The following is a 72,089-nucleotide window of genomic DNA, read 5'->3' as shown; positions in this document are numbered from 1 at the left end:
CCTTTATCGTATATTAATTGGCCATATACATTTGGGTTAATGTCTGGAGTCTCTATTCTGTTCCACTGGTCTGTGGCTCTGTTCTTGTGCCAGTACCAAATTTTCTTGATTACCTTGGCTTTGTAGTAGGGCTTGAAGTTGGGGAGCAAGATCCCCCCCCCCTACTTTATTCTTTCTTCTCAGGATTGCTTTGGCTATTCGGGGTCTTTGACAGTTCCATATGAATTTTTTAACTATTTGTTCCAGTTCATTGAAGAATGCTGTTGGTAATTTGATAGGGATTGCATCGAATCTGTATATTGCTTTCGGCAGGATGGCCATTTTGATGATACTAATTCTTCCTAGCCAGGAGCATGGGATGAGTTTCCATTTGTTAGTGTCCTCTTTAATTTCTCTTAAGAGTGTCTTGTAGTTTTCAGGGATAGGTCTTTCACTTCCTTGGTTAGGTTTATTCCTAGGTATTTTATTCTTTTTGATGCTATTGTGAATGGAATTGTTTTCCTGATTTCTCTATTAGTTCATTGTTAGTGTATAGGAAAGCTACGGATTTCTGTGTGCTAATTTTGTATCCTGCAACTTTGCTGTATTCCGATATTAGTTCTAGTAGTTTTGCAGTGGGGTCTTTAGGGTTTTTTATGTACAATATCATGTCATCTGCAAATAGTGACAGTTTGACTTCTTCTTTACCAATCTGGATTCCTTGTATTTCTTTGTTTTGTCTAATTGCCATGGCTAGGACCTCCAGTACTATGTTGAATAACTATGTTGATAGTGGGCATCCCTGTCTTGTTCCCGATTGCAGAGGAAAAGCTTTCAGCTTCTCGCTGTTCAGTATGATGTTGGCTGTGGGTTTATCATATATGGCCTTTATTATGTTGAGGTACTTGCCCTCTATGCCCATTTTGTTGAGAGTTTTTATCATGAATGGATGTTGAATTTTGTCGAATGCTGCATCCCACAGAAGTTGTGGTTTTTGTCCTTTTTGTTGATATGGTGGATGATGTTGATGAATTTTCGAATGGTGTACCATCCTTGCATCCCTGGGATGAGTCCCACTTGGTCATGGTGTATGATCTTCATGTATTTTTGAAGTCGGTTTGCTAATATTTTGTTGAGTATTTTTGCATCTACGTTCATCAGGGATATTGGTCTGTAGTTTTCTTTTTTGGTGGGGTCTTTGCCTGGTTTTAGCATTAGGGTGATGTTGGCTTCATAGAATGAGTTCGGGAGTATTCCCTCCTCTTCTATTTTTTGGAAATCTTTACGGAGAATGGGTATTATGTCTTCTCTGTATGTCTGATAAAATTCTGAGGTAAATCCATCTGGCCCAGGGGTTTTGTTCTTGGGTAGTTTTTTGATTACCGATTCAATTTTATTGCTGGTAATTGGTCTGTTTAGATTTTCTGTTTCTTTCTGGGTCAGTCTTGGAAGGTTGTATTTTTCTAGGAAGTTGTCCATTTCTCCTAGGTTTCCCAGCTTGTTAGCATATAGGTTTTCATTGTACTCTCTAATTATTCTTTGTATTTCTGTGCGGTCCATTGTGATATTTCCTTTCTCGTTTCTGATTCTGTTGATGTGTGTTGACTCTTTTCCTCTTAATAAGTCTGGCTAGAGGCTTATCTATTTTGTTTATTTTCTCAAAGAACCAGCTCTTGGTTTCACTGATGATTTTTTCTATTGTTTTATTCTTCTCAATTTTATTTATTTCTTCTCTGATCTTTACTATGTCCCTCTGTCTGCTGACCTTAGGCCTCATTTGTTCTTCTTTTTCCAATTTCGACAATTGTGACATTAGACTATTCATTTGGGATTGTTCTTCCTTCTTTAAATATGCCTGGATTGCTATATACTTTCCTCTTAAGACTGCTTTTGCTGCATCCCACAGAAGTTGGGGCTTTGTGTTGTTGTTGTCATTTGTTTCCATATATTGCTGGATCTCCATTTTAATTTGGTCATTGATCCATTGATTATTTAGGAGCATGTTCTTAAGCCTCCATGTGTTTGTGAGCCTTTTTGCTTTCTTTGTATAATTTATTTCTAGTTTTATACCTTTGTGGTCTGAAAAGTTGGTTGGTAGGATTTCAATTTTTTGGAATTTACTGAGGTTCTTTTTGTGGCCTAGTATGTGGTCTGTTCTGGAGAATGTTCCATGTGCACTTGAGAAGAATGTGTATCCTGTTGCTTTTGGACGTAGAGTTCTATAGATGTCTATTAGGTCCATCTGTTCTCGTGTGTTGTTCAGTGCCTCTGTGTCCTTACTTATTTTCTGTCTGGTGGATCTTTCCTTTGGAGTGAGTGGTGTGTTAAAGTCTCCCAAAATGAATGCATTGCATTCTATTTCCTCCTTTAATTCTGTTAGTATTTGTTTCACATATATTGGTGCTCCTGTATTGGGTGCATATATGTTTATAATGGTTATATCCTCTTGTTGGACTGAGCCCTTTATCATTACATAATGTCCTTCTTTATCTCTTGTTACTTTCTTTGTTTTGAAGTCTATTTTGTCTGATACTAGTATTGCAACACCTGTTTTTTTCTCTCTGTTGTTCGCATGAAATATCTTTCTCCATCCCTTGACTTTTAATCTGTGCATGTCTTTGGGTTTGAGGTGAGTCTCCCGTAAGCAGCATAAATGGGTCTTGCTTTTTTATCCATTCTATTACTCTGTGTCTTTTGATTGGTGCATTCAGTCCATTTACATTTAGGGTGATTATTGAAAGATATGTACTTATTGCCATTGCAGGCTTTAGATTTGTGGTTACCAAAGGTTCAAGGTTAGCTTGTTTACTACCTTACTGTGTGACCTTGCTCACTTATTGAGCTGTTGTAAATACAGTCTGATGATTATTTCTTTCCCTTCTTTTTCCTCCTCCTCCATTCTTCATATGTTGGGTGTTTTGTTCTGTGCTCTTTTTAGGAGTGCTCCCATCTAGAGCAGTCTCTCTAAGATACCCTGTAGAGGTGGTTTGTGGGAGGCAAATTCCCTCAACTTTTGCTTGTCTGGGAATTGTTTAATCCCTCCTTCATATTTAAATGATAATCGTGCTGGATACAGTAATCTTGGTTCAAGGCCCTTCTGTTTCATTGCATTAAATATGTCATGCCATTCTCTTCTGTCCTGTAAGGTTTCTGTTGAGAAGTCTGATGATAGCCTGATGGGTTTTCCTTTGTAGGTGACCTTTTTTCCTTCTCTGGCTGCCTTCAATACTCTGTCCTTGTCCTTGATCTTTGCCATTTTAATTATTATGTGTCTTGGTGTTGTCCTCTTTGGATCCTGTCTCTTGGGAGTTCTGTGTGTCTCCGTAGTCTGAGCAACTATTTCCTCCCCCAGTTTGGGGAAGTTCTCAGCAATTATTTCTTCAAAGACACTTTCTATCCCTTTTTCTCTCTCTTCTTCCTCTGGTACCCCTATAATGTGGATATTGTTCCTTTTGGATTGGTCACGCAGTTCTCTTAATATTGTTTCATTCCTGGAGATCCTTTTATCTCTTTCTGCATCAGCTTCTATGCGTTCCTGTTCTCTGGTTTCTATTCCATCAATAGCCTCTTGCATCTTATCCATTCTGCTTATAAATCCTTCCAGAGTTTGTTTCTCTTCTGTAATATCCCTCCAGACATCTTTAATCTCCCTCCGGACTTCTTCTCTTAGCTCTTGCATATTTCTCTGCAGCTCTGTCAGCATGTTTATGATTTTTATTTTGAATCCTTTTTCAGGGAGACTGGTTAGGTCTGCCTCTGCAGATCCTTTCTCAGTTGTTGTTTGAAGTATCTTGGACTGGACCAAATTTTTGCCTTTTCATGGTGATAGCAGTGGCTGTAGGCAGGTTGCGGGTGTGTCAGCTGGGAGAAGAAAGTCCTTTCCTGCTTGCTGGATGCCTTGCCCTTCTCCGCTGCCTGTGATGGTTACCCACACTCCTAGAGCAGCCACCAGGTTAGTCCCCTAAGCTGCTGTGGGCGGGGTGTCTGTCAGAGCAGCACGGAGCCCTGCGGAGAGTGGCAGGCACACCAGGTGCACTCCTCCATGCTAGCGGCGACCCTGCCAGGCAGCTCTGTGCCAGCAGTGGCCTTTGGGTCTGGCCCGGGCAGCTCTGCCTTGGGCTGGGATTTCGTTTGGCTGCTGGGTGTGCGCCTGCTCCCTCTGGCTCCGCTGCAGGTGCGCACAGGCCTCTACCAGGCTCCTCTGGCTCCCCTGCCACCCATTCGCATGAGCCACACCCAGGCTGTTCAGTCGCACTGCTGCAGGCTCGCACAAGCCTCTCCTGGTCTCCTCTGGTGCTGTTGGTGCATGGATCTGCTCTTGGTCCCTTCTGGCGCTGCCGTCCCTGGCACGCGCTGCGACTCTCCTGCTACTGGGCCGGTGCATCAGGGTCCGTGCCAGTTGGAGGAATGACTGGCAGGCTGCTTAGTGCCGTGAGGGGCTTCAGAGCTGCACTGTCTCCCTGGGGTTTAGGGTGCCTAAGTTTCCCCGAGATTCCCAGCTGCTGGCTATGTGTGCTGTGACAACTTCGTCCAGCTATGGGGTCCCTGTCTCTTTAAGACTTGCAAAAAGCACTTGCTTTTCTTTTGTCTCAGGGGTGCCGGTTGTGGGGACCTGCCCACAGGTTTTGCTTTTCCATTTCTCTAATATCCAGCACCCCATGCACCTTGTGTCTGCATTCCGGGTGTGGATTTCTAGAGCTGGTTGTTTAGCAGTCCTGGGCTTTCACTCCCTCCCCATTCCGACTCCTTTCTTCCCGCTGGGTTTTGGGGTGGGGGAGCGTTTGGGTCCTGCCTGGCCATGGCTTGTATCTTACTTCCTTCATGTGATGCTGAGTTCTTGCAGATGTAGATGTGTCCTGGCTGTTGTACTGTATCCACTGGTGTCTCTTTTAGGAATAGTTGTATTTATTGTATTTTCATAAATATATATGTTTTGGGGAGGAGATTTCCTCTGAACTACTCATGCCGCCATCTTCCCGTGATCTCCCCTATGGGTGTCTTCTTTATTCTCTCTCATATCTTGTAGTTTTCAGGGTATAGGTCTTTCACCTCCTTAATTAGGTTTACCATAGGTATTTTATTCTTTTTTATGCAATTGTAAATGTAATTGTTTTCCTGATTTCTCTGTTAGTTCATCATTACTATAGAGGAATGCCACAGATCTCTGTGTATTAATTTTGTATCCTGCAACTCTGCAGAATTCAGTTTTTACTTCCAGTGGTTTTGAGGTAGATTCTTTAGGGTTTTTTATGTACCATATCATATCATCTGCAAACAGTGACAGTTTAACTTCTTCCTTACCAATCTCAATGCCTTTTGTTTCTTTCTGTTGTCTGGTTGCCATGGCTAGGACCTCCATTACTATATTGAATAAAAGTGGGGAGAGTTTGTCCTGTTCCCCACTTGTCCCATTCCCTATTTTAGAGGAAAAGCTCTCAGCTTTTCACTACTGAGTATGATGTTGGCTGTGGGCTTGTGATATATGGCCTTTGTATGTTAAGGTACTTGCCCTCCCTGTTTTGTTAAGAACTTTTATCATGAATGGATGTTGAATTTTGTCAAATGCTTTTTCAGCATCTGTTGAGGTGATTGTGACTTTTGTCTTTTTGTTGATGTGGTAGATGATGTTGATGGGTTTTTTAATATTGGACCAACCTTGTATCCCTGGAATAAATTGTACTTGGTCATGATGGATGATCTTTCTGATGTATTTTTGAATTCAGTTTGCTAATATTTTGTTGAGTATTTTTGCATCTATGTTCATCAGGGATATTAGTCCATAATTTTCTTTTTTTGTGGTGTCTTGCCTGGTTTTGATATCAAAGTGATGCTGGCCTCATAGAATGAGTTTGGAAGTATTCCCTTCTTTCCTACTTTTTGGAATATTTTGAGGATGGGTATTAGGTCTTCTCTAAATGTTGATAAAATTCAGCATTGAAGCCATCTTGTCCAGTCATTTAGTTCTTAGGTAGTTTTCTGATTACCAGTTCAATTTTGTTGCTGGTTGCTAGTCTGTTCACATTTTCTGTTTCTTCCTGGGTCAGTCTTGGAAGGTTTTATTGTACAAGAAAGTTGTCCATTTCTTCTAGGTTATCCAATTTGTTAGTATATAACTTTTCATTATATTCTCTAATAATTCTTTTTATTCCTGTGGCATCCGTAGTGATTTTTCCTTTCCCATTTCTGATTCTGTTTATGTGTACAGACTCTCTTTTTTTCTTGATAAGTCTGGCTAGGGGTTTATCTATTTTGTTTACTTTCTCAAAGAACAAGCTTCTGCTTTCCTTGATTCTATCATTTTATTCTTCTTGATTTTATTTATTTCTGCTCTGATCTTTATTATGTCCCTCCTTCTACTGAACTATGGGCCTCATTTGTTCTTCTTTTTCTAGTTCATTAATTGTGATTTTACACTGTTCATATGGGATTGTTCTTCTTTCCTGAGATAAACCTGTATTGCAATATACTTCTCTTAGCATGGCCTTCACTGTGTCCCACAGATTTTTTTGTGGTGTTGAGTTATTGTTTTCATTTGTCTCCATCTTTTGCTAGATCTATGTTTTTATTTGGTCATTGATCCATTGATTATTTAGGAGCATGTTGTTAATCCCCCATGTGTTTGTGGGATTTTTTGTTTTCTTTGCATACCTTATTTCTAGTTTCATACCTTTGTGGTCTGAGAAGCTGGTGGGTACAATTTCAATCCTTTTGAATTTACTGAGGCTCTTTTTGTGGCCTAGTATATGATCTATTCTTGAAAATGTTCCATGTGCATCTGAGAAGAATGTGTATCTTGCTGCTTTTGGGTGGATTGTTCTGTAGATGTCTGTTAGGTCCATCTATTCTAATGTGTTGTTCAGTGTCAGTGCCTCTGTCTCCTTATTTTGTCTTGTTGATCTGTCCTTTGGAGTGAGTGGTGTGTTGAAGTCTCCTAAAATGAATGCATTGCATTCTATTTCCCCTTTTAATTGTTAGTATTTGTTGCACAAATTTGGGTGCTCCTATGTTGGGTGCATAGATATTTATAATGGTTATATCCTCTTGTTGGACTGACCCCTTTATCATTATATAATGTTCCTCTTTGTCTCCATGTATTTTGATTGGTGCATTCAGTCCATTTATGGTGATTATCAGAAGATATGTACTTACTGCCATTGCAGGCTTTAAACTCATGGTTACCAAAGGTTCAAGGGCAGCTTCTTTACTATCTAACATTTTAACTTAACTTGCTTATTGTGCTATTTCAAACATAATCTTAAGGTTCTTTTCTTTTTTACTCCTTTCTTTTTCTTCCTCCTCCACTCTATATATTAGGTGTCATATTCTGTACTCTTTGTGTATTCCTTGACTGACTTGGTGGGTAGTTGATTTAATTTTGCATTTGCTTAGCAATTAATTGGTCTAGTTCCTTTACTGTGGTTTTATTTTCTCTGGTGACAGCTGTTTAGCCTTAGCAGCACTTCCATCTATAGCAGTCCCTCCAAAATACACTGTAGAGACAGTTCATGGAAGGTAAATTCCTCAACTTTTACTTATCTGGAAATTGTTTATTCCCTCCTTTAAATTTAAATGATAATATTGCTGGGTAGAGTATTCTTGGTTCACGACCTTTCTGTTTCATTGTATTAAATATATCATGCCACTCCCTCTGGCCTCTAAGGTTTCTGCTAAATCTGATGATAGCCTGATGGTTTTTCATTTGTATGTGATATTTCTTCCCTCTCTGGTGCTTTTAATACTCTCTCCTTGTCCTTGATCTTTGTGATTTTAATTATTATATGTCTTGGTGTTGTCTACCTTGGGTCCCTTGTGTTGGGAGGTCTGTGCACTTCCATGACCTGAGAGACTATCTCCCTCCCCAGATTGGGGAAGTTTTTAGCAATTACCTCCTCAATAACACTTTCTCTCCCTTTTTCTCTTCTTCTTCTTCTTCTTCTGGGACCCCTATAATGGAAATATTGTTCTGTTTGGATTGGTCACACAGTTCTCTTAATATTCTTTTATTCCTATAGGTCCATTTTTCTCTCTGTGCCTCAGCTTCTTTGTATTCCTGTTCTTTAATTTCTATTTCATTCACCATCTTCTCTACCTAGTCTGCTTTTAAATCCCTCCATTGTATGTTTCATTTCAGATACTATGTTTTTCAACATTTCTATATCTTTCTTGAAGTCCTCCCTGAGCTCTTGAATATTTTTTCTGTAGCTCCATGAGCATGTTTATGATTTTTATTTTGAAATCTTTATCAGGAAGATTTGTGATTTCTGTTTCACTTAGCCCTCTTTCTGGTGTTCGGGGGATTTGGTTTGTACCATGTTCTTTTGTTGTTTCATATTTGTAATGATTCCTATGGAGTAGTAACTTTGTGTAGGCAGTACCCCCTTGTGGACAGAAGCTCTACTCTCTGGAGCTGCCCAGCCCCTGCAGTGATGGCAGGAGTAGCAGGTGCATGGCACTGGTGCCTGCTCTTTCCTGCTTCCCAGCCACAGTGCCTACCTCCACTGCCAGGCCCAGTTGGCTGAGCATGCAGAGAAGAGCCTCTGTCTTATGTCTTTGCAACCAACACAGATGGGCCATCTTCTGGCTGGCATGGCACAATGGTGGGGGCAGTGGGTTTGTGAACCGGTGCCAGTCTGCAAGGAGTAGCAGGCTGCGTTATCACAATGGGGTGCCTTGGCGCTGTGTTGCCAGCCAGGGGGATGGAGCATATGAAGCTCCTGAAAGTTCCCAACTTGCTGGGTTGTGCCGGGATAATTTTGTCCACCTGTCCTTCCTCCTAAGCAGCAAGCTCTTTGTAATCCTTTCCCCTTTAGCAGCCCTCTCACTGTTAGGAAGTCTTTCAAAGTGCCTACCTTTCTTTTGTCCTGGAGTGGCTGGTTGTGGGTACCTGTTCTCCACAAGCAGCTGGAATCTCAGTCTCTCCAAATATTCTGCCTGTCTTTGCTTTCCAACTCCACTAATCTCCAGAGTATCATGTAATGTGGGTTCATGCTCCCAGAGTAGTTCTCCAGGGGTGGGTATTTACCAGTCCTTGGCTTCTACTCCCTCCCTGCTCTATTTCTCTTCCTTCAGCTGGTGAGCTGGGCTAGGGCAAGGACTTGGGTCCTGCTGGATCATGGCTTTGCTACTTTGCCCTTTTCTGTGATGTCTTCTCTTTTCCCCAGATGTAAGGCCATCTGTTGCAGTCTTCTTTCTAGTCGCTCTTTCACAATTAGTTGTATTTGCTGTATTTTCTTGTTATATGTTTTGGGAGGTGATTTCTGCCTCACTTCTCACACTGCCATCTTGTTTAATCCCCCTACAATGCTAATTTTTTTTTTTGAGAGGGCATCTCTCATATTTATTGATCAAATGGTTGTTAACAACAATAAAATTCAGTATAGGGGGGTCAACGCTCAATGTACAATCATTAATCCATCTCAATCCTAATTCTCGTCAGTCTCCAATCTTTTGAAGCATAACGAACAAGTTCTTACATGGTGAACGAATTCTTACATAGTGAATAAATTCTTATATGGTGAACAGTACAAGGGCAGTCATCACAGAAACTTTCGGTTTTGATCATGCATTATGACCTATAAACAATCAGGTCAAATATGAATATTCGTTTGATTTTTGTACTTGATTTATATGTTGATCCCACATTTCTCCTATTATTATTATTATTTTTATTTTTAATAAAATGCTGAAGTGGTAGGTAGATGCAAGATAAAGGTAGAAAACATAGTTTAGTGCTGTAAGAAGGCAAATGTAGATGATCAGATGATCAGGTGTGTGCCTATGGACTAAGTATTAATCCAGGCTAGACAAGGGCAGCAAGACATCCACGGATGCAGAAGATTTCTCTCAAAGCAGGGGGGGTGAGGTTCTGAGCCTCACCTCTGTTGATCCCCAAATTCTCACCTGATGGCCCCCCTGCGACTGTGCCTGTCTTAGGTTGTTCCTCCCTTGAGGAATCTTACCCGTCTCTGGCTAACCAGTCATCTTCCAGGGCCATACAGGGAAATGTAAAGTTGGTAAGTGAGAGAGAAGCCATATTGTTTGCAAAGGTTAGCTTTTTACTTCTTTGCACATTTATGCCCTGTGGCTTCTATGCCCAGCACTTGTCTCGAGGTATCTTTACCACCTGGAGGAATTATGATACTCGGTAAATTCGATATGAGGCACGAATTCTATTTAAGGGTTGTAATTAGGAAGGAAGAAGAAAAGCTATAGATGTAGCATATGAAGGAAACTTGGGAGGATTGATTATTTCTTTGACATATCTTCTTGTATAGTACCTTAAGTATGTATAGGTTTTAAACTACTAACTAATTTGCACACACATATTAACATAATAGGAATACGGTGACATAAACAAAGCAAATCTATAATTACCATCCATCTCCAGTGAAGCCAAGAAAACCATTTAGGCACCCTAGGCATTTGTGAAAATTTATCTATGATATGATGGATATTGTCCAACTGTACTTGAACCATCAGACAAATTAAAGCAGCCCATTTCTGGGATCTGTTCACATCCCATATGTTCTTTTAACCATAGATAGTCTATAGTCATGAGATTTTGGAGTGCTACAACTTGCACCCCTCCCAACTCCTGGTTGAGTTCCAACAGTACAGATCCAGTCAAATTCGTTGTCTCACTGTATGCACATGCCAGCCTAGACATCTCCCTCCTCATTCCTATGGCAAGTCCAGGAGACGGTGGGCTGGATGCAGCCACAACCACAGCATCGTCCGGATCCCTGTGGAGGCTTTTTGATGATCATCCCCCGGCACGAGTCCTCCAGAGAGTGCTGATGCCGGAAGCTCCTCCTCATATCGTATCTTAGTTCATTTTCTGGGTATCCAAGCTAGGCCTTGATCTTCTGCGTAGAAACAAACAGACCCTTTGCCCACACTTTGACATGCCCTCTATACCACTGTGCAGAACTCATTGGAGGTCAGCACACAGTAACTGCTTTTTTTTTTTTTTTTAATTAAGAGAAAGGAATATTATCAGAAAAGAGTACCTCCATAGCTGATCATCTGACACCCTTTAAGTGATCAACATTAAGGATATTTAAAGCATGCGCTGATCTTTGATTTACCAATAGTTTTATCCTGTTAAGGAGTAATCCCCCTTTTCTTTCTTTCTTTCTTTCTTTTTTTTTTTTTTTAAATTTTTAATCTATACTTACATGAAGAATACTATGTTTACTATGCTCTCCCCTATATCAGGTCCCCCCTAACAACCACATTACGGTTACTGTCCATCAGCTTAGCAAAATGTGGTAGAGTCACTACTTGTCCTCTCTGTGTTGTGCAGCCCACCCTCCCCTTGCTCGCTCCCCCCCATGCATGCTAATCTTAATACCCCCCTTCTTCTTCCCCCCTCTTATCCCTCCCTGCCCACCCATCCTCCCCAGTTCCTTTCCCTTTGGTACCTGTTAGTCCATTTTTGGGTTCTGTAATTCTGCTACTGTTTTGTTCCTTCAGTTTTTCCTTTGTTCCTATACTCCTCAGATGAGTGAAATCATTTGGTATTTCTCTTTCTCCACTTGGCTTATTTCACTGAGCATAATACTCTCCAGCTCCATCCATGTTGCTGCAAATGGTTGGATTTTTCCACTTCTTATGGCTGAGTAGTATTCCATTGTGTATATGTACCACATCCTCTTTATCCATTCATCTACCGATGGACATTTAGGTTGCTTCCAATTCTTGGCTATTGTAAATAGTGCTGCGATAAACATAGGAGTGCATCTGTCTTTCTCAAACTTGATTGCTGCGTTCTTAGGGTAAATTCCTAGGAGTGGAATTCCTGGGTCAAATGGTAGGTCTGTTTTGAGCATTTTGATGCACCTCCATACTGCAATGGTTGAACTAATTTACATTCCCACCATACAATGCTAATTTTTATTCCAACTAAATAAAGCAAAGCACAAGCCATTTGGGCAATAAGATTAAGTCAAGAGCAAAAGCCAACAAGACAAAATTTTTGTTTGTTTTAATTATCAGAGCACATGGCTCTTTTCCACACCTCCTCTTAGAAAATGTGGGTTAATAAATCTCATGCAAAGAAACATAGGAAAAAAGACAAAGGAAAAATGACATTCATCTAGTGTGCTGTTCAAGGTGGTCTCTCCAGTTTCTCTTCTGTAAACTGCTCCATCAGCATGGTCCACTGTGGATTATTTTAATATCATGACCATCTTCCCTGCAAATTGAACAACAATAAAAACAGACTTATTACCTACAACACTGAAAATTTCCCACTACTTTACTAAAAAAGACCCATGGCATAATACATTAGATTTCTTCAGGAGTGAGAATCACTCTTAAAGCTAAATCTAGGAAACAACACAGGTGAAACCTCTAACTCTGCCATTTTTTTTCCCTAACCTTAGGGCACAGAGCACTAGCCCCAGGGAATCACTCTGAGAAAACCTAGGTAACTCACTGAAGACTGAGGTCAGAGAATGGAGCCCTGAAATACAAAGCAGCACACCTGCAGGAGGAGTCATGGTCCCCTAGCAGGCATGTTACAAGAAGGGCATCAGGTGTGATACACATTACTTCGCATTCCACTAGCTACAGTTAGTACGACTAGTACCAACTAGTACTTCAGGGTGTGCGCGTTATGCACACATGCCCTCTGGATTTAAAAAAGCATTTAATACTTAATGGAGTTTAAATATTAAATATAACCTTAATTTTGAGAAATTGCCCACCCACAGGTAGTAATAAATTTGATTATCTGGTCTGTAATTAATTAATAACACACCTCATTCTGTAACTTTGACCTGGAAAATGCACTGAAGATTCACTGTCTTTTTAAGTGTCTGAGAAGAACTACTTATGTCACATTGGATTTTTACATACAAAAACAGAGTCAGTACTTCCTAAGTAATCAAAGTTCAAGGAAAGGACTAAAGAAAACTTGGCTGGACTATACTGTAAAATTACATTACCTGATTTTCATGCACAAAGTACACTCATTGGGATAAGTGGACATGTCGCTTCCACACACAGGATTAAAGTCTCTGGGACATCCTGGTAATTTATATTGATTGCAGTCTGGCTAGAAAAGAGAAAGGAATTGGAGAATAACTTGAGACAGTCTCATCACAAAATAGCTGAGGGGAGGACAAAGTCCCAAGTTTCCCTAGATTTCCTAGAAACATCCTACAAAAATATTTGTTTTGCATACATAAAAAAGGTTTTTCTAATACAAAAATCTGATGCAATGGTTCAATGCCTGCTATGTAAGAAAAGAACCTTAGAAGAAGGTTCAGTCTGGCTGATTTTTAAATGAAAGTCCAAGACATGCCACCATACCTACTTTACTATCCTCTAGTTTCATAATTTGCTACTTTGCTGCTATCTCCATGTGTTCTGTTACATTCCACTTTAATCCCTTGGCACAATGCCAAGACAAATTCAGAAATCTAATTTTTTAGTTCTGTACTTTTAAGATACTGGCATTTAACCAACAGCACTAAAGAAAGCAGCAGGTTCAGAATGAGAACTTAACACTTGTTTTGAGTTTAATTGTGCCTGCCCAAAAAGATACTTTAAACTCCTAATCCTCAGTCCCTTAGAATGTGACTTTATTTGGAAATAGGATCTTTATATAGGTAATCAAATTAAATTAAGGTTATTAGAGTGGGTCCTAATCTAATATGACTGGTATCCTTATAAAAAGGGAAATTTTGGACATAGAGTCACACATAGAGGGAAAATCATATGAAGACACAGAGAGAATGCCATACACAAGCCAAGAACCCCTGAGGCTACCAGACACTAGGAGAAGGGGATGACACAGATTCTCCCTCAGAGCCCTCAGAAGGAACTAATACTGCCAACTCCTTGATTTGATGTCAACCTCCAGACCTATGAGCCACAATCAATTTCTGTTGTTTAAGGCAGCCAGTTTGAGGTACTTTATTAGGCAGCCCTAACCTCACAAGCAGTGTGGATGTCCTCTTATCCAATGAGATTGGGACAAGTGGTGGTTGGTCATTTAGTTGAAAAGGTCTTTAAAACACAGAAACAATAACAAAAAATAACACATGCCCCAAAGATTTTATCTTAAAACATATCGATGAAAACAACATTGCCAATCTTCTGATGTAAGACAATGACAGGGCATATGACCACTTGTATTGCTACTGAAACAGGCTTCCTTGTGGCTAGGTGTGACCACACGAATAAGGCCAGGCCAAGGGGATACAGTGAATTACTGTGCAGTAGCTTCTGGGAACTCTGAAAGAAAGCTGGTACCTGTCCTCTGCTTCCCCAATTTTTCTTCTTTTTTGTCTATTCCTCCATCCTGCTGCTGGGTACATGGGGCTCTAAGGTTTATCTTACAGACCAGGAGGACAAAGGTCACATTCTAGGATGGCAGCCCTGTGTGCTGTTACTCTGAGTCTTTATTACTTGAAGCTGAGTCTAATCCTATCTGATACAAGAGGTAAGACCTTTCCTTGGAATGTCTCAACTACTTAGAGCTCTGTGTGCTATAACCGCAAAAGTCACATCCACAATAAATCACCTATGGTTTCCTGTTCCCAGTTTCTTTAAAGTAGGATTTCTCAACCCCTATTCACATTTCAGAACAGTCAGTTCCTTTGCTGCGGAACGCTGTCCTGAGTGCTGTAGGATGTTTAGCGCACCCCTCTTCTCAACCCCCTAGATGCCAGCATCAACACCCATTCATGACAATCAAAAATGACAGTCTAGAGGTCTCCTGGGGGGCAAAACTGCTCCCAGTGGAGCACTACTATTTTAAAATACAGTGAGAACTTAAAGATACTTGTAAAAATCTTTCCCCAATTATTTATAGCTGTTTCACCTATACCTAATTCAACAGCAGTTTTATTTTTTAGCAATTTGTCTTTTAGTAAGTCTTTCGAAAGCATTCAACACAGTTCTTATATAAACTCTGACTTTATTTCTTTACACTCATGTTTATGTTGTGTTTACATTTTTAATTAAAACAAGACTACTGACTGGGAAAGCAGGCTTGTGAACATGCATATTTGAATTTTGATAAGATCACAATTGACAGAAATCCATGCAAATCCATGGGAAATAAAGTCTACTGGCTTATAAGGGTATAGTCCAACCATAGCCAGTAGGTGATCACTATGCTGCTGGAAATGTTCAGAGACAAATGGAAGGGTCATTTATTTTAAGTTACTTAAGTGGAGGGTGGCTGAGTGAGTTTTTACTGTTAACAAACTAGCCAGTGGCAGATCCACACAGGTCTGCCCATGTATGTCATGTCAGAAGCTTGTTAAAAACACTGATATGGGGGCTCATCCCAGACCACTCACTCTCCGAAGGCAGAATCTGTATGTCTAGCAGCCCCTGAATACTGACTCAGTTAGAACTGGATTTAGGAACCCCTGTGCCCAATCATGATGATATCGAGTTCACTTTGACTACTCGATGAAACCTAAGGCAAATGAACAGACACACAGTTGAGCACACAATTTCAGGGAATCCCTGTTCTAGATCTTTTCTGCCTCCACCTTTTTAATCAAAACATTTTGACTATGTCCCACTGTCTCTCAGTGATTGACTAGGCAAACACTAGCTAATTTAAATCAATCTATTTAGCCTGAAGGTCTTAGGGTTTTTTAATATTCAACAGTTTTCAAATGCTTTCACCTCAATGAATAACTTATATGTGAATTTTGAGGAGCACCAACAAGATGGTAAGGGAGTTTTTTTTGTTTTTTTTTTTAAGATGGAAGATTTTTGATGGAAGGCAATGCTGGTGTTCCAGTCTGTTTCCAGTCTGATTCTCATGATTTCAAAGCTAGGTTTGACTACCACCATTTAAACTTTATTATATGCAGGTTACTGACTTCCTAGCTTTTCTGAGACATAAGGCTTTATGAACACTTGTCACTCTTACTAATAAGGCCAACTCATTTCATTAATAAATTATGCCCCCATTAATTTTTAGCTTTGTTCATTTCCCCATTTTTGTGCCAAAGGAAAAAAAAATTCAAAACAGGCTCATCATCTAGGGAGTCTCTAAATTACATCCTACAAGATGCCAACTATAAGAAAACAGTTCGCCTCTGGCAGACTGTTCCTTGGAACTTTAGAATACTCTCATTCTGAAAGAGGACCACCTGGAAAATTTATTTATTCCTTAGAATCATTTTAATTTTTTTATTAGGGTATTATTAATGTACACTCTTATGAAGATCTCACATGAAAAAACAATGTGGTTACTACATTTACCCATATTATTGTGTACCTCCATATCCCAATGCAGTTACTGTCCATCAGTATAGTAAGATGCCACAGAGTCACTATTTGCCTTCTCTGTGCTACACTGCCTTCCCCATGATCCCCCCACACCATGTGTGCCAATCATAATACCCCTCAATCCCCTTCTCCCTCCCTCCCCATCCATCCTCCCCCACCCCTCCCCTCTGGTAACCGCTAGTCCCTTCTTGGAGTCTGTTGAGTCTGCTGCTGTTTTGTTCCTTCAGTTTTGCTTCATTGTTATACTCCACAAATGAGGGAAATCATTTGGCACTTGTCTTTCTCCACCTTGCTTATTTCACTGAGCATAATATCCTCCGGCTTCATCCATGCTGTTGCAAATGGTAGGATTCGTTTCTTTCTTATGGCTAAATAGTATTCCATTGTGTAAATGTGCCACATCTTCTTTATCCATTTGTCTATTGATAGACACTTAGGTTGCTTCCATATCTTGGCTACTGTAAATACTGCTGCAGTAAACATAGGGATGTATATGTATTTTTGAATCTGAGAAATTATATTCTCTGGGTAAATTCCTAGGAGTGGAATTCCTGGGTCAAATGATATTTCTATTTTTACTTTTTTGAGGAACCTCCATACTGCTTTCCACAATGGTTGAACTAGCTTATATTCCCACCAGCAGTGTAGGAGGGTTCCTCTTTCTCTACATCCTCACCAGCATTTGTTGTTCTTAGTCTTTTCGATACTGGCCATCCTAACTGTTGTGAGGTGATATCTCACTGTGGTTTTTATTTGCATTTCCCTGATGATTAGTGATGTGGAGCATCTTTTCATGTTCCTGTTGGCCATCTGAATTTCTTCTTTGGAGAAGTGTCTGTTCATATCCTCTGCCCATTTTTTAATTGGGTTATTTGCTTTTTGGTTGTCGAGGCATGTGAGTTCTTTATATATTTTGGATGTTAACCCCTTGTCAGATATGTCGTTTACAAATACATTCTCCCATACTATAAGATGCCTTTTTGTTCTGCTGATGGTGTCCTTTGCTGTACAGAAGCTTTTTAGGTTGATGTAGTCCCATGTGTTCATTTTTGCTTTAGTTTCCTTTCTTGAGGAGATGCATTCAGGAAGAAGTTGCTCATGTTTATATTCAGGAGATGTTTACCTATGTTGTCTTCTAAGAGTTTTATGGTTTCATGACTTACATTCAGGTCTTCAATCCATTTTGAGTTTACTTTTATGTATGGGGTTAAACAATAATCCAGTTTCGTTCTCTTGTATGTAGCTGTCCAGTTTTGCCAACACCAGCTGTTGAAGAGGCTGTCATTTCCCATTGTATATCCATGGCTCCTTTATCATATATTAATTGACCATATATGCTTGGGTTAATATCTGGACCCTCTATTCTGTTCCACTGGTCTGTGGATCTGTTCTTGTGCCAGTACCAAATTGTCTTGATTACTGTGGCTTTGTAGTAGAGTTTGAAGTCGGGGAGCATAATCCCCCCCAGTTTATTCTTCCTTCTCAGGATTGCTTTGGCTATTCGGGGTCTTTTGTGGTTCCATATGAATTTTAGAACTATTTGCTCTAGTTCATTGAAGAAAGCTGTTAGTATTTTGATAGGGATTGCGTTGAATCTGTAGAATGCTTTAGGCAGGATGGCCATTTTGACAATATTAATTCTTCATATCCATGAGCATGGGATGTGTTTCCATTTATTGGTATCTTCTTTAATTTCTCTCATGAGTGTCTTGTAGTTTTCAGGGTATAGGTCTTTCACTTCCTTGGTTAGGTTTATTCCTAGGGATTTTATTCTTTTTGATGCAGTTGTGAATGGAATTGTTTTTCTGATTTCTCTTTCTATTAGTTCATTGTTAGTGTATAGGAAAGCCACAGATTTCTCTGTATTAATTTTCTATCCCACAACTTTGCTGAATTCAGATATTATTTCTAGTAGTTTTGGAGTGGATTCTTTAGGGTTTTTTATGTACAATATCATGTCATCTGCAAACCGTGACAGTTTATTTCTTCCTTAACATTCTGGATGCCTTTTATTTCTTTGTGTTGTCTGATTGCCATGGCGAGAGAATTGTTTTAATTTTTACAGAAGGATGTGATTTGCTTTAAAGGAATTCTCTGAGTTTTATACTCTAAAGCTTTTCTTTGGAAAGGTTCTTAAATACGTTACCAGATACATTACCTCATTTATTCATTCAATAAATGAATACTGCAAAATTTTAAGATAGATGTTATGAGAAATACTAAGCCAGATTGAATCCTGCCTGCAAGAAATTTAGCATCTAATAATGGAATGAAAACATACACATGGTGGTCTTAAAGGATAGGTAAAATTTAGATTAAAGAGGTTTGGGCTTATCCATCTGAAGGAAGTAAAACAGACTAAGCAAAAGCATAGTGGTGAGGGAAGTGTTTTACCTGAGAGAAAAACAGTTTAATTTAAAGGAGCATCCAACACTCTTTCATGTTTAAAACACTTAGTAAACTAAGACTAAAAGATAACATCCTCACTCTTTTAAATGACATCTACGAAAATCCTACAGCTAATATTTTACTTAATGATGAGTGACTAGTGCTTTTCCCTAAAGTCAGGAACAAGAAAAGCAAGTCCACTTTCATTTGTTCTATTCAAAATAGTATGGAAGGTTCTAGCCAAGGCAGTTAGGCAAGAAAAATAAATAAAAGGCATCTAGATTGAAGAGAAACAAGTAAAACTATCATTAATCAAAATGACAGAATCTTTTTATATAGAAGAAATCCACCAGGAAATTATTAGAACTAAAAAACAAGTTGAACAAGACTGGAGGATACAAGATTGATACACAAAAATCAGTTATATTTCTATATACTAGCAATGAACAATTTGAGAATGAAATTAAGAAAACAATTCCATTAATAAAAACATCAAAAAGAATAAATTTAGGAATAAATTTAACAGAACAAGTGTAAATATTGTACACTAAAAAATACAAGACATTGTTGAAGGAAATTCAAGTCCTAAATAAATGAAAAGACATTCCATATTCATGGATCAAAAGACTTAATTTTCTTAAGGTGGCAATACTTCTCAAATTGATTCATGTAAAATAAGAATATCAATCTACCTTACAATGTTATTATGAGGATTGAGAGACTGAATATACAAATGGACAATGTTAGACCATATAGTAACATAGAACTGACCCCTAACAACCTGCCTGGGAAACCAGCTCATTATTTAGAATGCCCAAGAAGCTAGCCTGCTACATAAAGTCAGAATTGTAAGAAGACAGCTATCTCTAATAATAGTCCAGGAAGTGAAACAATAACCTCTGTAATAACAATAGGCCCAAAATTTCCAGGACTTGATTAATAACTTATGGCTTCCCTGATTTTCATCCCTGCTTTCAACTAAGGAACAACCAGAGAAAGCCAAATATGCACACCTAACCATATCACTTAGGATGCAGGCTTCTAGTCAGCCTGCCTACAGCTTCTCCATGCCAACAGCCTCCAATCAGGGCATACCTGAAACCTTCCCTTCCCCCCCCCCACCACTATACCTATATTTATTTTTATATATATAAAATTTTCCCACTCCTCTGGGTGCCTTTGAGTCCCAGCCAACACTCAAGTGATAGGGCGACTCCCTTGCTACATCAAGCCCTAAATAGCTTTTGCTTGTTCTCATTCAGCTGGTTTTCATTTGCTTCCACAGAATTTAATGTGATAATGTATATAAAATGTCTAGTACAAGGCATAGCTATCGTTTGAATCATTAAAGGAAATATTAAAAGAAACAAGGGCTGAGGCCTTCAAGGACTGAGACATTTTCAACTAAAATGCACACTTTTAGTCTGTATCAGAAGGCCTACCTGAGAATCTGGTTTCTCAAGAAGCAGCCAACAGTCTCAAAAGTGGCAAGTCAGACCTGAAAACTAGCCCCCAACCCACACTGTTGTGTGGATTATATTAGCAGAAATAATACAAGTGGTTTCATACTTACTGTTCTATATTCTGAAGGCTGACCAAATTGAGAGTTCAAAGAGGCTGCAAGAAGAAAACAGGCATTTTAAAGTATGATTAAGGCCAATTCTTGTTCATAAAGAGCTTTTCTAAAATCCATCTTGAGATTTATCCAGACTGGATAAGCACCTTCTCCATCAGATGCCTATGTTCTGTGAATCACCCCCACTGCCCCTCCCCAAGTAACACTAAGGTTTTTCCCGGCACTTCTAACATGGAAAGAACATTCAGTGCATTCTGTAACTGACCACCCTAATGGGTTTACTTGAGAAACTACTTTGGAGCTACGAAATAAGTCAGAGAAATAACTCTTTCGCTCATGATACTCTTTTTCCCTGAGGCTCATGGTAATGCATACAAAACTTAAGGTGCTACCATTTTAGCTCCAGTTCAAAATGGGCGTCAAGTCTAGCTGGACTTAAGGGCCCTTTCTCATAGCCTGAGTGCCTGACTCACCCGGCATTCACAGTTCCTAATTCCTATACATCTCCTGCCGGGGTTTTGCACTGTGTACATAAAAACCCAACTCCCCATCTTGAATTCCAGAAACTCTGCTTTAAGAGAGAAAGAGCTGACAGCAGGGTGTCACTGAGGACGAGCTGGGAGCAAAGCCCAAGCAAGACGCAAAGGTCAAGTCTCCACCGCCACCCTTGCCAGCTCAGCGCCCGCTGCTCGCGTTCGTCCATGGCAGCTGAACGGCCCGGAGCGCCAGTTAGTGGTGCGTGGAGGGCGCCGAGGCTGCCCTACAGGGCTGGCCTGCAAGAGTTCCCCGGCCTCAGTCTTCCGCGGGTCCTTAGTGGGCCAGGCTCCCTGGTGAGCGTTACCTGCCAAGTCTCCAGCCAGGAGCAGCAGCACCAAGAGCAGCATAGAGGGCGCCATCCTGCCGCCGCTGCTGGCCCTCGGATCCTCGACGCAACGGACCTCACGCGACAAGCAGAGCACGCTGGGGGAAGACACGCGACGGGGTTGGGTGACAGCGGGGCGGGGAGGCAGGGCAGCCGGGAGGTAGGAGAGGGGGAGGGGGGGCGCCAGCTCACCCCTCTCCCTCCATCCTCACTCCCCACGCCCCCACTCCCCCGTCCTCACTCCCCACTCCCTGCTTTCCCCATCCCCATCTCCACTCCCCAGTCCCTCCCTCCCCCCATCCCCACCTCCCTACCTTCCCCCATCCACACTCCCCACTCCCTACCTCCCCCCATCCCCATCCCCACCTCCCCACCCCCCTACCTCCCCATCCCCACCTCCCCATCCCAGTGAGGATGGGAGTAAGCAATTAGGGAGGGGAGGATCTCTCAGGTAGCAAGTGAGACCCAGGTAAGAGCCGTGGGGAACAGCCTTGCAGGCTCTGTCAGTCAGCCCCTAAATTTCTTCAACATCAACCCTGTCCCAGGCACTGTTTTGGCTCTGAACTCATTAAGGAGGGCCTTGCTCTCAGGAAGCTTTCTACTGTAGATGTTGGGTGACACCGGAACTCCAAAACAAGAGAATCAATACAATAATTTCTAAAATTATGCGCTTATAGAGAGTGGTGGGGTAGGTGAACACTTTCCATCAGAAGGTCAGCAAATGCCTTTCAAAAGTGACATTTGAGTTGAAAGCTGAAGAATACGAAGGAAGCCTGGTGAAGACCTGGGGGACAAGTATCCCAGGCTCAAGGAAAAGCAGGTATGGTCAGGAGGCTGAAGCAGCTCTCTGTTTCAGCCAGAGCCTGGGAAAAGGAGTAGGAAAGTGGAGAGAGATGGAACCACTGGCCAAGATCACGTGTGGCAGTGTAGGCCATGGTGAGGGTTTAGATTTGTTTTGGGTGTAGTGGGAAGCCAGTGGAAAATTTTAGGCAATGGAATGTCCCTGATCTATGTTTTAATAGACTGGTGAAGAATGTATAGGAGATAGGTAAGGGTTGAGGCATGAAGACAAATTAAGTGGCTTTTACAGTAACCCAGGCAAGAGATGATGGTGGCTCAAATTAGTGTGTAGCAATGGATTGGTGAGAAGTGGTCAGATTCAAGATTTGTGTTGGAGATGGAACCACTCTAGTGAAGAGGAGAATGAAGAATGTCACCTAGGATTTTGTTCTAAACAGCTGGATATGTGACATGCCATTTCTGTGATGAAGGACATTTGGAGAGGCTGCCTGTTAGACATCTGAGTGGACATGTAAGCAAGGCAGTTGGAATTACCAGTTTGGAGGTGGAGATTTAAATGCAGAAGTCACCTGCATATCGCAGGTATTGAAAACCGTGAACGCAATGCCCAGCGCAGGAGTGTTGCAAGAGGTCCCATCAAAGCCCTGGGGCACTGCTGTGTGGGGGTTTGACACATGGTAAGAAGCAGCCTGTGAAGGAGAAAGAAAACCAGGCTGGAGTCTGGGGTTACTGAACTCTGGAGAGTGCTATAACCATGTCAGCTGCTGCTGCGAATTTGAGAATTAGGAAGATGGAGCACTGTCACAGGCTTTGGCAAGATGTGATCACTGATGACCTTGATAAGAACTCTGAAATCTCAAGTGGGGTCCAGAGAGAGGTAGGGTGAAAAAGTAGAGATAAAGTTTAGACAACTCTTGGAAGTTTTGCTATGAAAGGGAAACCACACCCTATGAGACTTCCAAGGTATCTTCTGAGGATCATATTAAAACATTCCAGTGTCTTCCCACCTCACTAGGAACCAGAGCCCTTCCTATGGCCTCCAAGGCCTCCGCTGGTCTCTTAGGCTCTCCCCAGCCACAGTAGTCTTCTTGCTCCTACCTTTAGGGCCTTTTTGTTTTCTGTTCCCTTTGACTAGATATCTACATAGCTCCCTCCCTCCCTTCTGTCTCTGCTTGTATGTCCCCATATCAGAAATGCCTTCCCTAACCAGCCTATAAAAAATTAGCACAACTGTCCTTATTCTTCTCATCCTGCTGTGTTTTCCATCCTGCTTAGAATTTACCTCAACTTGGCTTTTTAAAAAAGCCTCTTTTAAAATAAAAAAGCCTCTTTTTATTTATGACCCTCTCCATTTTGGTCCGCTACAAAAAGGGAGTGATTCTTTTTTGGTTTACTGCTGTATCTCTAGCATCCAGACGACTACTGCACATATATTAGCATCTCAATAAGGATTTGTTGAATAAATTAGAGATTCCTGGGGAGTCAAGACCTTAGCTTAGTCCACAGGATAAAACAAACCATTAGTATACCTAAGCAAAATGGCTGTTCAGTTAAGAACAAATTAAATCTTAATTTCTCATTTTGTATGCATTCATTTCTCACAGCATAGCAGAACATGCTATAAAGAGTTTTACAGTTGCATACTTGCTCTTGCAAGTTACTTAACAAGATCTGAACCTCAGAGCTTTCATTTCTGCCTTCCCCCATAAAATGGGTATTATAATAATAGAATCTTGTAAATATTCAATGAGATAATGTATATAAACGTGTTGGGACATAGTAGCATTCAATAAATCTTAGTCCCTTTCTATCTTCTCCAAGACAGCGTGTGTAAGAGGACTGTTACTCTGTTCCTAGATGACTAGGCTCCTGTTCCAACTCAGGTCACATTGACCATTGTGTTGTCATGGAGCTGGATATCTCTAGCTGGTGGACAATGGCATTATCTGTTTCTTTTACCTCTGTATCCCTAGTGCTTAGCTCTGTGCAGACACAAGCTTAATAAATGTTTGCTGACAAGTGAATCCTTGAAATATTAAACTGACATCACACTAGGGAGGTAAGCCAAAAAGAGGAAGACAGAGGATCCCAGAAACAGGAATCCCAACCCAAGAGGGAAGCAAAGGAAATTAACGGGCAGCAGTACAGCAGTTCTGGAGTTCAGCCAGTCCAGACTGGAACAAGCAAGAGGCCCTAGGTTTCTAGAGGATGACATAAGTAAAGTATGAAATGTATGTTGCAGTAACTGAGATGAGATTGACACCAAAGGGGAAAAATTTAGAGATTGATTAGTAACAAGTACATAGAGAACTAAGCAAATAAAAAAGATTTGTTACTGGTTCCAGGAAAAACAAAGTTGGTCAGTAATGCAAATATCAACCACTGATCTAACCATAAGTCTAACTATTTTGAGAGAATAGGATAGGAAGAGTGCAAATGAGAGGTGGGAGTAATAGGTGATAGTTAAATCTTTCATAGTGAAAATCAAGGGATGAATTCTAAACCAGAAAAATCAAGAACTGGCATTATATTCATGTTATTTAGAGATGTGAAGATAAATCCCTAAATAAGAATGCAGATTTGTTTCTTCTAAAATTAGGAAATGAGGCAGGAGGGTGGGAGCATAAGCAGCCCATTGATGCTTTACTTAACAAATTTTGCATATATTATGGATTGAATTATGTCCCCCCAAAAAATTAATGTTGAAGTCCTAACCCCTAATACCTCAGAATGTGACTGTATTTTGAGATAGGGCCTTTAAACAGCTAATTAGATTAAAATCATTTTTAGGCCTTAAGCCAGTGTGCCTGGTGTCCTTATGAAAAGAAATTAGGACACAGACAGAACAAAGGACACAAAAAGTAAATGGCCATGTGCCAAGGAGAGAGCACCCAGAAAAAACCAAACCTGCCAACACCTTGACCTTGGACTTCCAGCCCGCAGAACTGTAAGAAAATACATTTGTGCTGTTTAAGTCACTGATCTGTGTGATTTTGTTATGGCAGGCCTAGCAAAGTAATGCAGCATGTATATGTGATTCAATAAAAAATTACGTGCATGCATCATTTTTTATTAAGAGATTTAATTTTAAGAAATGTAACAAATAAAAGGTTATTCTAAAACAAATACATACATCAATGCCTCCAACAGTAACTCATAATATTTATTTACTGATTTCTTTTTTTCCCTAGAGAAGCTTCATTTGACAGTTACTAAATCTGAATATAAATTCTGGTAGCTTTTCAACAAATCCCCCCAGCTTTGTTCTTCCTTCTCAGGATTGCCTTGGCTATTTGGGGTCTTTTATGGTTCTATATGAATTTGAGAACTATTCTAGTTTGTTGAAGAATGCTGTTGGTATTTTGATAGGGATTGCATTGAATCTGTAGACTGCTGTAGGCAGGATGGCCATTTTGACAATATTAATTCTTTCTATCCATGAGCACAGGATGTGTTTCCATTTATTGGTGTCTTTTTAAATTTCTCTCATGACTGTCTTGTAGTTTTCAGGGTATAGGTCTTTCATCTCCTTGGTTAGGTTAATTCCTAGGTATTATATTTTTGCTACAATTACAAATGGAATTGTTTTCCTGATTTCTCTTTTTGCTAGTTCATTGTTAGTGTATAGGAACGCAACAGATTTATGTATATTAATTTTGTATCCTGCAACTTTGCTGTATTCAGTTATTAGTTCTAGGAGTCTTTTGATGGTTTCTTTAGGGTTTTCTATGTACAATATCATGTCATCTGCAAACAGTGACAATTTAACTTCTTCCTTATCAATCTGGATGACTTTTATTTCTTTGTGTTATCTGACTGCCATGGCTAGGACCTCCAGAACTAAGTTGAATAAAAGTGGGGAGTGTGGGCATCCTTGTCTTGTTCCCGATCTTAAAGGAAAAGCCTTCAGCTTTTCACTGTTACGTATGATATTAGCTGTGGGTTTGTCATATATGGCCTTTATTATGCTGAGATACTTGCCCTCTATACCCATTTTGTTGAGAGTTTTATCATGAGTGGATGTTGAATTTTGTCAAATGCTTTTCAGCATCTATGGAGATGATCATGTGATTTTTTTTGTCCTTTTTGTTGATATGGTGGATGATGTTGATGAATTTTCGAATATTGTACCATCCTTGCATCCCTGGAATAAATCACTTGGTCATGATATATGATCTTGTTGATGTTTTTTTAAATTTGGTTTGCTAATATTTTGTTGAGTAATTTTTCATCTATGTTCATCAGGGATATTGGTCTGTAATTTTCTTTTTTTGTGGTGTCTTTGTCTGCTTTTGGTATTATGGTGCTGCTGGCATCATAGAATGAGTTTAGAAGTATTCCCTCTTCTTCTACTTTTTGGAATACTTTAAGGAGGATGGGTATTAGCTCCTCTTTAAATATTTGATAAAATTCAGCTGTGAAGCCGAGATGGCTTATTTTGATGAAAACGTTCATCAAGAAGTGTATGTTACACACACACACACATTTTCTCAACTTTGTTGGATTTCTTTTACCAATAACATATACACTTGCTTATAAACATCTTCACTACTGATGCTTCAGGAACAGAAACTAAAATTTGAGCATAGACTTAGGGACAATGTTTAGAGTAGGAATCAGTTTCAAAAAGAAATCCATTTATACCTCAAGATAGATTTGTCATCAATTTATATGGGTGGATGCTGTTGCCTTTATGTTACTTAGTCCTAAACAGTTGATATTACATCTTAGATATATTATATATCATGGTGCTTTTCACATAGTAGTGTGAGCATTTGTCATCCAAGAATAAGAACAAGACATTTTCTGGAAAAGGCCAAGAGTAAATACTTTCAAGTTTGTGGATCATACTGTCTGTCACAACGAGTCAGCTCTGCCATTTTAGAGCAAAAGCAGGCATAGAGTACATGTCAGAAAACAGGCATGGCTGTATTCTGGTAAAACTACAAAACAGGCAGCAGGCCATGTTTAGACTATGGACCAAGGTTTTCTGACCCCAGACCAAACATGCCAAGCAGAAAAGGCCAGCGCTGACCCTGGGAATGCTTGTTAGCAGGTAACACCAAGAGCAAGCTAGGAGATGTGTCCTAGTGGTTAGTCCTTAAGGTTTGGCTGTTAGTCCTTTTTTAGGGACTTAATGCTGCTTAGGTTGCCACAGCTGAAAATGAGCAAAAATTTGATGAAGTATCTAGACAGTTTAGGGAAAAATTGAAATATTTTTTCAGCTCTATTATCTGGTCATTTTATTTAAAATGCTGAGTGGTCTGGCTGATTATGCCTAGAAAAGTTGGACTTTTCACTTCAGTTTTCTGTCAATTGTTATTGAGTTGCCTGTGATTACAAGTGCAGGTGAGTTTCCTGAAACTGTGTATCCTAGAGGTGCTTTGATTGTTTCTCATGCTACAACCAAACAAGATATTATTTACAAACCCCATCAAAGGGTATTATCCAATCCATATTTAAGAATTGATCCCAGACTTTTAAAATGCAGCCATAGGTGTAAACGAGGAAGACTTATTACACTAAAATTTAAATAGAATATGAATTTAAATATGAAATGTTTCTTAAATGTAAAATGTAAAGAAACTTACCAATTTTAGAGAATGTAGGAAAAAATCTTCAGAGCCTAGGCAAAAAATTCTTATAGCTGACACTAAAAGCATGATTCATAAAAAGAAAAACTGATACATTGAACCTCATCAAAATTAAAATTTTTGACTTCACAAAAGACCTTGTAAAGAGCATTAAAAGACTGATATAGACTGGGAGAAAATATTTGCAAACCACATATCCAACACAAGATTTGTATCTAGAATATCTGGAGATCTCAAAACTCTAAAAAAACAAGCAATCTGATTAGGAAATAGGCAGAAGATATGAGCAGACATTATACTAGGTAGGATATACAGATGGCAAATAAACACATGAAAAGATGTTCAACATCATTAGCCATTAGGGAAATGCAAATTAAAATCACAATGACATATCATAACACATCTGTTAGGATGGCTAAAATAAAGAACATTAGTTACACCAAATGCAGTCAAGGAGGTAGAGAAACTGGATCTCAGTGGTGCTAATGTGAAATGGTATAACTACTCTGGAACATAGTTTGGCAATTTCTTGAAAAACTAAGTGTTATGGCAAACCTGGACTGTATCACTGATGGAAGAACCAAGCAGCACTCAGAGGTCTTGGAGGGTGGAGATTTATTTCACACCGGCAGGCTCAGAGGAGAGTAATCTCCAAAAGTCTGAGCCCTGAGCACAAGCAAGGGGAGCAATTTATACTATTTTGCTTTCGTATATGTTGCATTTTCGGCATGCTCAGCAAGCAGGGGGAAAGAGGAGCCCAGAGGAATGAGAGAAAAGGGGAAGGGGCCGGGAGTTTCCTGCTGACCTTGTTGGTCCTGTTAAATATTTTCCTTATCACTCCCCCTCTGATGCTCCTTTAAACACTTCATTTTAGGGGTATCATCATCTTGGTTTATGATAGGATCATAATGGCTTTCCATATACATGAGCTGTACGGAGGAAATGCGTTCCTTGATAAAGTTAATGAACCAGTTAAGGATACAGGGTCCTCCTAATAGCCCAAGGAGCAAAAGGGCCGCCAGCCCAGCAAAGCCAGTTAAAAGAGTTGCCAGACGGGGAAGATGCAGGCTGAGCCTTCAATTTAGTTAGGAGAGATAGGTAAGCACAGCAAAACAACCTACGATTACCCAATAGAGAGGGCAACTTTTTGAGGGACAGTTCAATCAGAAGGGGTGGCAGCAGAGAGTCCAATGCCCAGGATGAGAGATCCCACTTTGGTGAGGGCCAGGATCCACAGCATGCAGGTGTTTATCAGTCTGAGGGTAATCGTTGGATACGGAGGCAGAGAGGATTGTGGAGGTCTGACCGGGCCTTCCACTGATGTATTTCTTTGTCCGGATTATGGGCCTTTTTCACTCTGGAATGATGGACCCACGGAGTGATGCCTGCAACTTTGAGGGCAGTAGGAGTGGTTAAAATGGCACCGTGGGGGCCAGTCCACTGAGGTTTGAGGGGGTCCCTTTTCTAATCTTTGACCCAGACTGAGTCTCCAGCCTGGAAGGAATGTCCTGGGGTCCCTAAGGAGATCAGAGCTCTTTCTAAGGTGTATTGTTACAGCTTATTTAGGGTGGCTCCTAAGGCTTGGAGCTATTCTCTTGCTCCCTTACCTCTTATTAGGTGTGGGTTCCCTAGGAGGCTTCCTAGACATGGTGGGGTGGGGGGGGCGTCTATACACTAATTCAAAAGGGGAAAAGCCTTGAGTCCCAGGTGTGCAGCGAGCATGCAGGAGGGCCAGGGTCAGTAGGTCCAGCCACGGGAAGCCAGTTTCTTGGCAAAACTTAGCTAGGGTTCCCCTGAGGGTGCGATTCATTTGCCCCACTTTCCCTAATTCTGTGGCCTGTATGCAGTGTGGAGTTTCCAGGTAATGTTGAGAGATTTAGTTAAAATCTGAACTGCATCTGCTACAAGTGCAGGTTCATTATCACTGTGAATTGTAGATGGTAGGCCAAACCTGGGTACAGTTTCTCTCAGGAGGGCTTTGGCTACCTCCCAGCTTCCTTCTGTCCTGGTTGGGAAGGCTTTGACCCACTCAGAGTATGTACACACTATCACTAGGAGGTATCTGAGTGCTCTACTTGGCTCAGACTTTTGGAGATTACTCTCTGACTTCACATCTGTGAAGTCTATTTCAAGGTTTTCAAAGGGGGCAACTCCTGCCCTTTGGGGACCTGGCAAGGGTCGTGGTGCAGATTGAGCATTATTTCTGGCACAAGTCATGCACTGCTCACTTATTGCTCAGCATAATGCTGGAAATTGACTGATGTAGTATTGCTTTTTGAAGAGGGCTTCCAGTGCAGTTTTTTCTAAGTGGGTGAGCTGATGGTATTCACTGACTAGATGCCTTCTGGTTGCAGGTGGGACAAAAATGCGTCTGTCAGGCAGTATCCACCACCCTTTTTCAGTTAGGGTGGCTCCTTCAGCCATGGCCCAGTCCTTCTCCTTTTCAGTGTACTTGGTTGGAGAGGCCTCCACTTGGGGGTGTTAGGGCCATGGTGAGGGAAAGAGTTTTACCTGTTTCTTTACTGGCTGCTGCTTTAGCTGCTTCATCTGCCAGGCAGTTCTCCTGTGTTATAGGGTCGTTTCCCATTTGGTGTCCTTTGCAATGTAGAATTGCTACTTCTTTTGGGAATCAGGCAGCCTCGAGGAGTTTTAGTATTTCTTTCTTATTCTTGATTGCTTTTCCTGCTGAAGTGAGGATACCTCTTTCCTTGTAGATTGCCCCATGTATGTGTACAGTGGCAAAGGCATATCAGGAGTCAGTGTAGATGTTGGCTCGCTTGCTCTCACTGATGGTGAGGGCTCAAATCAAGGCATTCAGTTCAGCCCATTGTGCTGACCATCCGGCCAGCAGGGCTTTTGCTTTTAAGACCTCAGTGGCAGTAGTTACTGCATAAGCTGCTCTCCGGATACCCTCTTGTAGGTAACTGCTGCCATCACTGAATAGTGTGAGTTCTGGATTTTGTATGGGTTGATCCTGCAAATCTGGATGACTTGCGTAGACTTCGTCAGTTACTTCAGAGTAGTCATGATCTGATTTCTCCTCTTTGGTGGGGAGGAAAGTTGCTGGACTTAGTGTCCATACTGTTTCAAGAGTGACCCATGGGTTTTCACAGAGGAGGCCCTGGTATAGCGCCAGCTGAGAGTTGGAGAGGAAGCGGTGCCCCTGTCTGTTCATGAGGGACACAACAGCATGGAGGCCCTTGACATTTAGTTCTTGTCCCAGGGTGAGTTTTTCTGCTTCCTTAATGAGTATAACTGTGGCTGACAGCACCCTGAGGTAGGGTGGTCATCCTGCCGCAACCAGGTCCAGTTTCTTCGATTGACGGGTATGCAACTGGCCACTGTCAGGGCCCAACAGTCTGAGTGAGAACCCCGAGGGCCACCTTTTCCTTTTCATTTATGAAGAGATTGAACAGCTTTTCTATATCTGGCAGGTCTAGGGCTGGTGCCTGCCCTAAAGCAGCCTTTATTTCCAGGAAGGTAGCTCTCGGTCTGGCCCCCCTAGGAGGCTGTAGAGGGGTCTTGCCATTGCTGAGAATCTGGGAATCCATACTCGGCAGAATCCTGCAGCCCTCAGGAATTCTTGCAGGCCCTTCTTTGGGGCTGGGGTAAGGAGGTAATGACTCTTTTCCTCTCCGGACCTAGTGCCCTCTCTCCCTGGGTGAGGAGGAAGCCTAAGTACTGGACTTGCTGCTGGCAGATTTGTACCTTTTTCCATGAGACTCGGTATCCTAAGTCTGACAGAAGTTCCAGGAGGGCCTTTGTGCCCTGTATACAGTTCTTTTGGGTGTCACTGGCAAGGGGGAAGCCATCTGCATATTGGAGGAGGGCAGTGGCTTTTCTCGGAAAGCTGACAAGAACTGCGGCCAATGCTTCTCCAAAGAGCATGGGTGAGTTCTTGAACCCTTGTGGAAGCCACATCCACGTTAACTGCATTTGCCACCCTGTATCCGGTTCAGTCCATTCAAAGGCAAACAATGGTTGGCTCTGGGAGGCCAGCCAGAGGCAGAAAAAGGCATCCTTGAAGTCTAGGCAAGTGAACCATTTGGCAGACCCTGGGATCTGGCTGAGGAGGGTATATGAGTTTGGGACCACCGGCTTCAAAAAAATAGTCACCGTGTTGATGGCTCACAGGTCTTGAACTGGTTGGTACCCTCTGCCTGGCTTCTTGACTGGTAGAAGTGGGGTGTTCAGGGTGACTGGCACTCGACTAGAATGCCTGCTTCTTTGAGTCTTGTCAGGTGTTCTTGGATGCCTACTTTCACTTCTTGTGAAGGGGGTATTGCCTCTGTCTCTGTGGCTGGGCCCCCGGAGTCAATTCTACAATGACAGGGGCTCAGTTATGGGCAAGTCCAGGTGGGTTGTCTTCAGCTCATACTGAGGGGAAGGTAGCTCTGAATTCTGGTGGGCTACTTGAGAGGGTCGGGCACAGAAAAGCCTCCATTCCTCTTCCCTGGGTGTGGTTATTGCCAGTACAAGAGACCTTGGCTCTTGGCCTGGATTTAGTTTGTGTTTGGTGCGTCCAGTTGGTTCAAAAGTTATTTGGGCTCCAAGCTTTCAGAGTATATCTGGGCCAAGGAGGGGAACGGGGCACTCGGGCAGGTAGAGAAATTCATGTCAGACCTTGTGGCCTCCAAGTTCACACTGGCGCGTTTGGCAGAAGTGTTGCTGGAATGCCTTTGTCCCAGTGGCTCCAAGAATAGTTGCGGTCCTTACATTGAAGGGGGATACAGGGAGGGTGACCACAGAGTGTTCTGCTCCTGTGTCAACCATAAAAGTCATGTTTTGGCCCCCCACTTTCATTCTGACTGTGGGCTCATGGGGGTCAAGAATGACAGAGCTGGGTCTTTGTCAATCTGAGTCTGCTCCTGCCAGGCCAGTGTTCCTTTCCCCATGAGGCTCCTCCCGGTAGTGACTGGGCTTCGGGGTTTTGCCTCGGTTGGGGCATTTGTTCTTCCAATGCCCCTTCTCTTTACAGTAAGCACACTGGTCCCTGGCTAGGGGCGTCCTAGGCTTCCCCCCTCTTGGTAGCTGGCTTTTCTCTGCATTTTGGTCATCTCTCTTTCTTTTAGGGTGGCTGCCAAGCGATGGGCCTTTTTCTTCATTCTTCTTTCAGCCTCTCTGTCGGCCTGAACTTCTCTGTTTAGATACTTTGTTGGCAGTTTTAATCAGCTGGGTGATATTTATCCTGGCAAAGCCTTCAAGTTTTTAGAGCTTTCATCTGATGTCTGGGGCAGCTTGGGACACAAACGAGATGTTGACCATCTGTTGGTTCCCTTGTGACTCAGGATCTAAGGGGGTGTAGATGCGATAAGCTTCACACAGTCTTTCATAATAGTCCCCAGGATACTCTCCTGGTTGTTCAGTGACTGAAGATACTTTGATCATGCTCATAGACTTTTTGGACCCCGTTTTGATCCCCTGTAGGAGGGCATCCTGATATCGGTGGATCTGGTGCTGTCCCTCAGGGGGTGTGAAGTCCCACTCAGGGCGCTCCTCAGGGACAGTGATTTCAGCCCATGCACCCCAATCAAGAACCCCAGCTGGTGCATGTTTTTCCAGGTATTAGTTAGCCACCTCCTCTCTTCTGTGTTGAACACGATGTGGAGAAGCTGTTGGCAGTCTTCCTGGGTTAGCCAATGGGTTTGGAAGAGGGATTCCATGAGATCCACCAGGGTTTGTGGCTTCTGTGAGTATGACGGGGTGTTGTGTTTCCAGTTGAGGAGGTCAGTTGTGGAGAAGGGTTGATAGTAAAGCATGGTCTGGCCTGGCTGGGTGGTCCTCTCCTCATCACACCTCTTAGGCTCCTGCGTCTCTCATACCAGCATCTGAAGTGTGCCTGAGCCCAGTCGAAGATGCAGTCTGGCTGCTAGTCCAGGGGAGAGTAGGTCCACTAGTTCTGGAGGTGGTGGAGAGGCCGATGGCAGCAGGTTTTCCAGGACCAGGGGGCTGGGTGCTGACAGCCTTGGGGATGTATAAGGCAGGAGCAATATTTGTTCTTCCTGTGGATCACCAGCAAGAATTTGCAGAGGTTCAGGCTTCTGTTGGTCTTTTGTGGGCTGCTTTATTGAGGTGACTAAGATCCGACCTTGTTCCTACCTGTTTCAAGTGAATCACACCCAAGGGGGAATGGTCTGGGCACCTCCTAACTGGGAGTCAATATATGGGCACTGATTAGGATGACCTGGATATCCAGTGATGACCCTCCAGACTCGGAGGACTGTTGGGACATCTAGGGTCCCTTCCAGAGGCCACCCTACACTAAAGGTGGGCCATTTGGATTCACACAGGGTTTTCAGCCTGCTGGGGGCTAATTTTACTCTGTAGTCTCCTGAAAAATCCCTTCCTGAAATTTTTGATCATGGTGTCGAAAACTGTGCATTTGCTGTGTCCTGACCCCATGATGTGTCCATGTAATCGTGCTGCAACAACAGACAAGGGAGGGAGTGCCCCCTTCAGAGAGGAGACCAGTCAGATGCCTGTTTGTTCACTCTCCTCACAGAGAATTTGGTCAGCCTTGACTAAGGTGCACTGGTATAAGTCCCAGGCCAGGTCAGCTGAAGCTGAGTCACCGATATGTCATGATGGCTGACCACGAATGTGGCAAAGGGCCCACTCAGATTCTGCAGCACAGGGCTGTGGAATCACAGATTCAGTGCAGACTGAATGGTTTCAGCTGCCCTGTACACTCACACACTCAGACCAGAGTTTAAACATTTCCTCCCTGGGAATCCCTGCCTGTGAGACTTCTAAGAAGTCTCTGGGAGGTGATAAGGCTCCCCTTCCACCCCAACAGGTGGGAACTGGCTGGGTCAGGGGCCCTGGGGCCTTACTGTAATTTTACATCAGAACCAGGTCCTCACCTGCCAAGCCTCCCTGACTCCGGCAGGAACAGCAGAGCAGGGCTGGCCAAGGTGACCAGGTGGGAGACTGCCGAAAGATCAGGCAGGGCCTGCCTTCTCTATTGCGATCACCCATTCTGTCACCACCCCACCATTGTCCCAAACCGGTGATAACAATGGGCCAGCGTGGTTGGGTTTCCTGGTCAGGGAACCAAATGTTATGGAAAACTTGGACTGGATCACTGACGGAAGAACCAAGTGGCACTCAGAGGTCTTGGAGGGTGGAGGTTTATTTCATACTGACGGGCTCAGAGGAGAGTAATCTCCAAAAGGTCTGAGCTTGAGCACAAGCAAGGGGAGCAATTTATACTATTTTGCTTTTGTATATGTGGCATTTTTGGCATGCGCAGCAAGCAGGGCAAAAGAGAAGCCCAGAGGACTGAAAGAGAAGGGGAGGGGGCCGGGAGTTTCCTGCTGACATCGTTGGCCATGTTAAATATTTTCCTTATTATAAGTAGGCAAATACCATAGACCCAGCAAATGCACTCTTGGGCATCTATCACACAGAAATGAAAGCCTATACTCACACAAAAACCTGTATATGAATGTTCATAGCAACTTTATTCCTAATAGCCCCAAACTGGAAACAACCTAAATATTCTTCAAGTAAATGATTAAACAAACTGAGGTATAGTCATACAATGAATTACTACTCAACTATAAAAATGAATCGACAATTGATATATGCAACAACCTGGATGGACCTCAGGGGCATTATGCTAAATTTAAAAAAAAAGGAAGAAGAAGAACCCAATTTCAAAATGTTACATAAAGCATAATTTCATTTATATAACGTTCTTGAGATGATGAAACTATAGAGATATGAAACAGATTAGTGATTGCCAGGAACTGGGGGTGGGAATAGGGATAGAAAGAGAGGTGGCAGGTGGCTATTTAAGAAGTAGCATGAGTGATCTTACTATGCTGATGGACAGTGACTGCAATGGGGTGTGGGGGGTACTTGATAATATGGGTGAATGTAGTGACCACAGTGTTTTTCATGTGAAACCTTCATAAAAGTATATATCAATGATACCTAAAAAAAAAAAGTAGCATGAGTGATCCTTGTGATGGAATTGTTCTGTATCTTGACTAAGTTGATGTCCACATGAATCTACACATGTAATACAATTGCACAGAACTAAATACACAGGTACAAAAGCAAGTATATGTAAAGTTGGTGAAATCTGAATCAAATTGACTGCATTGATGTCAGTTTCCCGGTTTTGATATTGTGCTACAGTTATGCAAGGTGTTACCACTGGGGAAATCTCGGTAACTGGTATATGGGATCTCTCTGTATTATTTTTTATAACTGTAGGCAAATCTACAATTAATCTTAAATTATAAAGCTTAAAAACAAGTGAAGCTTTAAAAATTATCTGTGGAATCTGCATAATAAAGGAAGAAAATCTAAATATCCTGAATATGCACATTCTCTTTCCCTTCATTAATGTTCTCATTAACATTTAGTTAAGTAAACCTGAATAACTAATTGATCTAGAAATTATGGTGGCCTTAAATCTAAGTGTTGAGGACATTTAATTTTAGTATCTTCTTTAAGGAAGGGTAGTTTGTTAAGGTAATGTGATTTAATGTTTAATGTGATTTGATGTTGAGACTTCTGTAAAAATTTCAACTACAATATTTACAAATTTGTACCAAAAGTTCAATTTTTGTCAGTATGTATCCAGATTATTTTACAAAATACAATCAACGCAAACAAAAAGACTGACTGTATGACTTAGAATTAAATAATGTTAAACTATCCTAACTTTGTGGCCCTGCTTTACATAGAGTGTTGTGAAATTATGATGTGTTCTGGATGTTTTCAAGTTGTACATGCTTCTGGTTAGCAGAAAAATAGAGAAATATAGAAGTCAAAGCTGAGACTTTAGTGAAAAAAAATTTTTGCTAGTTCATGTGATGCTCAGATTTTTTTTTTTTACTTAGCAATAAATTTAAATTGTACTTCTCTGGGAAGAATTCACAAGTATCTATGACTCTCACGCAAAAGAATTTTCAGATCCATCTTTGAAATACAGGTGCATAGTCTGCATGATCACAGTTTGGAAGTTAATGGGGAAAAAATTCAAAGAAAAAATAAATTACTTTTTAATGAAACCATCCCCACTGTCCAGAATATGTGGTCCTAGAAATGTCATTCATTCATTCATCTACCCAAAAAATTTGCAAAATGCTATGTGTGCACTATCCTAGGAACCAGATTTAGCAGTGAACAAAACAGTAAAAATCCCTACCCTCAAAAATCTTACATTCTAGTGATATTACTATGTTAAAAATCCCAATTAAAACAACAATTACAAATTGTTCAAATAATGGTCATAATCAATGCATAACCTCCTCCTAATTGATTAGATAAGACCTATGGAATAGGGAATTTTATATTTAATTGCCACATTTAATAAGATCATGTAAATACCAAAACTACATGTTGTCACTTCTAGGCCCATTTCAGACCAGCATGTTATCAAATCCCATCTAAATGGAAGTTACAGGAGCACCAAAGTCATTGTTAAAGACTCAACTACGTAAAGACCTTTACCCTGAAAGCTATAAGACACTCTTGGGAGAAATTAAAGAGGACACTAATAAATGGAAATTCATCCCATGCTCTTGGGTAGGAAGAATTAATATGGTCAAAATGGCCATCCCGCCTAAAGCAATCTACAGATTCAATGCAATCCCTATCAAAATACTGACAGCATTCTTCAATGAACTGGAACCAATAGTTCTCAAATGCATATTTAACCACAAAAGATGCAGAATAGCCAAAGCAACCCTGAGAAGGAAGAATAAAGCAGGGGGATCTCGCTTCCCAACTTCAAGCTCTACTACAGAGCCACAGTAATCAAGACAATTTGGTACTGGCACAAGAACAGACCCACAGACCAGTGGAACAGAACAGAGTCTCCAGACATTCACCCAAACATATATGGTCAATTAATATATGATAAAGGAGCCATGGACATACAATGGGGAAATGACAGCCTCTTCAACAGCTGGTGTAGGCAAAACTGGACAGCTACAAGTAAGAGAATGAAACTGGATTACTATTTAACTCCACACACAAAAGTAAACTTAAAATGGATCAAAGACCTGAATGTTAGTCTTGAAACCATTAAACTCTTGGAAGAAAATATAGGCAAAACTCTCTTGAATACAAACATGAGCAACTTTTTCATGAGCATATCCCCCCAGGCAAGGGAAACAAAAGCAAAAATGAACAAGTGGGACTATATCAAGCTGAAAAACTTCTGTACAGCAAAGGACACCATCAGTAGAACAAAAAGGCATCCTCCTGTATGGGAGAATATATTCATAAATGACATATCCGATAAGGGGTTGACATCTAAAATATATAAAGAGCTCACGCACCTCAACAAACAAAAAGCAAATAATCCAATTAAAAAATGGGCAGAGGATCTGAACAGACACTTCACCAAAGAAGAAATTCTAATGGCCAACAGGCACATGAAAAGATGCTCCAGATCACTAATCATCAGAGAAATGCAAATTAAAACCACAATGAGATACCACCTCACACTGGTTGGGATGACCAACATCCAAAAGACAAACAACTACAAATGTTGGTGAGGATGTGGAGAAAGGGGAACCCTCCTACACTGCTGGTGAGAGTGTAAATTAGTTCAACCATTGTGGAAAGCAGTATGGAGGTTCCTCAAAAAACTAAAAATAAAAATACCATTTGACCCAGGAATCCCACTCCTTGGAATTTACCAAAGAATACAACTTCTCAGATTCAAAAATACATATGTACCCCTACGTTTATCGCAGCACTATTTACAATAGCCAAGATGTGGGAGCAACCTAAGTGTTCATCAGTAGACGAATGGATAAAGATGTGGTACATATACACAATAGAATATTATTCAGTCATAAGAAGAAAACAAATCCTACCATTTGCAACAACATGGATGGTGCTAGAGGGTATTATGCTCAGTGAAATAAGCCAGGCAGAAAAAGACAAGTACCAAATGATTTCACTCATCTGTGGAGTATAAGAACAAAGAAAAAACTGAAGGAATAAAACAACAGCAGACTCACAGAACCCAAGAATGGACTAACAGTTACCAAAGGGAAAGGGACTGGGGAGGGTGGGTGGGAAGGAATGGATAAGGGGGAAAAAGGGGCATTATAATTAGCATACATAATATAGAGGGCAGGTTCGGGGAAGGTGGTACATCACAGAGAAGACAAGTAGTGACTCTATAACATCTTACTATGCTAATGAACAATGACCTTAATGGGGTATGTGGTGGGGACTTGATAAGGGGGGGATTCTAGTAACCACAATGTTGCTCATGTGATTGTATATTAATGATACCATAATTTAAAGTACATATATATATAAAGACTCAACTGTGTCTCTGAATCAAGGTCCAACCTTTGCAGGGTTTTGGAAAATACATTTCCTTTTCGAAAGGTCATCTGATTCTTGGAATCTGATTCATTCCAAAAAATATGGTGTTTATGTTAACAAATAATGACTTATTATTTTAGTGAGTTAGTAATTTTTTTCTAAGTTTCTGTTTTAATTTCTAATATTATTAAATACTGATAGATATAACAGAAAACACTCTGTGATCTTCAATAATTTTTAGGAATATAAAAATCAGGTCTTGGACTCTAAGACCAAAGTATTTGAGATCAATTGCCTTATGAAATACAAGTTATCCCCTTTTATGGGTAGTATAGTGGGGCTCAAAAGAGGTCAGGAAGAAATCTTTTAAAAGACAAGCTTTATTTGATGTTTTCCTTCCTATTCAACCTTGCGATGTAGTTATTCACTTCATCCTCTGACCTAACATAATTGAAATTCTACTGTTTGATAACCCAACCTATATATTCCTTATTGCCTCTGTCATTAAGTGTCAACTATTAAGAAAAATGATTCAAAACTTGGAATAAGGCAAAATATTACTATGTGACTAAATGACTTTTCAAAGTCATACAAGATCATTGTCTAAAAAGCCTGCATGCAGGTCATCTGATTCTTGGGAATGTCATCTTATTTGATTTATTATTATTTACTATTGATAGGGTCTTGTGTCTATAAAGTTGGATATTAATCTGTAGAAGATGAATCTGCAAATGATTTAGTCAAGTAGAAAAGATAACTCGAAAGGCTACTGTTTTATTACTCTCTTGATAGAAAATAGTGTATTTAATTTTTTGGTATTATTCTAACATTCTTTTTTCCATAGACTCTATTTTACCATTCAACCCTATCCTCCTTTGAACTGGGTTTACCATCCTGTTGGTTCCCTCACCTAATGAGTTACATAAGAATAAATGTGAGGTCAGTTTGCCTAGCAGATGGGGAGGCACTTGTTGCTGATTTGGGAAGACCAGCAGGTGCAAAGGCCAGCAGCATGACTCTAGAGAATTCTGAGAGGTTCAGTGTAGCAAAAGCAGGGCTTCTCAAACTTTGATTTGCATGGGTATCACTTGGATTCAGGATGAGGGCCAAAGATTCTGATTTCTACAAGCTCCAGGTAAAGTTGCTGCTGCTGGTCCATAGACCACAACTTCATTAACATGGGGCTAGGTCAGAGCATAGGTGCATGTGCACATGTCCAGAGAGGAAGATGGAAACTGAGGAAACTGAATGTGGAACTGAAACAGGCTCTCTAATAAGAACAATCATTGTTTTACAGTCTACATCAAACAAAAGATTTCTAACCTCAAACAGGTAGTTCAGTCATTTAAAATAATACATGCACACCCACCACATTCCTGTAAAGCACAGAATTGAGACCAGGCCTGTGGAGTAATTTTAAGGAAACTACCCTGTATTTGTGTTCTCCCTTTGTTCTGTGTTTAGTTGAGCTCAGCTGTATTTGGCAATACCTACTGCCATCTAGTGGAAACAAACTGACCTTATAACTAGTGCCTAATTTGTGTGGTACCTTTAAAGCGCTCTCAGTTTATCTTTACAATAACGTATGAAGTAGACATTGTTATTCCAGTGTTTTCTTAACTTAATATTATTGAGCTTAGTATGATAATACAGGTAATACGTATCACATAATATTATTACAGGGAATAAATAAGCATGAATGATCTTATTTATTCCCTGTAATAATCTTATGTGATACGTATTACCTGTATTATTATTATTCTTAAAGATGAAGAAGCTAAGGCTTAGAGAACTTAGGAAACATGCCCACACTCCAACAGCTAGTAAGTGGGAGCATCAGGATTGAAACACAGAGGCACACATCACTAACATGAATCATCACCTTATTATTATTTATCTCCATCTTCATCATCACAAAACATGGTGAATATGTGCCAGGCATTTCCCTAAGCCCCTTTAAGGTATTGCATCACTTAATCCTTACATCTGTTAGGAGTTAATAAATTATTTTATAAATTATTATGTTATTATTATTAATTTATGAATTATTATTTCCCATTTTCTAGGAAATCAAGGTACAGAAGAATTAAGTTATCCAAGGTCATCAGCATGAAAAGCATAGTCAGAATTGGAACCCAGGGAATTTTTATTTTAATATTTTACTTAATTAAAAGTAAATTTTTTTACTTTGCTCTTGTATCTACAAAGTGAATCTTTTCTCCTGCATTTCTTATTTTGTTTTCCAGCTTAATTGAGATACAGTTGTCACATACCATCACGTAAGTTTAAGGTGAACGATGTGATGATTTGATACACAAAAACATTGTGAAAGGATTACCACAATAAGATTAATTAACATATCCACCATCTCACATTATTCCATTTTTGTGTGTGCGGTACATTTAAGATCTACTCTGTTAGCAATTTTCTAATATATAATATGGTATTATTAGTTACAGTCATCATGCTGTACATTAGATCCCCAGAGCTTGTATACCTTATAACTGGAAATTTGTGCCTTTTGACCTAGCATCTTCCCATTTCCCCTATTTCACAGCCCTTAGTAACCACCATTCTACTCTGTTTCTATGAGTTAGGCTTTTTTAAAAATTCCATATAGAAGTAAGATCATACAGTATTATTTTTCTCTTGACTTTTTTCACTTCACATAATGCCTTCAAGGGGACCCAAGGAGTTTTATTCCAGAGCCATGCTCTCAACCAGTAAGCAGTTTAAGAAATAGTTAACTTGGTTCACTTCATTACAAAATTAATGCATATTTAGAAAATAAGAAAGAAAAAAAACCACTCAAAATTGTATCTCCTGGAAACAACCACAATTAATATTTAGTGTCTCACTCCTAGCCATAATTCTAAGCTCCTTTTTTTAAAAAAATAATTGTGATGGTACTGTAAGAACCATTTTATGTTCTATTGCTTTTATTTAATGTTATAACATTGGCATTTCCAATATCCCCAAACTCCTCACAGTCATGGTTGTTAATGGGTCCTTTATTATTGTTATGACATGCAGTGCCTATTACGGGTCAGGTACTGCTGTGAGGAATTTCTATGTATTTATATATTTAATCTTCACAACAACTCCTTAAGATGAGACTATGATTAGCCCTACTTTAGGTGAGACAGCTGAAGCACAGCTGGTAAATGACAGAGTAGATTTTGAACCCAAGCAGGCTGGCTCCAATCTATGCTGTCATATAACTTTGGAATCAAGGATTTAAATTGTACGTATTTTGAATCAGTTACTAAGAACCATGTGAAGGAGCATGAAAACAATCTCTTAATAACCATTAAATTATAAGATAGCTTTTTCAAAAAATAACAACTATGATAATTAACATGTTACTTATTAAGAAGACAAACTTTGCGCATAGATAAAATTCAGACAATAGAGTATTCCTAGTCACCGTTTATTAAGTGCTGTGAACTTTTTACATTACATTATCACTAATCTTCACTGAGACCTGTGAGATAGTTAATATTATTCCTAGCCATGGCAATCAGACAAAACCAAGAAATAAAAGGCATCCAGACTGGTAAAGAAGAAGTTAAACTCTCACTGTTTGCAGTTGTCATGATATTGTACATAAAAAAGCCTAAAGACTCCACTCCAAAACTACTAGAAATAAAATGTGAATTCAGCAAAGTTGCAGGATACAAAATTAATTGTTGCATTTCCTATAACCTAATCATGAACTAGCAGAAAGAGAAATCAGGAAAACAATTCCATTCACAATTGCATCAAAAAGAATAAAATTCCTAGGAATAAACCTAACCAAAGAAATGAAAGACCTATACCCTGAAAACTGTAAGAGCCTCTTAAAAGAAATTAAAGAGGACACTAATAAATAGAAATTCATTCCATGCTCCTGGGTAGGAAGAATTAATATTGTCAAAATTAAAGCAATCTACAGATTCAATGCAATTCCTATCAGAGTACCAACAGCATTCTTCAACAAACTTGAACCAATAGTTCTAAAATTCAAATGGAACCACAAAAGACCCCGAATAGCCAAAGCAATCCTGAGAAGGAAGAATAAAGCAGGGGGATCTCACTTCCCAACTTCAAGCTCTACTACAGAGCCACAGTAATCAAGACAATTTGGTACTGGCACAACAACAGACCCACAGACCAGTGGAATAGAATAGAGTCTAGATATTAACCCAAACATATATGGTCAATTAATATACAATAAAGGAGCCATGGCCATACAGTGGGGAAATGACAGCCTCTTCAACAGCTGGTGTTGGCAAAACCAGACAGCTACATGTAAGAGAATGAAACTGGATCATTGTCTAACCCCATACACAAAAGTAAACTCGAAATGGGTCAAAGACCTGAATGTAAATCATGAAGCCATAAAACTCTTAGAAACTCTTAGAAAAAAACTCTTAGGCAAAAATCTCTTGGACATACACATGAGCAACTTCTTCATGAACATATCTCCCTGGGCAAGGGAAACAAAAGCAAAAATGAACAAGTGGGACTATGACAAGCTGAAAAGCTTCTGTACAGCAAAGGACACCCCCAATAGAACAAATAGGCATCCAACAGTACGGGAGAATATATTCATAAATGACATATCCGATAAAAGATTGACATCCAAAATATATAGAGAGCTCATACACCTCAACAAAGAAAAAGCAAATAATCCAATTAAAAAATGGGCAGAGGATCTGAACAGACACTTCTCCAAAGAAGAAATTCAGATGGCCAACAGACACATGAAAAGATGCTCCACGTCACTAATCCACAGGGAAATGCAAATTAAAACCACAATGAGATATCGCCTCACACCAGTTAGGATGGTCACCATCCAAAAGACAAACAACAACAAATGTTGGTGAGGATGTGGAGAAAGGGGAACCCTCCTACACTGCTGGTGGGAATGTAAATTAGTTCAACCATTGTGGAAAGCAGTATGGAGGTTCCTCAAAAAACTCAAAATAGAAATACCATTTGATCCAGGAATTCCACTTCCAGGAATTTACCATAAGAATGCAGGAGCCCAGTTTGAAAAACACATGTGCACCCCTATGTTTATCGCTGCACTATTTACAACAGCCCAGAAATGGAAGCAACCTAAGTGTTCATCAGATGAATGGATAAAGAAGATGTGGTACATATACACAATGGAATATTATTCAGCCATAAGAAAAAAACAAATCCTACCATTTGTAACAACATGGATGGAACTAGAGGGTATTATGCTCAGTGAAATAAGTCAGGCAGAGAAAGTCAAGTATCAAATGATTTCACTAATCTGAGGAGTCTAAGAACAAAGAATAAACTGAAGGAACAAAACAGTAGCAGATTCACAGAACCTAAGAATGGACTAACAGTTACCAAAGGGAGATGGACTGGGGAGGATGGGTGGGAAAGGAATAAGGGGGGAAAAAGGGGCATTATGATTAGCTCACATGGTGTCGGGTGTGGGGCACGGTGCGGGCAAGTGCAACACGGAAGACAAGTAGTGATTCTATAACAGTGACTATAATGGGGTATGTGTTGGGAACTTGATAATGGGGAGAGTCTAGTAACCATAATGTTGCTCATGTAATTGTACATTAATGGTACCAAAATTAAAAAAAAAAAAAACTTTAATGTCCAGATGAGTCACTTGGGGATCTTAATAAAAATGCAGACTCTGACACAGGAAGTCCAGGGCAGGACATAAGATTCAGCTGTTTTTTTTTGTTTGTTTGTTTTTAGTTTTTATTGAAGTATAGTTGATATACAATAGTGTAGGAAGCATTCCTTTTCTCCACACCCTCACAAACACTTGGTATTTGTCTTTTGAATAGTGGCCATTCTGACTGGTGTGAGATGATATTGCACTGTGGTTTTGATTTGCATTTCCCTGATGATTAGCGATGTGGAGCATCTTTTCATGTGCCTGTTGGTCATCTGGATTTCTTCTCTGGAAAAATTTCTGTTCAGGTTCTCTGCCCATATTTTAACCAAGTTATTTGATTTTTATGTTGTTGATGCATATGAGTTCTTTATATATTTTGAATGTTAATTCCTTACTGGTGAATTTACAAATATATTTTCCCATACAGTAGGCTGTCTTTTGGTTCTGCTGACAGTGTCCTTTGCTGCACAGAAGATTTTTAGCTTGATATAGACCCATTTGTTTATTTTTTATTTTGCTTCCCATGCTTGGGGAGATAAGTCCAGAAAAAAACTGCTTATGCTTATGTTCAAGAGATTTTTGTCTATATTTTCTTCTAAGAGTCTTATGAAATGTCTTGTATTTAGGTCTTTAATCCACTTCAAGTTTATTTTTGTGTATAGACTTCAACAGTAATCCAGTTTCATTCTCTTGCATGTTGCTGTCCAGTTTTCCCAACACCAGTTATTGCAGAGACTGTCTTTTCCCCATTGTGTATTCATGGCTCCTTTATAATATATTAATTGACCATCTATGTGTGGGCTTATTTCTGTGCTGTCTGTTCTGTTCCATTGATCTATGGGTCTATTCCTGGGCTAGTATCAAATTGGTTTGATTACTGTAGCTTTGTTAGTATAGCTTGAAATAAGGGAGTGTAATATCCCCAGCTTTGTTTTCTTTCTCAAGATTGCTTTGGCTGTTTGGGGTCTTTTGTGGTTCCATATGAATTTTAGGATTATTTGCTCTAGGGCATTGAAAAATGTCATTGGTATTTTGATAGGAATTGCACTAAATCTGTAAGTCGCTTTGGGCAGGGTGGTCACTCTGTCAATATTAATTCTTCCTATCCATGAGTATAGGTTAGATTTCCATTTATTTGTGTCTTCAACCTTGTCAGTGTTGCTGGTCCAAGGGGAGCACATTGAGGGGTATGGTTCTAGAAGGGAGAAAGGTGGAGGGGAGGTCAGCATTACTCTAACCCTAAACCTAACCCCTTGGTGAAACCTGTGTTCATGATGACAAAACCTGTGTTCATGAGGCAGTGGGTAAAAATAAAAGGAGGCTCTAAAGCAGGAGAAGAGAAGTAGCTGAAGAGGTCCTTGGAGAACCAGGACCTGTTGGGAAGCACTGAAGGAAGCATGCCAAGGCAGAACAATCCACAAGAACACCTGCTAAGAGACGAAACAGGGTCCAGCTTGTTTCTCAGCAAAGGGGCTGCTAATGAATGCACTGAGCAGTTTCTGTAATCAGTGCAGACTCATACTCTTGGGGAATAGGGAGTGAATGTAAGTAGAATCAGTCTCTCCCTTTTACTAGAAAGACACAGAAAAAACAATAGCTAAGACCCATGGTAATTCCAGTGCAGGAAAATCCTAGGGCAAAATACCTTTAAAACCGAAATCAGTCAAAGGGAGAAATAAAGTGGGAAAAACCCATTTATTTCTCACAAGCAGTCTACTTCTGCTCTCCTGTGTCTCTCGCCACCCTACTGAGGAAGTAGAGGTCCCCACCCAACCTCTCCAGTGCAGATAAGCCCTGGCTTGCCCTCTAATTACCTATTGATATGGAGATGGTCTTCTCTCCACCCCTTGGAAACACCTATTGTGTGTGATACACTAAAGCCAAGGGAGAGATTCTGGAAATACTGAAATTTTACCCATACCCACGTTAGAGCAACTCAAAGAAAGTTGGTGGGGTGGGGGAAACAGTTTATGGGGATCCTCGGGGGTGAGACCTGAGTCCATGATTTCTGCAGAAAGGGAAGGCATGTGGGGGAAGTCAGCCCAGAGGATATTGACGGTTTCTCTGCCAAATAAAAGAACACAGTGACTGAGTGTCAGCTGCATGGCAGCTCCAGGAATAAATATGACACAGATTCGAGCATCAAGGATCTCAACTGTCCTGAGTACTGAGGACCTCAGTGTCTCTCCTGTGAAATCTTGAGAGGGCAGTAAACCAGGCACGGATTCATGATTAGCAGTCTTTTCTACATAAGGCCCAATTTGGGAAAAAGATATATAATGGTCATCAATTTTCCTCACAATTACATTTAAGCATTATCTATTTCTCAGGCACTGTAGGGTTCCATCTTTAGGCTAAAGTTCAGCAAATAGCTTCACTAGTGAGACAGGTACCGTGAGTGTAGTCAGAGTAGGGTGAGGGCCTCTGGAAAAAGACCCCTACCAAAACTACATACTAAACAATTAAACAAAGACAGAGTCACATTAATTCTCTAAAATAAAATATCAAACTAAGAATATAAGCATTCTTCAGTGAAGATTAGTTAAAACTAAAAAGCCAGGAATAACCTGGCCTGGAATGTTTGAATATCCCCCAGATAAGAAAATACCTCAGCATAGCCCATGTCTTGTTTGTGTCAATTGAATGAGGCTACTGTAAAATTTACTTTAGCCTGCTAAAAGGCTCAGTTAATCTTTAACTTTACCCAGATGCTGCTTTTCCTCCTCCAGCCCTAATCAAGTCAGTAACTCAGCTCACCTTGAAAGCAAAACAAGCAGCCTTGACTGATATGCTCCCAAACCAAGAAACTGCTATTCTGAGAAAGGATCAAAACAGTAAATTTCTTATGTTAACTCCGCAAAATAGTCTGGAAAACTGATAAGAAACTTAGTGTCTCTTTAAAAATAAACACTTAGAGACCATCTGGTGGATCCACATCCCTAACTCTTGGTCTCTCAACTGCCTATAAACCCCCTAGACAACGCACCGCCACGGACTCTCTTGTCCCCTCCTGGTGTAAGCCAGGAGCTCTGATCTTTCACTTTATCTCTAAATAAAAGCCTGTACCCTGCTCTCCTACCTTGAGTGTTTGTGAAGCTCATTTGTCGGCTTCGTGAACAAGAACCCCGGCATCACTAGTAGCACTAACTGCAGGATGAGATGACACCACCAGCGTGTGAGGAAATGTTGAGGTGACACCCAGTGCAGGGGGTGACGCAGCTGAGGCAGACGGCATCAGGACACAGCACAGACCAGGACAACCACGAAAACGCTGGTCCCTTGGAAATTCTACATCTGATGGCCACCGGAGGATGGGGCTGCCCTTTCTGTGGGAACGTGTGGGGGTTGTGAAGTGGCAATGCGCAGGACCGGGAGGAGAGCGAGCTGGGGCGCTGGTACAAGAGAAATTCATCCTTCCCTATCGCCTGTCTGCCTAAAAACAGTTACAAGAGGACACAGGGGCTCAGGATCCACCCAACCCATCTTCTGAATGAACTCCGCAGTCCATTAAGCTGCTGTTAAGATTTCCAGAAAAGTAGAAGGTCAATCTTCCCTCAGTTATGGTCCTGAAACCAGCCCACGTGGGGTGGAGGTGTAACTTTTGTCCTGAGTCTCATTCATATGCAAATATTCTGAAGCACAGCAATCAAAGAACAGCTCCAGGGAGTAGACAAGATTTACACGCACAGTGAAGAAGCTCACTCCCCTTCGGTTTTAAAAATGTGTAGAGATCACAGAGATTCAAGGATGCTGCAGGCAACTTGGCTTCCTGGGGTTCAGCTTCCCTCTAGCTCCAGCCAACCTCTCCTCTGCAGGGCTCTAGGGTCCTTCTTCCTCCCTGGGGTAGTCCGAGCCCTAAAGCAGCCTGGCCCCACAGAAGGTCGGAGCATTCCAGCTGTTCCTTCACGGATGTGTGTTAACACGGGCAGAGCTGGGGCTCTCACAAGTGGCTCTGCTAACACACCTCTGAGAATGACTGAACAGCACAGTCCATCTGAGAAGCCCCACCACTTAACCCCCTCCACAGTTTTCTGACACATTCGCAATTAAGGCCCACGTACCTCACCAAGACGGTTTTAAAAACCTTTCTGTTTTCTTGAAACTTTCCTGCCTACAGCCGCTGCCTCACCCTGGGCACACTTCCTCCCTCTCCTGTGCCCCAGCCTCCAAACTCACCTTAGTCTCTGAAAACCTGGCTCCAGCTCACCAACACCGGAGAGTCCTGCCAAGCCCTGGCCCTTCCATGAAGCATGTCTGAAATTTCACATCCTCCAAAGGCACACTCACCCCTCATGAATGGCTTCTTTCTCCTCAGGCCTATGGCTAGATCTGCAAAACATTCTCACTCACATTCGTGTATTCAGAAAATATTTATGAGGGCTTACCGGGTGCCTGGCGACTTTGTAAGGTGCACTGACAATTCCAAGATGAGTAAAGTAGGCAGTCCTGTTCCCAGGGAGCTTGCAGTTCAGTGAGGGAAGCTAGTGGGTAGACACACCGCTAAATGGTAGGGGCTATATTTGGGGTGTTTCCAAGTACCACGGAAGGCCAACCCGCACGTGGGATCCTGGAAGAGCTTTTCGAAAGGCAAATGGGGAGGAGCATTCCAGGCAGGTGAGCAGGCAGTCACAGGCCTAGAGGGCTCCTGGCCTGATGAAGGACTACCAGCATCAGCTGGGCTTCAGGGCAAGGCTGGGCAGAGCAAGGGGAGGGCAGTGAGGCTGGATTGGAGAGCACGGACCACAGCAGGGGGGATCTTGCATGCCATGCTGAGGAGTTTGGCCTTGATCTCTCAGCAGATGGGTCCTTTTAAGAAAATTACTCTGGTGTGGTGACTGCGGCGGTTGGCACAGGGAACTCCAAGAGTGAAGGTGCCTCCCACAGGGTCTGATGCACTCAGGAACGGAACAGAAATTTCTGTCTTTCCTTTTTAACATTTTTTTTAATTGAAGGATAGATGATAATACAGTATTATATTGTTTTCATATGTATAACAGTGATTCAACATTTATATATATTGTGAAATATTCACCATAAGTGCAGTTACCATCTGTCACCACACAAAGTTATTACAGTGTTATTGCCTATATTCTCCATGCTGTACTTTTCATGCCTGTGATTTATTTACTTTACAATTGGAAATTTGTACCTCTTTATCCCCTTCACCTGTTTTACGTTTACTCCAGGCCCCCCTGTCCCCATGGCACCCACGAGTTTGTTCTCTGTGCTTATGAGTCCATTTCTGTTCTGGACAAGGATGTCTTTCATGAGGAGGAAGCTAGAAGGCTGTTAGGCTAGTCAGGTGAGAGATGACTAAGGCCTCTGCTGAATAGATGACTGTCTTCAGAGTATTTATTTCTTCATTTATGTGTGTATAGTCTCTCTCCTTCACTGGAATAGAAGCCATGAGATGGCATTTTTGTCATTTCTACTGTTTATTATAAGCCCAGGACTTAGCGCCTAGACCCAAAGAGGCATTCCATAAATACATGAATGAATAAGAGCATCTGGCATATGATTTTGATGCCAGGATTCTTGTTCACTAAACTGAAGAATACTCAAGGTAGCAAAGCAAGATACAGGCTTTTATTTAGAGATACAGTGAAAGGACAGAGCTCCTGACTCATGCCAGGAGGGGACAAGAGAGTCCAGAGTAATGCGTTGTCTAGGGGTTTTATAGGCAATTGAGGATTTTTGAGAACATGAAAAAACCTTAGGGGTGTGAACTTATTAAGTGGTCCCTGAATATTTAGAATTAACTTAACACAAGCAACAACTTCCTGCTCTGATGATTTCTTCCTGAGATACCAGCATGTTGGTCTGGGGGCATATGAAACAAGGCTGCCTGCCCAGCCCCCAAGGTGGGCTGAGGTATTGCTTGCTAGAGAGTAAGTTAAGAATTTCTAACTTCTTAACTTCTTGGGTATTAAAATGCAATCTTATCTTTAAGGTGGAATCCTTCCTGCCTTTTACTATGTTGTTTACAGCTGGGTCTGCATGCTAAATTAGTTGCCCAATTTGCAAAATCACCTCATCAGATCTGAAGGAGGAAAGACAGCATATAGGTCTGGGCCTTTTAGCATGCTAAAGTGAATCTTACACATGATTATAAATGATTAGCATAATAAAAACATGTATTGCTCTTCTTTATCTGGGGAATATTGACTGATCTCACTGAAGTATGACTCTAGAGCTCATTGTTTAACACAGCGTTTTGGTAGGGGGTTTCCTTGCATGTAGTTACATTGCTCTGACTGCAAATATCCTGCCTTACTTTTTCCAGAGGCCCTCACCCTACTCTGACTACAGCCATGGTCCCTGTCTCAGTTTGACAGGTGACTGATAGGGGCTGGGTAGTGGGAGGCAGAATTGTGGGTAATCCCTGCACTAGTGCTGTGATCCCCGAAACAAGGCACCAACAGAGCTGGTGACCATATTAGTTTTGTATTGCTGCTGTAACAAATTATCACAAATGTAATGCACACATTTGTTCTCTTATACTTATGGAGTTCCAAAGTCTAAAAACTGAAATCGGTTTTACTGAGCTGAGGAAGCTCTTTCTGGGGGGTGTTAGAAGAGAACCCACTTTCTCGACTTTTCTAATTTATTGAGGCTACCTTCATTCCTTGATTCCTGACTCCTTCCTCAAATCACTCCAACCTCTTGCTTCCATCTTCAGGTCTCCTGTTTGCTCTTTTTTACCCAAACCCTCCTCTGCCTCCCTGTTACTAGGACACTTGTGATTACATTTAATGCCCACCTGGATAATCTGGGATAATCTCTGCCTTTCAAAATCTATTTGGTCACATCTGCGAAGTCCCTTTTGCCATATAAGGAAACAATCATAGGTTCTGGATACTATGCCATGGGTATCTTTGGGGGTCGTTATTTAGCCTACCAAGCAAATGAGGCGGTTAGTAGGCCCTTTAGTGAGCCTGCTTAGAAGCTGATAGTACTGAACCTGTTCACCTGAGAGGCAGGGAAACCTAGGGTTGGTAGCACAATCTAGAACCAAACTTCCCAATTGAAAGCTCTGCTACTTATCTGTGTGGCTTTGGGTAAGTTCCTTAACCTCTTTACACTTCAGTTTCCTCACCTGTAAAATGGAGATAAAATAACTGCCTTAGTAAGGTTGCTGAGATGAGTTAAAACACAAAAAGCATGTAGGGAGACTAACGCCAGTCACACAGTAAGACCTTGGGAAGTGTTAACTATTTGGGACAGCCCACAGAGAAAACCTGGAGATGCTCTGATCCCACTTCTCAACATGAAGTGTGTCAGCAGTTCAACCCTAAAGAAGCAAACTACACTGGGAGCATGAAGTCTCTCCCATATAGGGGAGACGGAATGACAGGGTGGTGAAGCATTGCTCCATAATGCTACTCCACACTGCAACTCAAAGCTCTACAATGGAAACTCTTCACTACCACCATCTTCCAGTTTTAGATCATCTTTCTATAAATTCCCCAGAAGCAAAAGGGAAAACAATGCCCCCTTTTTTCATACATCCCCTATCCAGTGTTTAGTAAGAATTCCAATCCTGGCAAATTACTTTATTTCCCTGGGCGTTAGTTTTCTCATGTATAAAATAATAATAAAGTCAACACTAAAATAGCCCTTCATGTATGCCAGGAACTTACCTAAGCGCTTCCTACATTTGAATCCATGTAATCCTTACACCATCCCTACATTACAGCATCTGTTATTGTCTCCATTTTACCAATAGGAAAATTGAGGACCAGAGACTAAGAATAACAGCAGGAACAGCCCAGCTAGGAAGCTGCCCGTTGGCGCCTCTGCTGTGGGACACTCAGGGCAGCCTCTATGAAGACTCGTTCCTCAGCCATCCCTGTATCTTTAGGTCACTAAATCCCAAGCTATTCCTGGGTAGGCAGAACCTAAGTAATGTGCCCACATATGCCCATATTCATCAGGAATTGAGGACAGACCATATCTGGCTTCTTACAACACCCCTATGGAAGCTTAGTCATGCCTCCAATCAAAGCTCAAACAATGGGTGGTTTGCCCATTTGTTATACACTGTGTAACCAATCATAGCACATTAAAGCAATAAACATTATCCCACAGTTTCTGTGGGTCAGGAATCTGAGTACAGTTTTGATGGGTCCTTTGGCTAAGGGTCTCTCACAAGGAAGCAATGATGTTGTCAGCCAAGAGTATAGTTCTCTCAAGGCTCCAATAAATAAGGATCCACTTCCAAGTTCATTCATGTAGCTGTTGACAGAATTCAACTCTTTGCTGGCTAGCCAGAATCATCAGTTTCCTGCTGCGTAGAACTCTGCATAGGGCTACTTCCCTCCTTATTCACCATTGCAGCTGACTTTCCGCAGAGTGAGGGCTGAGTCAGGGAGATAAATGTAAATGCCTGCTCAATGCAACATTTAGGAAGAGTGTAGAGAAGGGCAGAAAGGGGTAATTAAAGTAGGAGGCAAGGGCAACCCAAAGCCCTGGTAAAATAGCTTGATCTTTAATGTTTTTCTTTTGTTTTTCCATATGTTAGGCAGATAGATTCCATATGGAAAACATATTTATAACTTAAAACTAAAGGAAAAATAGCATAGTTGAAGTTCAGACATAGTAGATGACTAAACTTCAACTATATAGCAAGAAATGAACACTCTCAGTATGAAAAACATGCAAGTACAATAGTACAATTTTAAAATGGATAAAACTGGAAGAGTCTAACAGTTGCCATGAAATACAAGATTGCTGGAACACATGGAAACTGTCAATGTACTATGCAGCAGGCAGAGAAAGGAAAGTTAACCCCTGGAAGGAAAAAATGAGTCAGAGTTTGAAGTCTGTAAGGTTTGTGGCATACATTTTAGTGGAGAAAAGTTGTACGTTCCTGTTTTGGTGTTAGGGCTCACAATTAAAGATGCTCTTGGGAGTCATCTGTATATACAGAATTACTTTCCATGTATGCTGAGTCCTGTGCACTAATGGCCTTCAAACCCTTTTGACTTGGACAGAGGCTAAGAAACACATTTTACACAGCAGCTAATGTGCACACATACACACATAACTGAAGCACAAGTTTTATGAAAATATTACTTATCCTTATTATGTGCTACACACTCAGATTTTTATATTTTATATTGTATGTCATTTCTAAATTATGGTTGGGATCCATCACATGGGTTTCATGAACCATTGACAGGTTGTGCCATGCAGGTTGAAAAATAGTTCTCTGTATGACTTTCACCCTGAATTACAGATAAGAGTGACCATAAAGCCACAGAGCCCAGTTATATCATCTGACTTCCCCATAGGGAAAGGAAGGGAATTGGGTGTGAAATAAATATTTTCTCTTAAAGATTTCAATAGTGCATAAAGTTGAGCCAAGTACTTTCTTTTTGTTCTTGTTATCATTAATATACAGTTACATGAGCAACACTGTGGTTACTAGATTCCCCCCATTATCAAGTCCCCCCCACATACCCCATTACAGTCCCTGTCCATCAGCGTAGTAAGATGCTGTAGAGTCACTACTTGTCTTCTCTGTGCTATACTGCCTTCCCTGGAGCCAAGTACTTTTAATTTTTTCTATATCTGTGCTTATTACCCCAATCTCATTTTGTTTTTTGTATATTCATGCTTTCTTTCTATGTTTCTTAGGTAAGTTAGTAGTTTGTATCTTTTCAAAGAATCCGTACTTGGATTTATTTCTTTGTTGTACCATTTTTCAAATCTCTAGTTTGTTAATTTTTGTATGTGACCTTTGATTTCCTTAGGTTTATTTTGTTTTTCCTCACCTGCAAAATGGAGATAACAGTAAGTGTCTTAGTAAGGTTGCTGAGATGAGTTAATACACAAAAAGCATTTAAATTTTTAAAATCCAATGCTTATTTATTTGAATTTTTCTTATTGTATTAGTTGTCTGTTGCCAATAAATTACCTAAAATTGGTGACTTTAAACAACATACACTTATTATCTCACAGTTTCTGCAGTCAGAAATCCAAGCTTCACTGTGCCCTCTGCTTTACTATCTATCTTGGGACTGTAGTCAAGGTGTAGGCAAAGCACACCATCATCTCAAGATTCAAGTAGGGCTGAATCCCTTCCAAGCTCACTTAGTGCTTATCTATAGGATTCAGTTCTTCACTGAATGTTAGTTCCTTGACAGGTTGCCTTCTTTATCAGAGCACACATGAAAGGAGGCAGAGTCAAAAGGTACCAATAAAATGAAAATCACAATATTTTGTAATGAAAGAAACCAGAATATGTCACCCCAAAATATGCCCATTTGATATAAAAAATATTTTGAGCTGAAGGCAATTGAGAAGTAGCAGATACAAGAAAATCCTCTGCCTTTTCCTATTTGCCTAAACTTAGATTATGACTATTCAGTGGTGTCCCTCCTCCCCTCTCCACCAGGAAGGCCAAAAGTCAGTTACCAGAGACAACTGTAAACTTGTTTCAGCCTGAAAATAGCACCAGAGGAATCTATATAAAGAACTTTACTGACTAGCCTTTATCTGCCATTAGTTTTCCACGTATTTACCTTTCTACAGTTTGCCACTCCTGAAGTTTAAAATGACTTTTCCTTGTCCTATCTTTTCTCTGCAGATTTATTGTTTTTTATTGAAGATACTATATAAGCCAGAGCTCTAAGCCACCTCATTGAGTTTATTCTTTCCTGAGTCTCTTCCATATATATATGAGACATACATGTTAGCTTTGGTTTGTTCTTCTATTAATTGGTCTTGTGTTATAGAGGCCCCAGCTGAGAACTTAGAAGGGTAGAAGGGAAAGGGTTTTTTTCCCCCATTGCAATAACGGTAATGATAGAAGTTTCAACCCATCACTATTGCTATACTCTATTCATTAGAAGTGAATCATTAGGTCCAGCCCATACCCAAGGGGAAAAGATTACACACAGGTGTGCATACCAGGAAGCAGGGATCACTAAGAGCCATATCAGAACTGCCTACCATACTTATATTCAGTTAACCCTTAGGCACTTTTGCATCTATTCACAGACATGCATAGAATGACAAAAAAAACTTTAGTTGGCTATTGTGCTTCTTCCCACAAGTTGAAGTTGAAAAAGACTTCCCTACCTCCTTATTTCAACTGTCATACTATACACAAGTGCTCTGCACATTTTTCACATTTTTGAGGTTTTTTTTGTTGGTGATTTTGCTATTTATGTCCCCCATGTTAAGTGCTAAAGTATTCCCTAGTATTCCTGAGTGCAGGAAAGTTGTGATGAACCTTTAGAAGAAAATAACATGATTTAGATGGCTTCATTCAGGCATGAGTTACAGCACTGTTGGGCACAAGTTCAGTGTTAATTGATCAACAGGATATATTAAATAAGGTGTCTTTAAATGTACACACCCATAAACAAGGTTGTGTATTGTTGTGATCAAAGGTTCACAGGCAGCTAACCCTGTATTTTCCCTAGGAAGAAATCATGGTTCAGTAGTATTCATTAATTAATGGCAGCCACCACCTGCAGGCATTACCATGAGTTAACTCAGTGTCCCTTTGCTTTTTTCTGTCCTTACACATCTGTATAACCAATTTAATTTCATAGTTAAATTCTCTCTGTTGAACCGCCTACTGTGATTTCCATTTTCCTGGAGTCTAACTTATTATTTTGAAATAATTTCAAACTTATAGAAAAGTTGGGAGAATAGTACAGAGAAATTCTGTATACTCTTTATAGCCTTTACTCAAACCCATCAATTTTTTAATTAAGGTGAAATTCACATAATATAAAATTAACCATTTTAAAGTTTGTGGCAACTTTATAGACCATAACCACTGCAAATGATGTGAATCGGTTGTATTAGTGTTTGTATTTAAGGCTTTGACTTTTTTGCTGTGTTGGGCTTTATATGCATCTTAGAATTCAGATACGTAGAGTGTGTCTGTTGCTAATTTAGTACCTGTCAATTCCAAATTTGGAAAGAACTGCTTTCTAGGTACCTTAAGTCCCATATCCTAGTGGTTTTGAAACCTCCAAGGCTGGGCTTTGTGAGGTGGGACTGTAACTCTACAGCTACATTCCTTTGTCAGCTGGCTGCTTTTTAGGTTCTGCCAATAGGGGACACTAGAGGGAGACCTGTGGTAGGAGGAAGCAGGGACTTTGGCCCACAGGGCCTCTTCACCCTGGCCGGGCAATAACAGCTGGTTTAGCCTTCAGATTCTTTTCTGTGTTTCCTAAACCAGCCCCATTGTACCCCTCAGAGGCCTGATCCTTGGGACCTCTCCTAGAGCATGGCAGCCACCACCTGCAGGCATTACCATGAGTTAACTCAGTGTCCCTTTGCTTTTTTCTGTCCTTACACATCTGTATAACCAATTTAATTTCATAGTTAAATTCTCTCTGTTGAACCGCCTACTGTGATTTCCATTTTCCTGGAGTCTAACTTATTATTTTGAAATAATTTCAAACTTATAGAAAAGTTGGGAGAATAGTACAGAGAAATTCTGTATACTCTTTATAGCCTTTACTCAAACCCATCAATTTTTTAATTAAGGTGAAATTCACATAATATAAAATTAACCATTTTAAAGTGTACAATTCAATGGTAATCAGTACATTCACAATGAATCCATCAATTTTCGACATTTTGCCACATTTGCTTTATAACTATCTATATACATATATATGTATGCATAATTATGCATAATTATTTTTTCTCAACCATTTGAGAATTAGTTGCATTTATCACACTCCTTTACCTCTTATGACAATTACATGTGCTTCTTAAGAATAATATTCCATATAAAACCATTGGTATATTAGTTTATCTAATCTATAATCCATAATCCAATTTTGTGAATTGTCCCAGTGGTATCTTTTATAATATTATTTTTCCCATTAGTGCAGGATCCAGTTAAGGAAGACATACTGAATTTACTGGTCATGTCTGCTTAGGCTCTCTTAATGTGAAATGGTCAGCCTCTCATAATAATGCTATTTTTTTAAAGACTATGGGTCAGTTATTAGAATGTTCCTCAGTTTGGGTTTCCTCTTGATTAGAATCTGGTTTTATAGTCCGATAAGTAATCTGTGTCCTTTTCAGGGTATCACAAGATATTTGCCTGCCTCTAGTAAAGGACATCTAGTAAAGGACAGTTTCTCTGCTGTATACTCTTTTGCTCCCTGCACCTAATAAGCAATCTATGGAGAAACACTTTGAGACCATAAAAATATCTAGAAATTTCATAATATTTATCTTTTTTTACAGTTTGCAATTTGGTCTTGGATCTTTATTGGATTTTTCTTTGATTTAAAATTATTGTAAAGAGCAGTTTAAAATATCTAGGCATTAGGGTGCAACACATAACTCCACTATCTCTGTTATTTATTATTTCTTTAAAGGAAAAATTATACATTATTAAACTATTGGTTATGCTTATATTATGTGTTTTTAAATTCTTAACCTTTTCAATTAAAAAACTATCCTTTTAAATTGTTAACATAGCTCAAAACTCAAAAGATACAAAGAGATACAGTGAAAAGTCTCAGCTCTCACCAGCTACACAGTTCTCTGAAGTAAACAATGTTATAGGTGTCTCTGTTCTTTTAGAGCTAGGACTAGTTTCTGCATATATAGCAAAAACAAATGCCCTTCCCCCCATACAAATGAATTTTTTTGATACTTTCCATGATGTTCTGCATTTAGCCATTTTTATTTAACAGTATATCCTGGAGATCAATAAATATTAGCTACCTTGTTCATTCAGATAGCTGCATAGTATTCCATTATATACATGTACTGTGATTTATTCAGCTAGTCCTCTGTTGACATTTAGGCTGTTTTTATCTTTGCCTTTGTATCAGCTATGATGCAGAATAGCTATGTATATATAGCAATACATGTGCAAGTATGTCTATAATATAAATTACTGGATGTGAAATTTCAGTCAATAAGTTTGTAATTTTGTATTGTAATTTTAATAGATGTTGTGAATGTACCTTTATCAAGATTCCACAGAGATCATACCAGTTTATAGAGAATGCATTTTAGCACAGTAGTTCCTTTATCTCCTTTGTACTATATGCAATAACTGTGAGAAAAGAAATTTGAAAATAGTGTTAACTCAGAAGATTTTAAAGGAATGGCTTTCCCAAAAATGATGCATTCAATTTTGCAAAATATAATTCTTAGGGTTTAAAAACCTTACCTCACAGATGAGGCTGGAATTTTACTTTAATTCTTATAAGGATGGTTGCTTCTGCCATTCCTGAAGTTTTGCTACTTGGCTTAATTTTTTACTTGAGTGATGTACATATCTCCAGGTCTACTATAAACAACTGAGTATGAACTCAGGAAGGTAGCAAATAGTTCAGCTGTTTTACAGACATGAGCCATGGCAGAGGGGAAGAAGTAAAGGAGCTCTCAGCTGGATCTCTCCTGCAGGCTTTTACTGTCCTTGAGACATTGGCCTTGCCCAAATAAGAAGGAAAATTATTTTCCAGTCTTAAATTGAATGCCAGAATTATTCTTGGAATTGCTCCCTTAATCTGTCAGTTTCCCATGAAGGTGTGATCAGGGCAGCCAAACTTTCCCAGTCAGAATTGGGGTTAGAACTTGATTGCTCCCACAGACAACTTGGAAAACTCCTTGCAAAGCGATTTCAGCAAGTGACTAGAAAAACTGGAGAGCTGGTGCGGGATCTGAAGCTCTAACTGTACATGTGACTTCAGTTTTCTCCAGTGCTGGAGGCTAACAGAAATACAAAGGAATTGATCATCCCCAGGGATTTCTTAGAAAACAGAAGACTGAGGAATCAAATTCTAGTGCTCCTTGGTGTTGGTTTCTAATTAATTTCCCAAATTCTTCGTTTTCATTCTCTCTCCCAGTCTGGTCTAGTTAGGAGGATGGGCTTTGGAGCCAGACACACTTCAGCTCACATCCAAGCTTTGTCCCTCGCTGTCTTGGGACTACAGGTGAGTTAGGGACAAAAGGTCCTCCCCACAGAAAGTGAGCTCACACGACCTTCAGGGCAGTGCTGATGTGAGGAGTGGAGGAAGTCAGGTGTGTGAGCATTTGCCTAGTACAGTCCTGACAAATAAGCCTCAGCTAATGGTAGTTTCTTTCTTGTTATCGCCTGTCTACCCTTTAGACCAACAGCCCAGAACTCATTCTACTGGAGCTTATAGTCTTAACCAGTATTAAATTAGAAAAGTAACATCATGGTAAGTTGATCTGAATGGAAACACCAGGCTTCATCTGGGCCTATATTAGAATTTGGAAATTTAAAAAATATCCACTCCTTTCTAGGTGATAAGGTTGCAAACCCTCAGAAATGTTTTTGCAGTGTTAACAGCCACACTTCGTTAATCCACACCTTTGGGGGCAACTCTAGCAGGTTCTTTAATCAAATCAAAACTATTGCTTATATTTAAACATTTCACAATCTATAAAGCAGTTTAGATGCAAATGAAGTTTTTGAAGATGATATTCAAGTTTCTCCTTTCTTTCCTCTCCCTGGAGAATATAAAAGACCCACCTCAAGAATAAGGAATGGTTTTATCATAGATGGAGGCTTTGAAAATTCTTTGAAACAAATGGTTTCCAGATTTTATAAGTACAAATGTACAGAGGTGAATTATTTCACTCTAAACTCTGTTTATAGATGTCTAACAGGAATCAATTTACTTAACCACAGGGGCAGAGATTGTCTGGCTATTCACTACTCCTGTTTCCTTCTCCTCCTAGGCCTGCAGCTGGACTGTATTTCCCAACTTCCCTTACATTTAGGTGTGTCAGCTAGAATGTGGTCAGAAGTGATATGTAGCACTTCCACGCCTGGCCCATTAAAACTCCTCCATGCCCTTGAACCCTCCCAGCTGACAAGAAGGGAGATGACTCCCAGGGCAAACTTGGGAGTCACATTTTTAATAAGGAGGCTGGATCCCTGAATTGCTACTTGGAGAAATGTCCAGCCAAGAACATCTTTTAGAGCAGCTAATATTACCACTACAGCCTTATGTACAAAACGCCATCTCAAAGTCTTCAAATGTCTTTATACCATTCTTCCTCCCTCCCTCCTTCCTTCCTTCCTCAGTATGAATTGAACATCTAGTACATCCTTCTAGGCTCTATTTAGGCTCTGGGGATGTTGGGTAAACAAAGCATACAGTCTTTGCCCTCACGAAGGTCACATTATAATGGAGAAGACGGGCAATAAGCAAGTAAATAATATGGTTTCAATCACTGATAATTGCTTAGAAGAAAACTAAAGAAGGATAAAAGGAGTGAGAGAGTGGTGGGGAGGATCTTTTAGGCCAGGTGGTTAGGAAAGGTGGCATTTGACCAGGGACCTGAATTATATAAAGACACTGATCATACACATTTTTGAAGGGACAAAGAACTTTTAATATTTCTTTAAAAGCAGTGATCTGTAGAAGGAAAACATAGTAACAGTACAAAATAACAGTACACCCCAGATTTGTGTCTTCCTAACTTGATCTTGCCCTTGGCCCAGAATCTTTAGCATCATCAGTAAGCTCTTCCTTCCACTTTTACCTGACTTCCACTTTTCCATATCTCCCTGTCCTTCTATTTGAAGGTTTCCCACTTATTCAGGCAACCCAAGAAAATATACTAATACATTAGGCTCTATCCGTAGACATTTCTAAACACTATGTAGATGAAGCTAACTGGGAACTCCAGCAGATTCTTCCACCTCTCCAGCTCTTAATGTCCTTGTCTCTAAAGATAGAGAGAGTCCTAGTAACCAAGTTACTTCAGAGGTTTGTTCTGACAATAGCATCATACATGTTAAATGCTAGTTGAGTAAATGCTAAAGAAACATTTTTATTAAGGTGAAATTAATCTGCTACTCGCCATTCAAAACCCATCTATCAAATAAGTGAGTCCATGTTCCTAAAAACCAAGATAATTGCTGCCTTTTTAGGGTCACACTCCAGTTCAATCCTGAGCTGAAGAGAAAGAGCTCCCCATAGCCTTTCTAGGCAGGGGCAGCCAGCAGTTGACTCTGGTATGCAGGAGGCTTATGCATAAACAGCTGACCCTGAAATACCCATCTGGCTGCCTGAGGCCTGATCACCACAGGCTGCTGTCCTACACAACTCCACAGGGTACCATTCACGCAGAACTGTGAGTTGTAATCTGTGAATTGGGAAATGAATTTGTGGGTCATGGCTGCCAACTTTTTAAAATTTTTGTTGCAGTATAACCTACAAGCAGAAAAGCGTGCACATCAAAAGTGTGGAGCTCAATAAATTTTTACAGAATGGACACACCCATATACCCAGCCTGACATGAAGTAACAGAACATTGCTGATATCTCACAAATTCTCCTTATATGCCCTCTCAGGCACCACCTTCCTCTGAAGCTAACCAGGAGTCTGATTTCTCGCACTAGAGATAAGTTTTGTCATACTGGGATTTCATATAAATAAAATCATATTGTATGTATTCTTTTGTATCTGGCTTCTCTTGCTCATCATTATATTTGTGAAATTCATCCACGCCATTGTACACATCAATAGTTCTCATTGCCATAGAATATTCCATTGTATGGACATACTGCAACTTATCCATTCTACTCTTTATGGACATTTGGGCTGTTTTCAGTTTTTGGCCATTACAGATAGTGCTATAGAGGAATGACCATTTTATCTGCTCACAGACTCAGGAATTTAGAAAGGGTACTGTGGGGATGACTAATCTCTGCTCCAGTGAGGGCCTTGGCTGAAAAGACTCAATGGTTGGGGGAGAGCTGATGGTGGAGATGGCACATATCTAGCACCTAGGCTGAGAGAGCTGTAGGACTAGGTGCTGCCAATCCAGTCACCTCGAAGTGGACTCTTCTGGTAGCTTGCTTCCTCACAGCAGATGGCTTCAGGGCAGCTGGACTTCTTTCATGGTGGCCCAGAGTTCCAAGCACGTGTATCACCAGGAACAGGGAAGAAGCTGCCTGGCTTTTTCTGATGTAGAGGCATAGGTTCATTGGCAGGGGCCCTGTAAATTAGACTGACCAAAAAAAAGAGATTAACAAGAGAAAAACAAGAAGTTTATTAATGTGTACATCACACATTCACCTGGGAATGCTCAGTGATGAGTAACACAAAGGGCTGTTAGAACTTAAGTTATGTGGCATCCTAACAAAACAAAAATAAATTTTTAAAGAAGTGACAAGACAAATGAAAAGGACTTCAAGGTTTTCGGTGGCAAATTATGGGAAGGAATATATACAGAAGAATTAATGGGCGATAAAGGCTAGTTTTCACAGGTGTGTCATAGAGAGTTCTCTGGCACCATCTGTGGGCTGGTAAGGTCTACAGGTGTCTCTGGTGATTAACTTCTGTTCTTCCTGGTACAGAGGAGAGGGGAGACGCTTACAAATTTTTGTATGGCATTTATGCAAGTAGGAGGAAGGCAGGGAGCTTTTGTTTTATTTGCTTTTTTCTCAACTGCCTTCAGCTCAAAAGAATCCTAATGCCAAACTGACATATTTTGGTGTGGCATGTTCTACCCTCCATTGACTTACCTTTGAAAGTCACACGGCGTCACTTCCACACTATTTTATTTGTTACAAATGAGTCATAAGCCTGCCTAGGTTCAAAGGGAAGAAACACAGATCCTACCTATCCTAGTGAAGAGTCTGTAGGTTACGTTACAGAAAAGCATATGAGACAGGAGCGATTGTTGCAGCCATCTGTGGGATATAAAATCTGATCGAGCTGCTATGACAATTCCTGGACATTCTTCCAGACAGTGTGTACATTTCTGTAGAATATGTACCTTGGAGTGCAATTACTGGGTCAGAGTGTATGTGTATACTAAGCTTTAGTAGGCAATGCTAAATCATTTTTTTGTAATTTTGTGCCAATTTATACTCCCATAAATAACACATGAAAGGTTCCAGTTAGTTGCTCCATATCCTTATTAACAATTTGCATTTTCTCGGTTTAGCCATTTGGCTGGGTGTACATTGGAGCTGCCTTGTGGTTTAAGTTGTCATTTCCCTGATGTCTAAAGTAGTTGAGGACATTTTCATATGTTTATTGGCTATTTAGATACCTTCTTTTATGAATCTTGTTCAAAGGGCCAGTATATTTTCTTAAATGGGATAGTATAGAAAATATCAGAGTACATCCTACAAGCAAGAGTAGATAGTTTTTCCTGAAACATTTTTTTTTAGTTTTATACATTATAGTAAATGCTGTAGCATATTACCCAGATTTTCTCCTACAGGATTGAGGCGCACATACCCTAGCTTCCAGGAATGTCACATGCTGCTGACTGATTGCTCAGAATTGAATCGTTTTCCAGAAATTGCCATTGGTCTAAGCAAACTGAGTTACCCAGGGTTAAGGTCCCTCCCCAGGGGAAGCCCACATCCAATGACTGGCCTATTTGGAAGGTAGGTCCAAAGTCCAGCCCTCCCAGAGGTAATGACTTAACCTGTTAGCCTGGAACTTTCCTGACTTTCAAACTAAAAGTCCTGTGTCCTGGGAAACCCCATAGTCTTGGGCAAACTGGGATGGTTGGCCACCTTAATCTTGCCACATTTTGGGACACCACTGATGAGTTAACTTCAAATCTCTGTGGAATCAACCGAAGCTTCACCTAGGTTGCAAGAGCCTCACAGGTCATCTTCTCTCTGCTCAGGCCTGCAGCCCTTTCACAGGTGCTGATCCTAGAGTGCTCTCAGGGAAACAAGCTGCATGCAATTCTCTATCCAGAATCTGCTTCCTAGGGAACCCAAAGTACTATACACATGTAGTGAGTCCTAATGACAAATGCCTTTTCTTGCAGGGTGTCAAGGTAAAAAAGATATGGAAGCCACTGATACAGTAGATATTACCATTTTGTCCACCCAGCACTCCTTTCTGTCCTTCATGAAAACTCCCTCCTTCTTCTGGGGAAGTAGTATTCTTCTGACTCAAGTCAGAGGTTCTTGTGGGTATCTCCAGTTTAACAGGCCCATCATCTGTCAGCTCTCAACTGCTGTGATGGGAGTGGGCTTGAGACTCAATCCAGGCTAATCAGAATCCTTCACTAGTATTTTTCTAATCAGCAGTAGAGAAAAAGAATCATTTTCTTGGGTCAGCCTCCTCTGCTACAATACTACACCAGAAGTCATGTAGCCCTTATACGAGCAGAGGAGCAAAGGAAGTATGGGTAAAAGAATTCCAGGGACCTTGTAGTCTGGTTCTGAGACAGCTCTGAGACCCATCTGCACCTTTACTTTCCCTGATTCTTTTCCAGCTGGGCTTCTGCTATTTACCAAAAGCCAAAAGGATTCTGACTAGTACACAGGCTTTTAAGAACAAATTATGATAATCCAGCAGGCAAATAATAACTATACTGCTGCTTCTATTTAATGTTTTGGGTTTTTTTTCCCCTCTATCTTCTGTTTACTGTCTTCCCTTCTTTTGCCTTGTTTTCTCTACCTTATCAAATCAAACCCTTCTTGCAAGACTTGTTCAAATGCTCCCTGCCCAGTGAGGTCAAACTTTTCCTGTCACTGCCAGTTTGTGTGTAGGCCATCCCCAAACATCATTGCTCTCTTGCTACTATTATGCTTACAGGGGCTGCTGGGCCAGCACTGAGGCCCAGAGATGAAACAGTGCACGGCCTAGGCCTCTGGGCACTTTAGTATTACAGTGGGACAGGCTGACCCATAAGCAGACAATTACTATATGAGAAGTACAATGACAGAGATAATAGAGAGCCCCTAGTTGGGGAAGTGCGTGGTAGCTGGCCCCCAGGATGGTGGCCCACTCCCCTCTCCCCACTGGTGATGCCCACCTCCTGGTATTCATACTCGGTGTACTCCCCTCCCACACTGTATCAGGGTTATCTTGGTAACCAGTAGAATACCTTAGAAGTAATGGCTTCCAAGGCTAGGTCAGGGGTTGACAGACTTTTTTTGTGAAAGACCAGAAAGTAAACATTTTAAACTTTGTAGGCTATGTGGGTTCTGTTGTAAGTATTAACCGCCATCACTATAGAACGAATGCAACCAATAAGTAAATGAATGAGTATAGTTGTGTTCTGATAAAACTATCTATAAAAACAGGTAGCAGTCTGGCTTTATTGCAGTTTGCCATACTCATAGTTTACCAGCTCCTGGACCAGGTCATAAAGACATTATGACTTTTCACTTGCTCTCTTGGGTCATTTGCTCTGGAGAGAGTCAATTGCCATGTCATAAGGATATTTGAACCCTACAGAGAAGTCCACAGTAAGAAACCAAGGTGAACCCAGTAAAGTCAGCCTGTCTTGCCATCCCAGTTGCTTTGCTTGCAGTCCCCAAACACTGCTGAACTCTTGCTACTATATGCTTCACGTGGCTGCTGTGCCAGCACTGGGGCCAACAGCCAGCACCAAGGGGGACAGTGTTATAAGTAGGCAGTCTTCTGAGTGGATGCTTTAGCCCCTTCAAGCCTTCAGATGGGGCTGCCCTCCAGACAGCACCTTGACCACAGCTCCATGAGAGACCCCAAGCCAGAAGCACCCAGCCAGGTGCTCCCAAATTTCCAGAACTGTCATCTGGTTCATGTTTTATGTTGTTTTAAGCCACTGAGTTTTGACCTAGTGCAGAAGTAGAGAACTAACGCTGAAGAGATAAACATTAAGAAACAGTAGGCTATCAGCTTACACTCTTTGGTCATTTATTTGAATTAGAAATATGTAAACACAAACTCACCGTGAAAGATTCAAATATAGAGGTGCAGAGACTAAGCAAGAAAATCCCCCTGAATCAACTCCTGACCTTTGTCAGCTTCACATCCACTGCCCTTGGAGGAGGTTTTGACATTTTTGTGTATGATTCTTTAGCTCCTTTTCTAAAGCTGAGTCCCTAATGGTTCTTCCTTTTTATTTCTTTAGCACCTTGTGCATTTCTCTAGCATTTATTTCATTATGTTTTTTCTTAATGATTCATTGTTTTCTTTGGGGACAGCTTCATGGGTGTGTGACTGTGCAGTCACATGGGGCCTTGCAATTAGAGGGCCTTATGCTCAATAAAATGCTCTGCTGTTACTGTCTGAAATTCTTAAAATTTTTTAATGAGGGGCCCCACATTTTCATTTTATACCGGTCCTGGTTTTCAGATTTATTCTCCTCAAGATTATAAAGATTGTAAGGGGCCCAGGGTAGCAGTCCTATCATGGGCATCTTTGAATTACCCACAGCACTTCAAGAATGCCCACAGTAAACATTTGTCAATATGAGGGGGAAATTCCTTATCTGTGAAGGGCTTTTTTTAGTCATTTTTGTTTTGTTTTGTTTTGTGAAGCCATACACAGATAACTTAAATGATGGTCAACAGACGTAGAATAATACTGAGTTCTTTTATTATGCCTGAGTCCTATTTTCCCTCTGAGTTTTGCATGTTACTCTGAGCTTCATTTGTTCCATGCAGGGAACAAAGAAGAATACTGTTCTCTGTTTCTCATTTAGAGAAATCTAGAAACACATTCTCAAGAAGCACCAACTTTAGTCCCTTACAGCTTGTATGTTCCATGTTTCAACAATATCTGTACTCAAGAAAGGATTGTGAGCCAGGCATAAAGAAATTCATGCATTCAGGCAAGCAGTCAGTAGGAGCAAGTGAATACATAATGGAGCATATACCTTCGATGTTTAGAGTGTTTTATCTGTCCATACTTCATCAGTGATTCCTCTGGTCATTTCAGGTATTCAGTTTCAGGTGTTGAATTTCATCAATGGGAATATTTACCATGACTTCTTGAAAAGAACATGGCAGATTTCTTGAAAAGAAGTTAACTTTTAGAACATCTTATTTAAGAGAAAATTCTCTACTTTTCCAAATTTATGTGTAGAGGTAGTTCAGGCCCTTCTTTTAGCCATACTCCCAAAATGTTAAAAGAATTTTCTCCCTAATTTTTATATTACTTCTGAAGTTTTTTTTTATGCTTTTAAGAGTATATCTACTATGGTTATTTTAAAATAAAGCACAAATTAAGAAAAGTAAAATCATAAAAATTGAATAAAATAGTTACATCTTAAAATTTAAAGTAAACTATTTTTGTTATGCATTGACTCACTCATTTAACTAATGTCTGTTTAGTTCCTACTATGTGCCAGGCATTGTTTCAGGCATGAAGAACACAGCAGAGTTCTCTGCGTTTTTGAGTTTGCATATGGTAGGAAAACTTGACAATAAACAGAAATAAAGAAAGAATGGTTAGATGATTGTGGGTAAAATTGATACATTTCCAGAATTTCTCACCTAGCTTTGGTGCATCTGCGTATCAACAGGTGTTCAGAGGTGTAAACAAGTAGGTTTAGTGCATTTGCATCTTTCCTCAGGGGTGAAGAAGTTCATCTCCATATCAATGGGTAATTACCTGGGCAACAGAGGGCTTACCTGTACCTGAGAGGTGAGGGAAGGGCCGGTGTTGTGGCTGCTTGAGCAGGAGAGAGAGATGGGCCAGACTGCAGTTTTGTAAGCAATAAACAGGTTTTAAACTTTATTTCTCCCTTTGACTGATTTCACTTTTTAGAGGTATTTTGCCCCGGGATTTCCTTTTCCCAGACTTACAATTGGTGCAGTTGGCAGGGTTCCTGTGAACCCAAAACCTGTCATAATGGGTGCGACCTTTGGGAGGGCTGCCCCTAGAAATGATGGGGAGAAGTGGTGTTTATGCCGAGGGACATGAGTCTACACTCATGTGGTCGTGGAGGCACTACCACCACTGCTGGTCATGCCAACCCTGGCCCGTGGCCCAAGCCTAAGGCTACTGCTTCTGCCACTGCTGCTGCTCTTGCTGCCAGCCGGAGCCTGGCTACAACCATGGAAAGGAGCAGAGGTCCAGGTCACCTTGAAGCAACTGGCTGCTGTGTACCACGCCTTGCTGGCTACAGAGGCCATTACTGGAACAGCTCTGACCAAGGTAATAACCTCCTATCCCATCACAGGGTGGGTGTGAGACTGAACCCAAAGGCCACGGAGTGGCGTGGCACAGACACCTTAAAAGACAATGTGGGACCATCGGTGTGGCTTGTCTTTCACCTTTGAAGAAGTCAGCTGAGCCTGGAAGGAGTGCCCTGCATGTTGTGCAGATCAGCAAACCACCAAGAGGGGCCTAGAGCATCTCTCTGCAGCCTATGGTTTGTTGCCGATTACTGAGAGTGATCAAGGTACCCACTTTATTGGACATATGTTGCAAGGATGGGTGCAGCAATTAGGAGTAAAATGGACATGGCCCTGGACATCTCAACACATGGATCAGCAATGGCTGGCTCTTCTGGCACCTTGGGGTAAAGGCCTGGAAGCTGGCCTTCTGTGTATTTCTGTAATAACAGCAAATTGGCCCCCAACAATCACGGTTATTTGCTTCTACGGTCTTTGTGTCCTGGATGCGCCCCCTGGCTGCAGCTGCCGCATGATGGCTGGAATGGACGAGCTTTGGACTTAATCTGCATGTGACTATGAACCTAGCTGAATCCTCTGGCTTGAGAATTGATTGTGTTGCTGAGGTCAAGAAAATAATGTTTAAAGAGAGGCTTGACTTTGTCTAATGTTTGGTGAAAGTTTTGTGAGCAATCTAGCATGATTGTTAGGAATGAGTAAACAAGTGTAGAAACATACTTTGTGCTTAGTGAGAGATTGTGCAGTAAAGTACATTTACTTAATCTACATAGGCTGAATCCTCTGGCTTGTGGATTATCAAGATTTTATTGCTGTTGCTATTGCATGTTACTAGATTGGTCGGAAGAGGGGGATCAAGTAAATTGTAAGGTGAGATTTCTGGAGGGGTGGATTGTGGGTAAAATTGAAACATTTCCAGAATTTCTCACCTGGCTTGGGTGCATCTGCATATCAACAGGTGTTCAGAGGTGTAAACAAGTAGGTTCTAGTGTATTTGTATCTTTCTTCAGAGGTGGAGAAGTTCATCTCCATATCAGTGGGTAATTACCTGGGCAACAGAGGGCTTATCTATACCTGAGAGGTGAGGGGAGGGCCGGTGTTGTGGCTGCTTGAGCAGGAGAGAGAGATGGGCCAGACTGCAGTTTTGTAAGCAATAAACGGGCTTTAAACTTTATTTCTCCCTTTGACTGATTTCACTTTTTAGAGGTATTTTGCCCTGGGATTTCCTTTCCCCGGACTTACAATGATAAAACAAAAGCTTTATTTTAGCTAGTGATATGTGGTAGGAAGGAAAAATACAAATCTGGATGTTTATTGATATGAAAATCAATATTTTTAATTTAAGTATCATTGATACACAATCATATTGGATTCAAGTATACAACACAGTGGTTCAATAGTTACCCATGTTATTAAATACCCCCTATAGTGCGATTACTATTTATTAACATAGAAATGTGTTATAGAATTATTGACTATATTCTCCATACTGTACTACCATCCCCGTGACCAACTTATATTGTGTGAAAATCAATAAATATTTAAAGCATTTTGTTAAATGAAAAAGGGAGTGTGGGTAAAATTGTAACATTTCCAGACTATCTCTCCTGGCTTTAGTACATCTGCATATCAATAGGCATTTAGAGGTGGAGAGAAGTGTGGCTTTAGTGCATTTGCATCATTCCTCAGGGGTAGAGAGAAGTTCATCTCCATATCATTGGGTAATTACCTGGACAAGGAAGGCTTATCTGTACCTGAGAGGGGAGGGGAGGGTGGTTTTGCTTCTGCTGGAGCAGGAAAGAGAGAAGGGCCTGGACTGCAGTTTGTGAGCAATAAACAGATTTTAAACTTTATTTCTCCCTTTGATTATTTCAGTTTTTAAAGGTATTTTGCCCTGGGATTTCCTCTCCCCAGACTTACAGGGAGTTGCAAAGTAATAAGGTATAGGGATCTCGATTTTAGGGATCTGTAGTTGTAGTACCAAAAAAAAAAGAAAGTTGAGAAGTATATGCACTAAAATATAAGTATTTGAAATACCAAAAAAATGAGACCTCTTAAATTTGGAATATACTTTCCAATATTAAGAACAGGAAAAATAGGGGGATCTTAATTCTCTGGGACCATCAAAACATTGGATCTATCAGATTTTATGGCCAACTAGAGAGGAATTTTTCCTGATGACCTGGAGCCAATATTAAAATAATTGATAGGGTGCTAATTAATGTAATATCTCTGGTTTGCATTAGTGAGCTCCCCTGTCCATCTCTATGGTCATATTTTCATATTACCTGAATCAATGCTTTCCACACAGTAGGTGCTGCATAACAGTTTGGTGCAAGCTGGTAGAAAGGAATGTATGAACTTAACTGTGGAATGGAAAACAGATGTGGCTACTTCAGAAATGTAATCAAACAACTTTGAGGTACTGGAGTGCATTTACAAACCAGGAAATACCCAACCCCAGGAAGCAGATGTTGGAATGCTTTTGGTCAAAACATTTTTTTTTTATACAAAGCTCTGGGGTCTAATTTTTACTTAGGTGAATGTCAAAATTTTTCATCTGTCTAGGGAATTTATTTCCAAAATGACATTGTGAGTGACTGCCTCCATTCACAGCAAGCTGAGTATTGCCATAATTCCCTTTGATGTCTGTTCTGTGGCCTTTCTCCCTCTCCTAACCCCCGTTGCTGTCGATTACCCTGGGAGGCTGCCCACAACAATGGAGACTGTTGCCTTAGTAACAGCGCTCTCCGTGGTGCCAAAGACTGCAAGTCCCGGCTGACAGCTATACCCAGAGCTATGGGAACTTCCAAGAGTTTGCTCACACTGAAATCCATGGTTTTCCTTTATACACTGTGTGCCCACCAACACATGGTCTGGGGCAGCAGTTCTTTCTCTGCTTGCCACTGGACGCCCAAGCTGTCTCTACTGTGGCCAAAGTGACTCTTAATATTGCTAGGCTGCAGCTAGGGAATTCAGAGGCCAGGTAGGGAAAAGAGGAGATCCTGGCCAGGGTGATGGCACTGTCCTGGGGCTCTTTCATTAACCATTTCTGCCTTCCATACCCAGCAATCTTCCTTGAAGGACTAAGGTATTTTAGGCAGTGTCAGAGAAAGGAACTAATACTTATTGAGTAATGATTATGGGCTATGAGCTATACAGAACCATCCTAATCTTACCACATTTAAAAGGTATTATCAGTCCCACTTTACAGATGAGAAAAATGAGGTTCCCTTGGGACTTAAACTCAAATCTCCTGACTCTAATGTCATGTTCTTTCTACTACAAGAAACACAGAGAGAGTAGGTGGATGGCATTCAAGATTACTAGCTTGTTTGGGTCAGTGCATCAGCAGATGGCACCGGGACAGTGTTTCACAGGGATGAGCATAAAATATCCTAACACAACATACTGGTTTAATTAAGTTGGAGCAAAACACTCACCTTTAATGCATCCTGACTTGGGGGAAATAACTGAAAATTTAAAACTGTTGAAAGTACCTCACCATGAACTTTTTAGCAGTTTGGTGTCCTGACTCCCAGCCCATCATGCCTCAACAATTAGTCAACAACCAGAGGCTCCTTTTTTCAGATCTTTGTTCTCCAGGTTTCCACTGCTGATCATTTCCCTGTGAGGTAAACTAAAGATGCCAGCCATCCTGGATAAAGTTGTTCTTTGAGCTCCCATTGTCTTCCATAATTAATCACATTTCAAATATGTTGAAGTAGTGTAAGTTACATTCATCATCATAAACTTCTCAGTGTCTTTCTGAGCTGTGGATAAAGTGAAGGTTCCTA

At 40.7% G+C, this 72,089-nt stretch overlaps 1 protein-coding gene across 3 annotated transcripts; it reads right to left on the bottom strand.

Annotated features, from left to right (window-relative positions):
- Nucleotides 1-11,927: 11,927 nt before the first annotated feature.
- On the bottom strand, nt 11,928-48,953 carry SPINK2 (serine peptidase inhibitor Kazal type 2). 3 transcript variants are annotated; one of them, XM_073236294.1, is made up of 5 exons: nt 47,509-47,745; nt 21,051-21,169; nt 20,207-20,250; nt 12,930-13,035; nt 11,928-12,175 (listed from the first exon to the last, which is right to left on the bottom strand). In XM_073236294.1, exons 1-4 carry the CDS (start codon nt 47,559-47,561, stop codon nt 12,937-12,939), a joined length of 315 nt encoding a protein of 104 aa, XP_073092395.1. In that variant the 5' UTR covers nt 47,562-47,745; the 3' UTR covers nt 11,928-12,175; nt 12,930-12,936. The 3 variants fall into 3 exon arrangements, with proteins under 3 accessions (XP_073092395.1, XP_036874585.1, XP_017526397.1); XM_037018690.2 differs by lacking the exon at nt 47,509-47,745 and adding an exon at nt 48,815-48,953 and having other exon boundaries at nt 11,933-12,175; nt 12,930-13,039; XM_017670908.3 differs by having other exon boundaries at nt 11,933-12,175; nt 12,930-13,039; nt 47,509-47,720.
- Between the last annotated feature and the right edge of the window lie 23,136 nt (nt 48,954-72,089).

The sequence above is a fragment of the Manis javanica genome, chromosome 5, assembly GCF_040802235.1.
Source record: "Manis javanica isolate MJ-LG chromosome 5, MJ_LKY, whole genome shotgun sequence".
Classification (NCBI taxonomy): Eukaryota; Metazoa; Chordata; class Mammalia; order Pholidota; family Manidae; genus Manis; species Manis javanica.
Note: the sequence above shows the minus strand (reverse complement) of the source record. Positions and strands in the feature narration are given on the sequence as shown.

Coding starts and splice junctions, on each gene's coding strand:
- SPINK2 (XM_017670908.3), bottom strand. CDS start 47,561: ATGCCGGGGTTCTTGTTCACGAAGCCGACAAATGAGCTTCACAAACAC. Junction 21,170..47,508: donor GAGCTTCACAAACACTCAAG/GTAGGAGAGCAG, acceptor GTCTTCCCCCAG/CGTGCTCTGCTTGTCGCGTG. Junction 12,176..12,929: donor ACTTTGTGCATGAAAATCAG/GTAATGTAATTT, acceptor TTCAATTTGCAG/GGAAGATGGTCATGATATTA.